The sequence below is a fragment of the Coregonus lavaretus genome (assembly GCF_964263955.1).
Source record: "Coregonus lavaretus genome assembly, contig: HAP1_SCAFFOLD_1326, whole genome shotgun sequence".
Classification (NCBI taxonomy): Eukaryota; Metazoa; Chordata; class Actinopteri; order Salmoniformes; family Salmonidae; genus Coregonus; species Coregonus lavaretus.
The window spans coordinates 1-72,089 of NW_028158562.1; the positions used below are offsets into that span (position 1 = coordinate 1).

General features: G+C 45.3%; 1 protein-coding gene and 2 long non-coding RNA genes across 3 annotated transcripts; all 3 read right to left on the reverse strand.

Moving 5' to 3' along the window:
• Positions 1-3,848: 3,848 nt before the first annotated feature.
• Positions 3,849-12,322, reverse strand: LOC311123821 (2-hydroxyacyl-CoA lyase 1-like; the record flags this gene model as incomplete). Its single annotated transcript, XM_084198049.1, has 9 exons — positions 3,849-3,932; positions 5,723-5,828; positions 6,176-6,311; positions 6,918-7,026; positions 7,326-7,424; positions 7,601-7,678; positions 7,867-7,939; positions 8,099-8,179; positions 12,303-12,322. Coding segments are annotated over 9 exons (786 nt in total), but the record flags the coding sequence as incomplete, so codon positions are not given.
• A 4,406-nt stretch (positions 12,323-16,728) lies between these two features.
• Positions 16,729-17,565, reverse strand: LOC311123824. The gene is made up of 3 exons (XR_014612641.1): positions 17,478-17,565; positions 16,958-16,994; positions 16,729-16,768 (listed from the first exon to the last, which is right to left on the reverse strand). It is a non-coding gene; the product is annotated as an uncharacterized lncRNA (long non-coding RNA).
• An 11,058-nt stretch (positions 17,566-28,623) lies between these two features.
• Positions 28,624-29,267, reverse strand: LOC311123822. The gene is made up of 3 exons (XR_014612640.1): positions 29,223-29,267; positions 28,883-29,000; positions 28,624-28,659 (listed from the first exon to the last, which is right to left on the reverse strand). It is a non-coding gene; the product is annotated as an uncharacterized lncRNA (long non-coding RNA).
• Between the last annotated feature and the right edge of the window lie 42,822 nt (positions 29,268-72,089).

Sequence of the window (72,089 nt, forward strand, 5' to 3'; positions counted from 1 at the left end):
ATTGCTATTATTGTTTTTTTCTTTGAAGTAAATTTAGCCCACTTTTGCTAAAATAGAAAATATAGGCTACTGATGGTGCCTTGAATACCGGTTTCTTTCATTTAATGTTCATGTTATGGGGATTTTTATATAAAGGAAATTTGTCTTTTGTGTCTGTTGAAAATTAAAGATTACTGACAGAGCCATAAGAAAATATTGCTTTATTTATCTGATCATATTGGAATATATTTGTTAGGTTTTCAGTAGGTTCAATTAGGTTCACTAGACTATATGCGTCATTTAAAAATTTTTCAATAAACATTCGAACAGTCCGGCCCTCGGCTTGTAGCTAAATTTTTTATTTGGCCCTCCGTCCATTTGACTTTGACACCCCTGGGCTAGAGGAACCTGGTGTACCCGCCACCCGCCAGTAGCTGTCATTTGATTTGAACTGTCTAACCAGAGACTTCAACACATTAGTTCCCACAATGAGTTCATCAACCTGCCCATCAACAATAAGCACTGGGACTACATAACAGAAGCCATAAAGTTGAATTTTTAAGTCACACATGCCCACTGGGCTAGTTTGTTCCCACCACAACCCACCAGGATGATGTCTGAAGGAGCTAGAAAGTTCCCCTCTACCACTCCTGCCTCCCTCAACCGAGGAACAATATCTGCGCGCAGAGTAGTAGCCATGGACCCACTATCTAACATCCCCTTCAGCTCAACTTTATCCTGTACTAGCACAGTGGTGTAAAACAAACTGTCATTCTGATTGTGTTCTGAAAAATGACTGTGTTGTTCTTGGGTACTGACTCACAAAAGTAAGAATAAACAGATTGGATATCATCATCAGTGGAGGAAAAATAAGAATGCCCCACATTGCCCTCATTTAGCAGACGCTCTTATCCAGAGCGACTTACGTTATAAAAAAATGTCATACCCCCCGTGGGAATCAAACCCACAACCCTGGCGTTGCAAACACCATGCTCTACGAACTGAGCCGTCCATTCCCTCCACGACGCTGGTCCAATTGTGCGCCGCCCCATGGGTCTCCCGGTCGCGGCCGGCTACGACAGAGCCTGGATTCGAACCAGGATCTCTAGTGGCACAGCTAGCACTGCGATGTTGTGCCTTAGACCACTGCACCACTCACAGACTGAGTATTGCTGACCAGAGCCTTCTCTAACAAAGTCAAAACTTTCTTTAATGTCCCACCCTCAGATACAGATGGTGCCAGGTCTGGTTCACGGCCACATTGAGAAAAAGATGACACATTAGGTCTTTTCACAGGACCCACTCCCTCCTGAGGGCAGTCAAAAACAGCAGCAACCTGCTGTGAAAGTTGTGTTCTACATGCTTTACGTTCCCTTAACAGTTCATCCAACCGATCCTGTACCTCACTGGCTGTCCAGTCACGAATGGGTTTGCTCTTGAACACTTGGGCCAACTCTTTATCAGGACAGTTGCGTACAAACATGACTGCCAACTCTGAGCACTGATTGGGTAAGGTCCTGCCCTCACTCACAAGGTACTGTTCGGCTGCCTCTGCAGCTTTGTTAAGCCTAATCCAGAAATATATTGGACCCTCATTAGCTTATGGTTTGATTGAATAGAAATCAGCTAATGGCATACCTGAGCAGACAGTATCCCCAAAGTGTTGCTTGAAAACACTGAACACCGCCTTAACATCTGTGACAACAAGGTTGTTACGCTTCCAGACTTTGGTCACATCCCGTGCCCTCCCCATGAGCCTAGACATCACCTCCCCAACATTCCCAGACCCAGTGTAACCCCTCTTCTCTAGGTAGACTTCCATTAACTCCTCCCACTCCAGGACAGAGTACTTATCTGAGCCATCACCCCTAAAAAGAGGTGGAGCACTAACATCTGACTTCACAACCAGATTCAGCTTGGACGCATCAATAAAGGTTGACCCACACTGCTCAGGCAGGGGAAACTGCTGGGGTTGGTGAGGGGGACGGGCAGGAGAAAGACTTGAAACCCCAGGCTGCAGTAAACTCGCTCTGATAGATTCTCCTATCTCTGAACCAATCTGCTTAATAAGGTCACTAAGCTGACTCGGAGGCATCCCATTATCACCGAGTACTGTGGATGATGGTACTTCAAAAGACAGAGGTGGGATACCCTGGTCAGGTGGAACAAACAGCCTACCCCTCCCAGTGCTTGCAAACTCAGGACTAGCAAACGCTCTACTCCCAGGAGCTGACTGTACAATTGGTGTAAATGGAAGGACACCCCTCCCTCTACCCACACTAAAATCCCCAGCATAACACGTCTTATGGATTTGAGAATCTTCCATGGCTCAACAGAGCACTAAAATACAATGTAATTTAGTGCATTTAAATACCCCAAAAAATTAATGCAATAAACAAATTCATCCAAAACATACAAATAAGCACGAATACCTGTATCTAATGAATATGCTACATTCACTTTCACTGTTTACAGTATATATTCACTTACAGTAAGCCATCAACAAATTCACATGCGCAGGTCGTGCACCTCATCCACATGCACAGCTCCGGCGGTCGGCTTGAGCTGACCAGTCGGCAGGTCACGTAATTAGGACACTGCCACAACTGGAATTCTGATGGTTGGATAATTTTTATTCGACCTGCACACGAAGAGACAACACACAATATGTTAGCTCTTGGTGCAGCCACAGCTCTCGGGCACCTTGCTAGTTGAAGGTCAGGCAAAAGAGAACAGGTGCTGCATGCACACATTCCGTGCCTAACAACACACTATACAATACAAGTAAAATGATATACAACATAATTCTGACAAAATAAATGACATACCTGTACACGAAGAGACAACACACAATAGCTTAGCCCTTGGTGCAGCCACAGCTCTCGGGCACCTGCGTGAGCACATAGAAACTCACTGTCTAATCAGAGACTTCAACACATTAGTTCCCACAATGAGTTCATCAACCTGCCCATCAACAATAAGCACTGGGACTACATAACAGAAGCCATAAAGTTGCATTTTTAAGTCACACATGCCCACTGGGCTAGTTTGTTCCCACCACAATCCACCAGGATAATGTCTGAAGGAGCTAGAAAGTTCCCCTCTACCACTCCTGCCTCCCTCAACCGAGGTACAATATCTGCGCGCAGAGTAGTAGCCATGGACCCACTATCTAACATCCCCTTCAGCTCAACTTTATCCTGTACTAGCACAGTGGTGTAAAACAAACTGTCTTTCTGATTAATTCTCATTGTGTTCTGAAAAATGACTGTGTTGTTCTTGGGTACTGACTCACAAAAGTAAGAATAAACAGATTGGATATCATCATCAGTGGAGGAAAAATAAGAATGCCCCACATTGCCCTCCTCAGAACGGAGGCTTTCTAGTTTTCCTGAGACCTGCCAGTCTGTCCACATCCAGGGTTCTGTCGCTGCCCAGCCTCACTACAGTCAAAGCTCATGTGGCCCGGAGAAAAGCACTTGACGCACAGCTGGTGCATCTGACAGTGAGCTTTGGTCCAGTGATTAGTGCTTCCACAGTCAGCGCACTCATGCTGACGTTTGTGGAACTGTTTACGGGGCCCTCTACATTTAACATGTTTAAGTCATTTAGCAGACGCTCTTATCCAGAGCGACTTACAGGTAGTGCATACGTAACTTTTTTTTTTCATACCCCCCGTGGGAATCGAACCCACAACCCTGGCGTTGCAAACACCATGCTCTACAAACTGAGCCGGCCATTCCCTCCACTACCCTAGGCGACGCTGGTCCAATTGTGCGCCGCCCCATGGGTCTCCCGGTCGCGGCCGGCTACGACAGAGCCTGGATTCAAACCAGGATCTCCAGTCCCCCAGGACTGTGTTGTGTTACCTGCTTGACAATAGTATTGATGTCCCCCAGGAGAGCAGCAGCAGGTTGCACGTTGTTCCCCATCTCCTCAGCACACAGATCAACCTTGACATTGACCTTGACATAAATAACGTATGTGGAACGTTACTACAACATACCAGCAACGACACGACAGGAAGAGCGCCGTGCGTGACACATGTAACAGCAGCTGGAGGAGTGGCCAAACCTCAAGCTAAACACAACAGAAATAACCAGGCACCACCACATAATGCTAAGGCTGACACACACACGTTCCCTTTTATAAACCGGGTGACTCGAGCCCTGAATGCTGATTGGCTGAAAGCTGTGGTATATCTGACCGTATAACATGGGTCACGTTGAGGGAGGAGGTCAGAGACCTGGCCGTGTTGTGCCAGGATAACAACCTCTCCCTCAACGTGACCAAGACAAAGGAGATGATTGTGGACTACAGGAAAAAAAAGAGGACTGAGCACGCCCCCATTCTCATCGACGGGGCTGTAGTGGAACAGGTTGAGAGCTTCAAGTTCCTTGGTGTCCACATCACCAACGAACTATCATGGTCCAAACACACCAAGACAGTCGTGAAGAGGGCACGACAAAGCCTATTCCCCCTCAGGAGATTGAAAAGATTTGGCATGGGTCCTCAGATCCTCAAAAAATTATACAGCTGCACCATCGAGAGCATCCTGACTGGTTGCATCACCGCCTGGTATGGCAACTGCTTGGCCTCCGACCGCAAGGCACTACAGAGGGTAGTGTGTACGGCCCAGTACATTACTGGGGCCAAGTTTCCTGCCATCCAGGACCTCTATACCAGGCGGTGTCAGAGGAAGGCCCTCAAAATTGTCAAAGACTCCAGCCACCCTAGTCATAGACTGTTCTCTCTGCTACCGCACGGCAAGCGGTACCGGAGTGCCAAGTCTAGGTCCAAAAGACTTCTCAACAGCTTCTACCCCCAAGCCTTAAGACTCCTGAACAGCTAATCATGGCTACCCGGACTATTTGCACTGCCCCCCCACCCCATCCTTTTACGCTGCTGCTACTCTGTTAATTATTTATGCATAGTCACTTTAACTCTACCCACATGTACATATTACTTCAACTACCTCAACTAGCCGGTGCCCCCGCACATTGACTCTGCACCGGTACCCCCCTGTATATATAGCCTCCCTACTGTTATTTTATTTTACTTCTGCTCTTTTTTTCTCAACACTTTTTTTGTTGTTGTTTTATTTTTACTTTTTTGTTTAAAATAAATGCACTGTTGGTTAAGGGCTGTAAGTAAGCATTTCACTGTAATGTCTGCACCTGTTGTATTACGGCGCATGTGGCCAATAAAATTTGATTTGATTTGATTTGAAATTTATTTTGACTGTTCGAATTACGTTGGTAACCAGTTTATAATAGCAATAAGGCACCTCTGGGGTTTGTGGTATAGGGCCAATATACCACGGCTAAGGGCTGTATCGTCGAGGCACTCTGCGTTGCATCGTGCTTAAGAACAGCCCCTAGACGTGGTATATTGGCCATATACCACACCCCCTCGGGCCTTATTGCTTAAATATAGATGTACTGTACAGCACTAAGACAGCCATGACATTATTTGGAGAGACCACAAAGACTTATAGAGAAGCTATATAATTGATAGACTAAATCCAATAGACTGAGTCAAATACCTTTATACCTGGTTACAATGAAATGTAGTTCACTATGAAATGACCTGTGACTAGGGTTGCAAAATTACAGTTACTTTCCCCAAATTCCCAGAAATCCCTGTTGGAAGATTCCAGAAATCAGAACGGAATAAGCAGAAAATCTGGAATCCGAAAAAAAGAAGGAAAAAAAAGAAACCCTACTGGTGACCTTTGACCTAGCTGGATGACCTTTACTTGGGTGTCAAACCTGGGGGGAAGGCCAAAGTGCAGGATCCAGTTGAGTCTGGCACCAAGTAGGACCACAACATCAGACTGGAGCAGAGCTCTGCAGTCCCCACCAAGACCATAGAACCAGGAGGATAGGAAGAGGAGGAGGAGGAGGAAGAGAGGAGGAGGAGGATAGGAAGAGAGGAGGAGGAGGATAGGAAGAGAGGAGGAGGAGAGCAGGGACAAAACAAAATGTAATGAAAAGAGGCTAGTTATAGGAGTAGTGTAGTTGTTTGATTGACACCAGTTTACATTGACATGACCTGGCCAGGAGAGACTAGTTATAGATAGGGATTTCAGGAGTTTCGTGGTCCGTTCAAATGGTCAGGGAAATTCTTGGTCCTACTTATACAGTCAATGGTCTGTACATGAATATGATGCCAGCTGAGAGAAGGAGAGGCTGACCTGGAGCGGGCAGCAGCAACACAGTTGGGTTGATCGTCAGGCAGCACCCCTTTACCCATGGGGGTGGGCAGGAAGGGCAGGTCACACCCCTCCACCAGCTCCTTCAGAGCCCCCTCTGCTCTTCCATGGGCTGCACCTGCAGAGGGACACAGACAGAGGGCACTGCCACACGGATTTCAACAGACTGGTCTTCACAACTGGGATGCATTCAGCTGAGCAAAACGTTGTGCAACGTTCAGATAGAAATATAGCATGTAGAACGAACGTGCCTCTCAGACAGGTAGAATGAGAAATCATGTCAACAACATTTGTCGACTGAACGTGGCCCAGTTTTCAACTGAACCGTGGTACAGTGCTATATGTGTTACAGTGCGTCTCAGCTGGCTATTGATCTCTCTTGGACAGACGCACGTAACATAACTGGAAGTAGCGTCTGTCAACAGAATGGGATGTGACAACTTTGTTCCGGTACGCTGATTTTTCACCACTAATCATTTGGACAAATCCCGATTTCGCAGGTGCTCGCATCTTTTCAATTTCAGAACGGGAGGGGACATTTGGCCCATAAACTTGCCGGAAACTTGCAGAGAGTTTCCGTTTAGGGGGGTGGAGAGTTCGCAAGTGGCGTTAGTATCTTTCTCTTAACATCTCCCCAGACCTTATCCAAGTATCTGACGCAATTATGCAAGATTTTAGTTCTGTTTCCCCCAGATCATCTGGCTATTAAAAAAGCAATGCCTACCTTTGCCAATGATGAGTAAAGTCCGTTTGGCTCCTTTCAGGACCGCCAGTGCTTCTGTGATCACCATATGGTCAGCCATACTCACAGGAGGAGGTGGACTACAGGGCACCTCTCTGACAAAGGAAATAATAAATAATAGGTCAAACATTAAACATGTTACCTAGCAACTTTATTGCATATGTAAATAAACCATGAAGGTCTATCGAGGCTTATTGCTATTCTCTGATGAGAATATTTTGATATAGTGCTATATTTTCTAAGTAATTTAATTTCTGGTTCACTTCAGACGTTAAAAGGTATAACAAGATAAAATAAAAATGACTACGGTGATGTGAATTCAGAGGTATACATATTCAACAGTAACACATTAGTATACATTTTAAATGGATGAAAGACAGTGATGGCCACTAACCTGGCTCTGCTCCTGTCCAATTTAGCATTGACCATGTCCCCAGATATGTCTACGTATACAGCACCTGGACGTCCATACATGCTAGTGCGTGCTGCCTTAGACATACCAAACACCCTTAAATTCAGATCAATTAAGGCTGTGCTGTGCTCTTATGAAGCAGTTAAGGTACCTTGCTAAGCTGGAAAATTAGAGGTCAGAAAAAAGACAATTGCAGGTGATACCAAATGATATGAAGAGGACTACACAGAGGGAGTCAGAGTAGACTGTATACCTTCTCTACCACTGAGGAGATCATATCCAGACTGCTAGACCTAGCAGAGAACTTACTGTACAATCTGCATGCCTCCACCTGACAGAGAAAGAGGACCACAAATAACAAATTATTTCCTCTTTCAGCAATTAAACTGCTAGGGCCAGTTTCCCAGACAGAGATTCTCTATTGAGTTTGCTTTTTAGGCCATGACTAGGCTTAATCTGTGTCCTGGGAAACAACCCCCTAATGTTCAAAAGTCATAAATATCATGGTTCAATCGGTACCTGTGGAAACTCTTGAAACGCCCCAGTGGTCTCTTGGTTTTGATCGGAAGAGCCTCCAATAACAATCACAGGCCTACAGAGAGAGAGGTATCACACAATGACATCAACTGACAATCTGAGATAGTTTGGAGTCCTCAGATCATTTTTTGCAGTGTGCGGATAGCATCCCTTCTTTTGAAAGGACCACTGAACATGAGTAGTAGGGTCTTCTGTTTGTGGAGTTCTAGCATACCAGCAGTTCATGTTAGCGTTGGCCATTCCACCAAGTGCATGGATGAGTCCCGGTCCAGACACAACCAGACACGCACCTGGACTGGAGAGGAACAGACAGACAGAGGGACAGACAGGAAGACAGGCAGACAGACACACAAAGGGTCAGACAGACAGGCAGACATAATTAGCAATGCAAAAAAGCTATGAAACTGACCCTCACACACTACACGCTCCTGTAGTCTATGTACGGGTAGTTAATATCACATGATTTGGGGAGAGCTGGTTTAGTAATAAAAAGGTGGCTTATGGCTTGTTCATTGCGCATTCCCACATACTTGATTCCTGAGGCTTGAGCTGCCTTAGCTACTTCAATGACTGGAACACCAACTATTCCAAACATATATTCTACATTCTGTAGAGAGTTACATGTAGATACAGTATATTTACCTTTTTTTAAACATTTTTAGTCATTTAGCAGACGCTCTTATCCAGAGCGATTTACAGTTAGTGAGTGCATACATTTTCATACTGAATTGTATATGAATTGTTACAATGTAGTTTAGATTTTCTTTGCATTGACACACACATTGGCATGCATCAACAAGGGTGTTAACATATACTATTCCACATAAACATCTAAATGTTTTTCTACAACAATATTAATAGTTAGCTATACCAGTGCAATGACCTATGGCACACTTTCACAACTCATAGTGTTACATTCTCACTGCCAAGGACATGATCAGTGACTAATATATTATTAGCAACACGGTTACACAGTATAACACTGTTTTATATATATTGCACACACTTCACCTGAGCTTTTAGTGCCTCTGCAATGAGCTGAGCCCCAGTCACATCTTCCATTATTATTGTCGAGAAATCTGTTCAAAGTGCAAACGCGGTTAGCAATGATTTCTTGGACTTGTTGTTCAGTAGCTTATAAATCGTGTTTAGATCTCTTGCAAATCATTAGTTTTGTCTGCTTTCCAGCATGCATTACATGAGTAGCTTTTTCTTCTTCAGTGGGGTTTATAGGCAGTTGGCATCCAACGTTATGGTGCATTACTGCCCCCTATTGTACAGAAGTGTGGACATTAGCCGTGCAATAGCAGTCATGAATATTTAATAAACTAGTAGCATTTTTCTTTTTTTATTGCAAGAAATACATAATAAGCCCTCATTATGTGTTTATAACTGCACTTTACTTAACACTTAACTCAGTTAAGTCATTATGAGTGTATGACAGTATGAAAAAAAAAATGTATGCACTCACTAACTGTAAGTCGCTCTGGATAAGAGCTTCTGCTAAATGACTAAAATGTAAAATGTAAATGACTTGAGTGTATGCATTATAGATATAGGCTTCATAGAAAGTGTTACAAATGTTCTCCTGTCATCTTATAGGAGATCCATTCATGGATTTAGTTATGGCTTGAGAATGTGACTGGTCTACGGAGTTCTCCTTTATGTCTGTCTTTATATGTGACAACAACTTTTCTGTATTATGTGTATTTCCACAATCAATAATCATAAACGGTACTTCACTATGAATACTTTTGACTATGTGGTTTGAAGTACTTTACCGTTATCTTGCACATACATGAAGACTACTATAGACAGAAATCAATGCAGTAATGTTTTATTAAATAAAGGCTCTGATTAAAATATCATATTAATAAAATCAGGCATTTGGCTAATTCTTCTTCCCAGAAGCTCCTGTGAATGGTTTGGAGATGGCTCTGGAGAGAGCGTGTAACACCCTGACTATGAGTGGGCGTTTACGGGACTGGGACTCCTGGGGAGCAGGGGCCGGTGTGGTTGTCAGGTCCTCCTTGGGTGGGGAAGTGGATGGAACCTCTGGAACCTCACACTCAGCATCTGTCATGAGAACATTTCATAATCAGAAAATGAATGTGTGTGTTTGTGTCTGTCCGTCTGTCCGTCTGCCTGTCCGTCTGTCTGCCTGTCTGCCTGTCTGTCCGTCTGCCTGTCTGTCCGTCTGTATGCCTGTCTGCCTGTCTGTCTGTCTGTCTGTCTGTCCGTCAGTCTGTCTGTCTGCCTGCCTGCCTGCCTGTCCGTCTGCCTGTCCGTCTGTCTGTCTGCCTGTTTGCCTGTCTTTTTGTCTGCCTGTATGTCTGTCTGCCCGTCCGTCTGCCTGTCAGTCTGCCTGTCTGTCTGCATGTCTGTCCGTCGGTCTGCCTGTATCTGTTGTCACTGTTTTAACAAGCTTGTCATAGGGTGATACATCAATATGACATTATCGATGCTTATCACTTACCCTGTGAAATATGAGTCTCTCTGAGATGTTTGGTAGGCAGCGCATCCTGTTCAGGGTGTCTCTTCGGTTCCCCTTTTGTCTTGAACAGCTGTTGACAAAACACATCAGGACAACTGAGCCTGTGTAAAATACAGAGTGTGCATCCTAAAAGGCACCCTATTCGCTACGTAAGGCACTACTTTTGACAAGGGCCCAGAGAGCTCTGGTAAAAAGTCGTGCACTATATAGGGAATAGGGTGCCATTTGGGACTCTCCCATGTGTATTAGGATTGCATTACAGTGTCCTCACTCAACCTCCTAAAGACAATGACAACAGTTTTGTTCTAATGCTGAGAGACAATAGGGGTGTAGTGAATCTGTAGGGTAAATTTCAGCCCTGCCTTACAGAGGTAATCTCAAAACATAGAGCACCCTACCTTAATCATGATCTTTGGAAACTTATGCATTTTCGGTAGGAAACGCCACTTCCTGTTCTTCTTAGTCTCTTCCCCTCTGGCAGAGGGAAGACGGGCCATGCCGTCAGCCTTTACATCAGCCGGGCTAAGGCTCCTGGCAGGGAATTCCTCAGTAGCATTAAGGTCAGCTACAACACCATGAGTGATGTCACTTGTGGCATTGCTGGTGTCTGAGTGAGAAGAGCACGCTAGTGTGACCGACCTGTGTACAATAACTGGGAGAAGAGGACGCAGCCATTGAAGTCAGTCACTGCATCCCAAATGGCATTCTCTTCACTTTATAGTGCACTACTTTTGACCAGGGCCCATAGGGTCTGGTCAAAAGTAGTACACTAAATATGGAAGAAGGTGCCATTTTGGACACAACCAGTGAATTTCACATCATAAAACGCAATGTATTGAGCATCATGTTACAATTAAGTCCTATGCAGATGAAAATAGGTACTTTCACTTACCATCCTCCATTGTAGACTTGGACACATAAGTCAGGCTGTCCATCACCACTTCTGTCATCAACTTGATGACCTGATCCAAAACCATTTCAGCCGATGGTGGCATAGGCCTTCCCATACACTGCCCCAGGAGTCTCCTAACAGAAGTCTGGGCAAAGTTGTAAATGAGCTCTGAGGCATCGTCCTTTGACAGCTTCCTCAGGGCTGGTTTAGGCAGCGCTGGTTGAGAGAGGCTTCTGTGGCCAACCATGGATTGAAGCTGGCGGTTTATGGTTATCTCCTGAATGAGACCATGGACCTTTGCGATCAGGTTGCCAGATGGGCTTGAAGGGCTTCAACTGACAGGAGCCTATCCAGATGTTCTTCTGCTGAAGTCATCTCTGGGTCGTCCGTCTTCAATGTGTCCATTATAGTTTTCACTATGATATTGGTGTCAGATATGTTTATTTCTTGTTGGCTCACAAGCGTTGACCGTGAACCTGTCTCGTCCATTGCGATAGAGGTATGGGATTCTGTCCTTGTGATTTCATCGGCAGCGCTCATGTCAGGCAACTGGTCAAGGCTCTCCAGTACAGAGTCTAACATGTTAGTGGCTATCAGACACTCCTCACTTGCAATCTGCCCAACAGATGAACTCTCAGAGTTGGCCACTCTACACTTGATCACATTTAGGATCAAGCTGAGCGTCTTCTTTGCAGTTTTGCTAAAGCCTTCTTGGCTGACTGCCACTGTTACGTCTTTTAGAGCCACAAGAGGTTTGCAACTTTCACTCAATCCACTGCCGTGGAGAGGAGAGGCTCTCTTCAAACTGTTGTTGCTCACAACTGACATACTCCTGGTGGGCAGAGTGACATCCTCACTGCATGTGTCAATTATATGGTGGTCTGTTGAAGAGCCACTCGAAGACACAAGGGCTTTAGACCTTTTAGCCAAACAGACTTTTGACAAAGGCTTCTCACTTCTCACAGACGGAGGGCGGCTCCTGTCCTCAACAAGAGCAGTGTCAGCGGACTTAGAATGTCTGAGTGTCTCCACAGGGGCGGAGTCCAGAACATATTTGGCTGTGGTGACTGACACTGGTGGAAAAGAGAAAAAGATGTTCAGTCTATCCTTTACTCTGTGGTACATGGTTTGAGCAGCATCCAATAAGTTGTCAAAGACAACTCTGGGTTTGAGCTGGAACTCCAGCTTTTTCTCTCCTAGTGGGAAGGAGTCTGCGTCATCCACAGTGTACTGGGATACACTTTCAAGGTCTTGCATGATAATATTTACTATATCTTCGGCTGTAGAAACCGCATGGTGTGAGAAGGTGGTGCTAGGCATGCTCTGTAGCAAAGAATGGCTGGCTTTGCTAGCAGCTCTGAGAATGGTCTCACTCACAATGTGTTTGGCCTTAGCTCGGAACTCAGCACTGTGAAAGCTCTGGATGGAAATGTTAGAGGTTCTGCTGGCTGCACTAAGAGATCGCGTGAGTGTGGCAATCTCGGCTGATGTCACATCACTCGAAATGGTGAGGTCCTCCAATTTCGAAATTATCGAGTCCAACTTCTGGTTGAAGTCGAAGGATGAATTTGACGTGCTCTCCCCAACGGAAGCGGAGCAGTCTTCCTTTGAAGTGTCCACCCTCAGCACCGAGATCACCTGTTTGATTACCCCTTTAGTGCAGGTGTCGAGGGTGAGCTGGTAGGCTGAGGCTGGGGACTTAGAAGGGTCTTACTGTCTGTCTTCTGTACAGGAGACACTGCCAAAGTGGCCTCAGTTACAGGAGATTCCTGCACAGTGGCCTCAGTTACAAGTAGTCCAGTTGCAGAAAGCTCGATTTGCACAGGAGTATTTTTTCCCTCAGTGAGATGGTGGGAGGTGAACAGCTTCCTTAGTTTGTCCAGGGTTTTGGTATAAATCTTCTGGGAACCTGAACTCACTTCCACCCAGAACATTTTGCGACCTGATTTCGTACGCATGGAGGCCTTATTGACCTCAGATACCTCATGCAGGTCGGAAATAATTCCACCAAAGAGATCAGAGGATGCCTCCTCAATATTCTCTGAGGAAACATGGACAGATAGGATTTCCGACAGTTTCCCACAAGTGTCGGTTTTATCCAGCGCAGCAGTATATGTCACAGCTGCATCCTGAATGACCTGAGTGATGCATTGCTCAGCTTTGACAATATACTCCTCCACTGGTTGACCATGTAGGATGTCAACTTTATCAGCAGGGAGCTCCTTCTGAATACTCACATTCTCCTCTGATGGACATGGGTTGTTGAAGATAATGCTCTCAGTGACCATCTTAGAGGAGGCGAGAGATGAGTCGAGAAGCAGAGATCTGTATATTGTCGAGGTGGACATCTCTGGGTGCTTTATCACAGCAGCCTCCTCCAAAATGGCCGACGGGCCCTGGAGGATGTCAGAGATATCCATGTCCTCAATGGTCTCTACCAGAGACGATAGTAGGTCTCTGGCTGCCAGGTTGGTAGGTCTCTGGTTCTCAAGCTCTGTTTTGATTGCTTGACAGGCAGTTGCCAGAGCAACAACAGAGCGAGAACACAACTGCTTCAAGGTGGAGTCAGAAAAAGATGATGACAGATCTGTCATGGACATGGTGGAGAGTTGACTCTCAGAGACAAATGGGCTGAGTTTGACAGACACCTGTCTGACCAAGTCCCCAGCAAGAGCTCTCATATCTATTGCTCCACTAGCTGAGTTGTGGGAGCAGGCACTCTGTGGCCTTGACGGGTTCCTGTTATCCAAAAATCCTGTTATCCAAAAAACCTCAAGTACAAGATCCACAACATCGGATGACACTTCTGTCACTCTGTTGTCGGACAGAAATGTACTTGGATGAATGGTGCCTGCATTCACAGTCCAGTCGCAAATGGAGTTGTTGGACTGACTCTGGACTAGTGGAACTAGACAGGTTTCACTTGGACCTTGGCCAAAGAGCTCTGCCATTTTGAGCAGAACTGATCTTAAGACCTTTGACTTGGAAATGTTCAGCAGTGGGTCGTTGTTGGACAGTCTGGTGGATGGTCTGCTAGCCGATCTGTGAACCACTAGGCTTTGTATTTCTGCCGAAATGGCAGTTAGAAAATAGGTCAAGGGGCTGGACGCTCTCCCCTCATTTCCTCCGTTGGCTTTAGCCTTGATGATGCTATCTATGATGATGACTATGACCTGTCCAGCCATAGGACCCAAGATGGCCTCAAGCTCCCTCTCTAACTCAAGGGGAGACTTGTGGCCGAGCGCAATATGCTCTATGGCATGGGAATACATCTTAGAAGTCGCCATGCTTAGCATCTCTTGGGCAAACTGTTGACTTGCTGAGATACTTCCAGTCAGCAGAACTAGAGTTCCCTGACTGACACTTCGCATTAGCTCAGCCAATCTGGAGTTGAGAAGGTTTATAACCAACTCGACAATACCCATCATAAACTTGCCGTCCGTTGACATTTTGCTAGGTCTGTATTTCTCCTGTCTACTCCGTTTGGGCAGCGGTACGATGTCACCCTGCGACTGGCCGCTCTGGACCATGTCGAAGACAGAGTCCTCAGAGATGCCAAACACAGATCTCAGTGGTGCTGAGTGTTGTCTGTGTCTCATCTCTCTATCGCCACCCTCAGGTGAGGAGACATATCGCTCTTCGTTCTCACTTAGCAAAGAGGTCATGGACCTGCAGAATGCACAACATAAATGAATAGTATATGGTAACAAAATAAAAAATATGATCCAAGAATTTGGGACACAAACTCAACCTTGTTATTATTATTCAAAGGAAGCATTGTGAACCATCTCAAACCACACTCAGAGCAAACATTAACATTCAGAGTAAACGTTTTAGAGTGGTTGTGTAGTATCTAAGTAGTATTTCTCACTAAGTGGATCTGGAATGGATATTTGTACCTATAACAGGAAATACCTGCAAAAAGAGGAGGGGATAGAGCTAGTTATCTGTGAGAGGAGGGGATAGGGCTAGGTACCTGTGAGAGGAGGGGATAGGGCTAGGTACCTGTGAGAGGAGGGGATAGGGCTAGGTACCTGTGAGAGGCGTGGATAGGGGTAGGTACCTGTGAGAGGAGGGGATAGGGCTAGGTACCTGTGAAAGGAGGGGATAGGGCTAGGTACCTTTGAGAGGCGTGGATAGGGGTAGGTACCTGTGAGAGGAGGGGATAGGGCTAGGTACCTTTGAGAGGCGTGGATAGGGGTAGGTACCTGTGAGAGGAGGGGATAGGGGTAGGTACCTGTGACAGGAGAGGATAGGGCTAGGTACCTTTGAGAGGAGGGGATAGGGCTAGGTACCTGTGAGAGGAGAGGATAGGGCTAGGTACCTTTGAGAGGAGGGGATAGGGCTAGGTACCTGTGAGAGGCATGGATAGGGCTAGGTACCTGTTAGAGGCATGGATAGGGCTAGGTACCTGTGAGAGGCATGGATAAGGCTAGGTACCTGTGAGAGGCGTGGATAGGGCTAGGTACCTGTGAGAGGAGGTGATAGGGCTAGGTACCTGTTAGAGGCATGGATAGGGCTAGGTACCTGTGAGAGGAGGGGATAGGGCTAGGTACCTGTGAGAGGAGGGGATAGGGCTAGGTACCTGTGAGAGGCGTGGATAGGGGTAGGTACCTGTGAGAGGAGGGGATAGGGCTAGGTACCTGTGAGAGGCGTGGATAGGGGTAGGTACCTGTGAGAGGAGGGGATAGGGGTAGGTACCTGTGAGAGGAGGGGATAGGGCTAGGTACCTGTGAGAGGAGGGGATAGGGCTAGGTACCTGTGAGAGGAGGGGATAGGGCTAGGTACCTGTGAGAGGCGTGGATAGGGGTAGGTACCTGTGAGAGGAGGGGATAGGGCTAGGTACCTGTGAAAGGAGGGGATAGGGCTAGGTACCTTTGAGAGGCGTGGATAGGGGTAGGTACCTGTGAGAGGAGGGGATAGGGCTAGGTACCTTTGAGAGGCGTGGATAGGGGTAGGTACCTGTGAGAGGAGGGGATAGGTGTAGGTACCTTTGAGAGGAGGGGATAGGGCTAGGTACCTGTGCGAGGAGAGGATAGGGCTAGGTACCTTTGAGAGGAGCGGATAGGGCTAGGTACCTGTGAGAGGCATGGATAGGGCTAGGTACCTGTTAGAGGCATGGATAGGGCTAGGTACCTGTGAGAGGCGTGGATAAGGCTAGGTACCTGTGAGATGCGTGGATAGGGCTAGGTACCTGTGAGAGGAGGGGATAGGGCTAGGTACCTGTGAGAGGAGGGGAAAGGCGTGGGAGTGCGTGTGCTGCAGGCAGTTCTGGCGCTGGTGCACCTGCTGGGTCCTCCACTACAGCTGAATCTGACGCTGCGGCCAAGAGAGGTCACCTCTCCTGCCTCATTACTTCCTGATCCAGAAGAGCTTGGCGAATCAGAGAGCTCTATCTGCATGGTGAGGTCAAGGGCGGGAACAACCACAGTGGATGTAGACTCCATCACCCATGCTACAATATCCATGCACTTGGCACTAAACTCATGTCTGCTCATCTGCAATGTTAAAAGACCATACAGAGTTAGTTTGTTAAAGGGGCTGCACTGATATAAAATGTAGAACCATTTACTCAAGCTAGTCAATTAAAGCAGTGGTTCAGGATTAAAGGTCCTGCAGGATTTCCACAAATGAATGTTTGGTCCATTTTACCAACATTAACTACTTTAGAGGTGACTATAACTCACCCCGGCACGCATATTCTCACTCAGCAGATTCCAATGGCTGAAAAGTAAATAAATGCAAGTACACAATGAACTACATGACATTACCTCTATTATCTTAGACTATGTTATGGATGGACATTACCTCTATTATTTTAGATTACGTTATGGATGGACATTACCTCTATTATTTTAGATTACGTTATGGATGGACATTACCTCTATTATCTTAGATTACGTTATGAATGGACATTACCTCTATTATCTTAGACTACGTTATGGATGGACCTCTATGGAACTAGGCCACACCCAGACATCCCTGATTGGTTATTTGGTCCGTTGAGTCCTTTGTATTGGCCCGAGACTATGGGAGACTCTCAATCTCCTCGCCTCCTTCTCAAAACCCATTGGATGAGAAGGTCAGAAGGGCGGGACCTCTGGCTTTCTCATCCAATGGGTTTTGAGAAGAGAGGACACGAGGAGTATGCAATTGAGATAGGGAACATATCTAGGGGATGCATGGGGAAGCCAAAGAGCAACTTACTCATCCTTCATGTCCTGCACAAAGGTGTGTAGGTCTGGGTAGCTTCTCTTTCCCCTGCTGAGGGTGAGGCTGGTCTGGGAAGTTTCATCCTTGTGGGTCACGGTAGTGAAGGTCACCACTGCAGCCTGATGGCGACAACAGAAAGCAGAGTTAGGCTGTAATTCAATTTTGCGTCATTAAAACACAAAATATCTCAATGAAATGTCATACATGTAATAGAAAAATACATCAAATACATCAACTTGTCCGAGAGAGATTTACATGGTTACAAAAACGTCACGCCACTTTTTTCCAAGATGGCGAAGTAGTGCAGTCCTGTTTCTGTTGTGTGTCTGTAAATAGCCTGTAAATACCCTGTTTTTTGTATTTTTCGTACATATTTCCCTATCAGACTTTTCATCCTTCTACAAAATATACTTTCCTGCAACCCGCCTCACTCAATGTGGAACGGATTCTATTATCGACTTACCTTTATCTAGAATCTAGAATCTCCAGTTGAAACTAGCTAGCCAGCTAACTAGCTACTTGCTATTAGCCACAGCTAGCGGTGTTTCACCCAGAACATTGGATTTTTTTCCGCGGGATTAATTTTAATCACTGGACATTGATCACCGGATATTCGGCCAGTCTGCACAGCGCGTTATCGACCCAGAACATATCAGTTTTTCCGCCGGAATCACTGAATCACTGGACCTTTAACTCCGGATTCATCGCTACCAGCTAGCTACCACCAGCCAGCTACAACAAAACGGACGCTGTGGTCTGGCTAATCATCCTGAGCTAGGCCCATCGCCCATCTCCCGGCTATCTACCTCTCTGTCAACCGGACGGGACCACCTAGTGTTGACACGGAGCCCCGCCGATCCTACACGACTGGTCTGCCGACGAAATCGTCTGATGTGGTTACGACGTTAACCACGAAGATTCCATCCATCTGCTAGCCCTGGCCCGCTAGCACACGCTAGCCGTGGCCTCTTACTAGTGCTTCACCACCGGACCTTATGATAACTCAGATATACAGCTGATATCTGCTGGACTGTTCCTTTTTACGGTACTACATCCTGTTTATGTTTAGCCTCAGCCCAAACATGGTTAGTTTATTGTTGTTTCGGTTATTTCTAATTGTACTATATCACTGTAGACCCCCCAGCCTAGCTAAACCTGCCTTAGATAGCTCCTTTGCACCTTCCCCTATACACGCGGAGACCGACTCAATTGATGACTCCAGCGATGCTATCTCTTTCATTGTTACCCAATGCTTAGGTTTACCTCCACTTTACTCATATCCTTCCATATCCTTGTCTGTACATAATGCCCTGAATCTTTTCTATAACACCCGGAAATCTGCCCCCTTTATTCTATGTACCCAACGCACTAGAAGACCAGTTCTTAAAGCCTTTAGCCGTATCCTTATTCTAGTCCTCCTCTGTTCCTCTGGTGATGTAGAGGCTAACCCAGGCCCTGCAGCCCTCAGTATCACTCCTACTCCCCAGGCGCTATCATTTGATGACTTCTGTAATCGCAAAAGTCTTGGTTTCTTGCACATAAATATCAGAAGTCTACTTCCTAAGTTTGAGTTATTCACTGCGTTAGCACACTCTGCCAACCCTGATGTTCTAGCAGTGTCTGAATCCTGGCTCAGGAAGGCCACCAAAAATTCTGAAATGTCCATCCCTAACTATATCATTTTCCGTCTAGATAGAACTGCCAAAGGGGGTGGAGTTGCAATCTACTGTAGAGATAGCCTGCAGAGCTCTATCATACTATCCAGGTCTGTGCCCAAACAGTTTGAGCTTCTACTTCTAAAAATCCACCTTTCCAGAAATAAGTCTCTCACTGTTGCCGCTTGCTACAGACCCCCCTCAGCCCCCAGCTGTGCCCTGGACACCATATGTGAATTGATTGCCCCCCATTTATCCTCAGAGTTTGTACTGCTTGGTGACCTAAATTGGGATATGCTTAATACCCCAGCCATCCTACAATCCAAGCTAGATGCCCTCAACCTCACGCAAATTATCAACGAACCTACCAGGTACAACCCTAAATCCGTAAACATGGGTACCCTCATAGATATCATCCTGACTAACATACCCTCTAAATACACCTCAGCTGTCTTCAACCAGGATCTCAGCGATCACTGCCTTATTGCCTGCGTCCATAACGGGTCCGCGGTCAAACGGCCACCCCTCATCACTGTCAAACGCTCCCTAAAACACTTTAGCGAGGAGGCCTTCCTAATTGACCTGGCCCAGGTATCCTGGATGGATATAGATCTCATTCCGTCAGTAGAGGATGCCTGGTTGTTCCTTAAAAGTAATTTCCTCTCAATCTTAAATAAACATGCCCCATTCAAAAAATACAGAACTAAGAACCGATATAGCCCCTGGTTCTCCTCAGACTTGACTGCCCTTGACCAGCACAAAAACATCCTGTGGCGTACAGCATTAGCATCAAATAGCCCCCGCGATATGCAACTTTTCAGGGAAGTTAGGAACCAATATACACAAGCAGTCAGGAAAGCAAAGGCTAACTTTTTCAAACAGAAATTTGCATCCTGTAGCACTAACTCCAAAAAGTTTTGGGACACTGTAAAGTCCATGGAGAATAAGAGCACTTCCTCCCAGCTGCCCACTGCACTGAGGCTAGGAAACACTATCACCACCGATAAATCTACAATAATCGAGAATTTCAACAAGCATTTTGCTACAGCTGGCCATGCTTTCCATCTGGCTACCACTAACCCGGCCACCAACTCTGCACCCTCTGCTGCAACTTGCCCATGCCCCCCCCGCTTCTCCTTCACACAAATTCAGACAGCTGATGTTTTGAAAGCACTGCAAAATCTGGACCCCTACAAATCAGCTGGGCTAGACAATCTGGACCCTTTCTTTCTAAAACTAGCCGCCGAAATTGTCGCAACCCCTATTACTAGTCTGTTCAACCTCTCTTTCATAACGTCTGAGATCCCCAGAGATTGGAAAGCTGCCGCGGTCATCCCCCTCTTCAAAGGGGGTGACACTCTAGATCCAAACTGCTACAGACCTATATCCATCCTGCCCTGCCTTTCGAAAGTATTCGAAAGCCAAGTTAACAAACAGATCATCGACCATTTCGAATACCACCGTACCTTCTCCGCTATGCAATCCGGTTTCCGAGCTGGTCACGGGTGCACGTCAGCCACGCTCAAGGTCCTAAACGATATTATAACCGCGATTGATAATAGACAGTACTGTGCAGCCGTCTTCATCGACCTGGCCAAGGCTTTCGACTCTGTCAACCACCGCATTCTTATTGGCAGACTAAATAGCCTTGGTTTCTCAAATGACTGCCTCGCCTGGTTCACCAACTACTTCTCAGATAGAGTTCAGTGTGTCAAATCGGAGGGCCTGTTGTCTGGACCTATGGCAGTCTCTATGGGGGTGCCACAGGGTTAAATTCTTGGGCCGACACTTTTCTCCGTGTATATCAATGATGTCGCTCTTGCTGCTGGTGACTCTCAGATCCACCTCTACGCAGACGACACCATTTTGTATACATCTGGCCCTTCATTGGACACTGTGTTAACAAACCTCCAAACGAGCTTCAATGCCATACAACAATCCTTCAGTAGCCTTCAACTGCTCTTAAACACTAGTAAAACTAAATGCATGCTTTTCAATCGAACGCTGCTAGCACCCGCCCACCCAACTAGAATCACCACTCTCGACGGGTCTGACCTAGAGTATGTGGACAACTACAAATATCTAGGTGTCTGGTTAGACTGTAAACTCAACTTCCAGACTCACATAAAGAATCTCCAATCCAAAGTTAAATCTAGAATCGGCTTCCTATTTCGCAACAAAGCCTTCTTCACTCATGCTGCCAAACATGCCCTCGTAAAACTGACTATCCTACCGATCCTTGACTTCGGCGATGTCATTTACAAAATAGCCTCCAACACTCTACTCAGCAAACTGGATGTAGTCTATCACAGTGCCATCCGTTTTGTCTCCAAAGCCCCATACACTACCCACCACTGTGACCTGTACGCTCTTGTTGGCTGGTCCTCACTACATGTTCGTCGTCAAACCCACTGGCTCCAGGCCATCTATAAATCACTGCTAGGCAAATCCCCGCCTTATCTTAGCTCATTGGTCACCATAGCAGTACCCACCCGTAGTCTGCGCTCCAGCAGGTATATCTCACTGGTCATCTCCCGTCTGGACTACTGCAACTCGCTGTTGGCTGGGCTCCCTGCCTGTGCCATTAAACCCCTACAACTCATCCAGAATGCCGCAGCCCGTCTGGTGTTCAACCTTCCAAAGTTCTCTCACGTCACCCCCCTCCTCCGCACACTCCACTGGCTTCCAGTTGAAGCTCGCATCCGCTACAAGACCATGGTGCTTGCCTATGGAGCAGTGAGGGGAACGGCACCTCTGTACCTTCAGGCTCTGATCAGTCCCTACACCCAAACGAGGACATTGCGTTCATCCACCTCTGGCCTGCTGGCTCCCCTTCCTCTGCGGAAGCATAGCTCCCGCTCAGCCCAGTCAAAACTGTTCGCTGCTCTGGCACCCCAATGGTGGAACAAGCTCCCTCACGACGCCAGGACAGCGGAGTCACTCACCACCTTCCGGAGACATTTGAAACCCCACCTCTTTAAGGAATACCTGGGATAGGATAAAGTATTCCTTCTAACCCCCCCCCCCCCCCCCCCCCCAAATTGTAAAGTGGTTATCCCACTGGCTATAGGGTGAACGCACCAATTTGTGAGTCGCTCTGGCTAAGAGCGTCTGCTAAATGACGTTAATGTGCCCTTGAGCAAGGCACTTAACCCTTATTGCTCCTGTAAGTCGCTCTGGTTAAGAGCGTCTGCTAAATGACTAAAATGTAAATGTAAATGTAATTCCCAAAGCCAACACCTCCTTTGGCCGCCATTCCTTCCAGTTCTCTGCTGCCAATGACTGGAACGAATTGCAAAAATCTCTGAAGCTGGAGACTCTTATCTCCCTCACTAACTTTAAGCATCAGTTGTCAGAGCACCTTACCGATCACTGCACCTGTACACAGCCCATCTGAAATTAGCCCACCCAACTACCTCATCCCTATATTGTTATTTATTTTGCTCTTTTGCACCCCAGTATCTCTATTTGCACATAATCTCTTGCACATCTAGCATTCCAGTGTTAATACTATTGTAATTATTCTGCACTATAGCCTATTTATTGCCTTACCTCCATAACTTGCTACATTTGCACACACTGTATATATATTTTCTGTTGTATTTCTGACTTTATGTTTTTTTACCCCATATGTAACTCTGTGTTGTTTTTATTGCACTACTTTGCTTTATCTTGGCCAGGTCGCAGTTGTAAATGAGAACCTGTTCTCAACTGGCTTACCTGGTTAAATAAAGGTGAAATAAATAAAAATAAAATAAAAATAAAAGCCTACACGAAATACAGCCCTTATTTTATGTGTTTCTAAAATCGCCTATGGGAAAAATTAATGGTGGAAAAACGATTGGAACCATTTCCCTGTTTGACCGCTAGGTTTTATGGGTATTATCACACCTCCACTGTAACACTCTATAGAGGGGTTGGTTGTTTAGCAACAAAACTGGCATGCAACTATGGGGCAAAATAGACAGGGTTTGACTTAGACAACATGTAAACTATATTTAGTCTCTAAATGTTTAATGCAAACATAAATACATTTGAACAATGAACTCGTCTCAAATACATTGTTACAGTTGTTGTTGGTTAGCTAGGTAGCGAATTTTAGTCATTGCATAGACATGATATCAGTCAAAACACCTCAAAACAAGACATGGTATCAATAACACCATACAACGAGCTGAAACATGCCATAGAGCTACGATTCCCCACATGGCAGCTTGTTGTTAGCTGAGGTACAGAATCATAACAAGATACACGACTTCCGGCCATCGATGCGCGAGCATCATTTTCGTGACGTCAGCCAACCCTTCTATGGCTCCTGGTCAAAAGTAGTACACTAGCCTACATAGGGAATAGGGTGCCATTTTGGACGAATTTATGAAGGTGCTGTCATAACCTTTGACCCCCATTTGACCCTACTGTACCTTTAGCCAACTCTCATGACTCCCCGGCCATATACTTTCTAGTTTGATATTACAGCATGAATAGCACATTATTTCATTTGTTAAACCATATTTAATCCACAGTAATTAATATAATTGAAGATTTAAAAATAAATAACATGTCTACCTTGAACTCTTTATTCTCCATCTCCTTGCAAAATCAGCACATTTCCTTGCCAAAATGAACGCGCATCCAGAGCGAAAACAAACGCAATCCTCCAGCACTAGGGAGGATTAGACTGAACTGCTCCAGCGGTTTTTGATCAGTTTCAACATTTATCAGTGATGACGTAACAATGACCTGTACAGATTTGACGCACTTTCGATCTCGTGCTGATGCAACACTCTGTGTTGTTGAAAGCTCATGTATGGAAATCCTGCGAGTTGTAAACAAATGTAGGCTATTGTTGCCCTTAAAACTGTAATGTTGAGGACGCCATGAAAAATAAAATACATAACCCACACCGTTAGGCCAAGGTACATGCAATATTCATCACTTTGCCAATAGACTTCTTGTTCCTTGTTGTATGTAGCCTTTCTTTTGGGATTAGCACCACTGTCACCTAGAAATTGATACTGCGGTTGTCACATAAAACAGATAACCCATAGTTCATTATTAAATAACATAACTCATTTCTTTATTTTATTACTCATAAAATATACAGCAATCTTCAGATACTGAAAGAATTCATGGGAGTTTCGAATTCAGTCACTATTTCATATGTACATGCTAGTTTCATCCTTTTAAAGAAAAAAAAGGACACGAAAAAACCTGTGAACCTCCTGATCCTGATTTGACGAACATAGCATATGTATTGTACATATTTCCAGTTAAAATTATTTTCAAAAAGAGACAAAAACGGGGGTTTGAACAAGCAATCACATAAAAGGATTGAGTGGTTTCATTTTTTTGAAGAAGTTAAGCAAGCAAAACCTGTCAAAATACATTGATTATAAGACCAAGACAAATAATATATATATATTTTTTTCAACAGAAGAAAATCTAAATGCTGCTGTCCTACCATTGGTTTACAGTGTTTCTCCTCTCCAAGGGAGGCATGTTTTCCCCCTCGTATGCCTCGGAATAGTATCAGTGCTTTTCACAAACGTTGTAGTACTTAGTGTGCATCATTGTTTTCGCTCATACAGCTGCCCCTACTCTCCTAAACTCCCCTCAGTAACTAAAGAAGGCACAAAATGATGACATAAATATCACAAGAAAGAATACATGAATTAATAATTTACTTTCTAAAATATTTTCTAGAGGGCAAAGGACAGGTAGGTTTAATAACGCAAATGTAAAAAGTCCTGTCGCTCACATACAAATGCAAAATCTAAATGGCACCCTATTCTTTATAGAGTACACTACTTTTGACCAGAACCCTATGGCCCTGGTCAAAAGTAGTGTACTATAAAGGGAATAGGGTGCCATTGGGGATGGAAATTCTTTGAAATTACTCATGAGAGCAAATACTACGATTCTTTGGTTCCCACAGAAGGTCAGGAGCTTAAGACATGAATGATTTTATTAAAATGTTTGTTCATAAAAAATAAATGATTTCCCCTCCTCCCACATGGATTACAGACAAGAGGCTAGGTGCGTTCTGACTGTCTTAGTGTGCGGATAAACATGACCATCACTCTCATAAAACTTAAATGAAACATCACTCCTTATGTTTTTTCTCAGGCCAAAACGCTCAATCCCATTTCTACTGTCAAAACAGGTTTTGAAAAGGCTTCTTCCACATCTTTTGGTCCATGTCTGTTTTTCACTCAGTGAAGTGCTACTATCCCCTTGGACTACAGGTTATTGCCGTCATAAGGTGTCCGTCTGTCTGTTGGCTGGACAGTTTCTACCGTTTAGGACCTTTGTGGGTAAAGGTAAAGGTGGGGTATAGCAGCAGCAGTTCCTCTGAAGTCCAGTATCTGCTGGAAGGACACCTGGTGGTATGAGAGGATGAGTGTGGCCAGCCAGCCTGTTGTGCCTCCCCCTCTCCCTCCCTCCCTCCCTCCCTCCCTCCCTCCATTTCTCTCTCTCCAACTGCGGGACTCTTAAGGCTCCTGTGCGGACTGTCTCGGCTCGTACCCTCCCAAAGCTGGCTGTGGTGATTTAAGACACGGTGTGTATGTGTGGATTTGTTTGTGGCCTCTGCCCCACTTCACTGTCCATCCGCCTGCCCTTGGCTCCTCTCCTGGGCAGCGACCACCACCCCCCTCAGTATGTCTTTGAGTCTGAGTCGTTGAGTTCCTCATCCTTGTAGAAGCCTCCATCGTGGTCGCGGTGGCCGATGTTGTTGAAGCTGCAGTAGGAGCTGTGCTCGCTGCGCAGCACGGGCAGGCTGTCGAAGGTCACACTCTTGGAGGGGCTGGTGGTGTAGTGGTTAATGGCACTGAAGGACAGGCTGGGCGCCGGGTTGCAGGGGGACACGGGCATCATGGTGGCCAGGATCAGCGCCAGGCAGTCCGCCACGTCTTTGTTGGGGGCGCAGGCCAAGGCAGGCGTGTAACCTGAGGGGTTCAAACAGAACAGCAGAGGGTCACTTCAGGAGCATCACCGTTTACTATAACACTTTTGGTGAAAAACATGAAATAACACCAGGCTAGGAGATACAAAGTTAAGACAATAACCAAGCAGTGGACTAGAGAGAAACATTTGTGGACACATTGAGAAGAGAAGTACAGAAGAAAACGGTGTTAGCGTTATGGATCTTACCATTCTCATCGACTGCGAGCACACTAGTAGCTCCTGAACCACCACCGTCAGACCATTTCTGGCTGCAACGTGTAACGGCCTGAGGAGAAAGTACCGTCAGATTAGCCAGCAGCAAATGAGGATACCTCCCAAATGCCAGACTATTCCCTATATAGTGCACTTCTTCTAATTCTTCTGGCCCAATTAATACAGCTGAACCATACGTACGTCTGTAAGGCTGCGTTAGTCGAGTTGATGAGGTTCCTGTCTGTAATCTTCTCCAATATCAACAAAGCACTGGTTTCATGCCCCTTTAAAAACCAGAGTCAAACATGTCAGACCAAAATTTCAACCAGAGAGAGCCAACTGTTCAGATGAACGTCATCTTCATGTGGGGATGCTCACCTTACTGCAGGCCAGATGAAGAGCAGTGTTCTTGACTGCATCCTGCAGGGTGAGCTCTGCTTTGGCACTGCTCACCAACAGCTCTGACACAGACAGAGAAACATAAAGAAACTCAATTAGGAAATTAAGCGACTTATTAAAATGTAAAACAGACATGTTGAACTTAAGCCGGCTGGGCGAGGCAAAGCGGAGGAGAGGGGGCTGCGTACCGACAGCGTTGGTTTGTCCGTTCTCAGCAGCCATCATGAGGGAGGTCTTCCCGGAGGCATCGGGGGAGTTGACCTGGGCGTTGTGGCCTAGCAGCAGCTGAAGACACTCCACGTGGTCCGTGAAAGCCGCCGCATGCAGGGGGGTCCTGGAGAGAGAGGAAACTTATTTCACCGATATCATGTAGGACTGTTGTAAACAAGTTTGTTCAATTAACCCTGTTTATACCATAGAAATATAAAATCACTAATAGATGTATTAAAAGTAATCTACAATCCCTCATCCAACCCCAGAGGTCATTTTATTCCCAAGACAACATTATTCTCCAGAAGAAAAGGACTTTGTCATGTGCTGTAGTTACCGGTTCTTGGTGTCAGTGGCGTTGACAATGGCCGGCCCCAGAGTGTCAATCAGCATCTCTGCAGCCCCCTCGTTGTCATTGATCACAGCTCAGTGGAGGGGGCTGAACGAGTTGCCCTCGGTCTTGTGGAAAACCTCCTGTTCCAGCAGCACCTCTACACACGTGTCATGGCCTAGTGGAAGATTGATTCATACCGGAAAAAGATGACGTCGCTGCAGACCACAACAATACTCTCAGAGAAAGCTACACATCTGACAATGGTGAAGTCACAAAATATGTTTTAGCTACAACATATGCTATGTCAATCCCTGACAAAGTCCTGTTTCAGTGTAAGGTCCTCCACTGAGAGTCATAACCCCTAATTCTGTTGTAGTCTTGTTCATTCCCCCACATGGCTCCGTCCACACCAATTGAATGCTTTTCAAGCCACAAGAGGGAGTGAATGAGTGTACACTTCATGGAGGAGAGAACAGAGCTACAGTCCAGTTAGTCAGTACGTACCGTTGTATGTAGGGGTGTAACGATCCATCTACTACATCGATGTATCGATTTATATTCCTATGATCCAACTACATCGATCTGTGCTCGGTGAGTTGGCCTTTTGGACAACATATATCACTCTAACATCGTTTTAAAATGTAATAAATCGATTGTATCGATACTAGGAAATAACCCATTGGATTTAAGCACGTCAGACTTTATATGGATGTTTTTTCTTAGCACTTTTAATGATAAAGGCTTTAAACATTACTCGATTCAGTCTGCCTATCCGTGACGTCATCGCCCCACGCCAGCAGCAGTGCAAAGGCGCAAAGACAACAAAACATAGCATGGCGGACGACAGAGGAGAAGCCGACGAGCGAGAAATTATCAAGCCACCATTGCGGTCCTTACAAGGAACAGGAATCTAGGAAACTTCACCTGCACTGTCCAGTATCCAGGTATTTATTTCAGTCACACTGGTTGAATTTTTGGCTAAAAGGTTACTGAATCGATTTCAAGTCACTGAATCGTTTCGGATCGTATCGTTCTAAATGAACCAATATCGTCCTTGAATCGTATCGACAACCACGAATCGTGATACAAATCGAATCGTTACACCCCTAGTTGTATGGCCTGCCTAATTCAGGGACATGTTTACGGTGCTGAAGAGAGAAAATCAGAAAAGATCTAGTGTTCCGTTAGTCCAGTACGTACCGTTGTAGCAGGCCCAGTGTAGTGGCGTGTAGCCCTGGTTGTCTGTGATGACGGGGAGGGTCTCCACTGACTGGGCGGCGTGTAGGAGCCCCCCCAGCACCCCGATGTGTCTGGATGCCGCCGCCAGGTGGACAGGGGTCCGCCCCTTACAGTCCCGAACCAGGAAGCTGGCGCTGTGCTGCAGCAGGGCCTCCACACACTCCTCATGACCCGTCAACGCCTGGGAGGAAGGGCGGGGAGACAAGAATGGATTTGAATAACTAATAATCAATGATATAATAATGAATCATCAATTATTACAAATGATGTCTGGAGGCAGGTCCCCCTACAGGGATGAATACACCACTACCCATGGACAACTACTTTTCTGAAGATAATATGTATATTTGAGCCTCCCCGTCTCTTTCTGTGTGTGAGCGTATACAGCCAGCTCTCCTCCTCACCCCTCTGTGTAGCGCTGTTCTGCCCCACTTGTCTTTGGCTTCTACGCTGGCTCCCTTGTTGAGTAGTGAGTACACACAGTCTGTGTGTCCGCTCAGCACCGACAGCATCAGAGGGGTTCTGATACACAAGACAACAAGGTCATATTACAAACTGGTAATAACCAGGCTGAGTCCCAAATGGCAACCTATTCCCTATATGGTACACTACTTTTGACCCGAGCCCATAGGGTTCTGGTTTAAAGTAGTGCACCAAGTAGGGCATAGGGTGCCATTTGGGACGTAGACCTAGTGTCAAAATCTCTTTATTTCAGGAATTGTATCCAAAACCCAATTGACTTACTGTCCATTCCCGTCTTGAACGTCCACTGCACTCTGGAGGTCAGCATTTCCAATCAGCAAACGCAAACACTCCGAATGACCGTTGGTAGCTAGAGGAGGATAAACAGAGAGGATATAAGAATGTGAGATGATTGACCGTTGGTAGCTAGAGGAGGCTAAACAGAGAGGATATGAGCTGATTGCTGGACGACTATTACCTTCACATGAACAGACAGATTTCTAGAACAGTGGTATTGGTAGATGACATCCTCATGATGTTAACACAGCAGATAATAAAACATTTTGGGGCTGAGGCCCTCGAAGCCTGTCACCTGCTAGCTGTGTACCTGGCTCTGGATAGAAGTCCCCCTGTGCACTGATCTAGGATCAGCTTACCATCCCCAGATCCTCAGCAATAATGACAAAAAATGACCTTAGATCAGTGTGTAGTGGGCATTTTCACACTATGCTATATAATATCCCTAGAGTGGACATTGGCGTCCTAGCAACATGACCAAACAAATGTCCATCTTGGTAAGGAAAACTTTTGAATTACAGAATCTCTAGGTCTTACGTGATATCCTATGCGTACCTGCAGCGTGGATGGGGGTCCTCTTCAGGGTGAAGTCTTTAACCAGGATGGAGGCTCCCTGGTTGATGAGGACGTCAACACACTCCACATGGCCTTTAAAGGCATTCAGGTCCAGAGGGGTGCGCCCCTGGCTGTTCCTCACGTCTAGATCCAGCAGAGACTGAACCAGGACCTCCATAGCATGGTGGTGGCCGTGGTACGCCTGAATGGAAACAAACACACAGTCTGAAGCAAAGTCCAGTGGTATGCCTGAACAGATATACACTCCTAATATAATCAATGTCCTATAGTAGACCAGTGGTATGCCTGAACAGATATACACTCCTAATATAATCAATGTCCTATAGTAGACCAGTGGTATGCCTGAACAGATATACACTCCTAATATAATCAATGTCCTATAGTAGACCAGTGGTATGCCAGAACAGATATACACTCCTAATATAATCAATGTCCTATAGTAGACCAGTGGTATGCCAGAACAGATATACACTCCTAATATAATCAATGTCCTATAGTAGACCAGTGGTATGCCTGAACAGATATACACTCCTAATATAATCAATGTCCTATAGTAGACCAGTGGTATGCCAGAACAGATATACACTCCTAATATAATCAATGTCCTATAGTAGACCAGTAGTATGCCAGAACAGATATACACTCCTAATATAATCAATGTCCTATAGTAGACCAGTGGTATGCCAGAACAGATATACACTCCTAATATAATCAATGTCCTATAGTAGACCAGTGGTATGCCAGAACAGATATACACTCCTAATATAATCAATGTCCTATAGTAGACCAGTGGTATGCCAGAACAGATATACACTCCTAATATAATCAATGTCCTATAGTAGACCAGTGGTATGCCAGAACAGATATACACTCCTAATATAATCAATGTCCTATAGTAGACCAGTGGTATGCCAGAACAGATATACACTCCTAATATAATCAATGTCCTATAGTAGACCAGTGGTGCGCCTGAACAGAAATACACTCCTAATATAATCAATGTCCTATAGTAGACCAGTGGTATGCCTGAACAGATATACACTCTTAATATAATCAATGTCCTATAGTAGACCAGTGGTATGCCTGAACAGAAACAGTCCTAGACCTCTAAAGTAGACCAGTGTCTCTCAAATCGGGTGCCCATTTTTTCTCCCGCCCAGCATCAACATCGAAGGTCCCTGCCAAGCGTGAGATTTAGAAACAAACACACTACTACTCCTCTGTTGGAGGTTGATTAACTCAAATGGCAAAATAAGGAAATCATCCTCATCATCACCGTGTCAAAATATGCATGTATTTTACACTAATCAGGAACAGATAGGAACATGGTGTGTGAGTGTCTGGACAATCAACTTTTCGTGGAAAAACAACACCATGCCTGCATCCCAGATAGCACCCTATTTCCCATGTAGTGCAGTACTTTTGATCTGGGCCCATAAGGTTCTGGTCAAAAGTAGTGCACTAAATAGGGAATAGGGTGCCATTTGTCATGTGGCGAGACCCCTACAGGAGCAGGTAGGCTTTACTCACAGCTAAGTGTAGGGGGCTGATGGGAGCTCTGACATCAGAGTCGTTCAGGATGTCTGTCCCTGAGGTTTCCATTAGCTGGGGAAAGACAAGGACGGGCCAGTTTAGACTTGTAACATATTTACTTTGAAGGTTAGTCTAGTAGCATGTTTCATGTTGTAAATCTCAGTGACCAGCCCCTGCAGACATACTGGGGTGTTGCATTCGTATCTTAAACAAGCTAGTGTGAGGAAAAGTAACCAACTGGTACTTACCACATCTAAAGGTGTTTCACTTGCAATCTGGAAAAAGAACATCAAGAGTGACGATGCGGCCACGACAAACATGCAACCACACCTTAAAACCTACTGAATATCAACGTCTGTCCCAAATGGCACCCTATTCCCTATATAGTGCATTACTTTTGACCAGAGCCCTATGGGCCCTACATCCATTTGGGACGCAGACAAAATGGTCTGTGAATGCAGGGCGTCTAGTCCCCTGTGGTTCTGACTCACCAGCTCCAGACAGAGGCGGTGTCCGTACGCAGACGCGTAATGGACTGCGTTGTAGCCCTGATTGTCCCTGATCCCTGGGTTAGCGTCGTTTCGCAGCAAATATTCCAGACACCTAGAGGTCAGAGGTCAAGAGTTCACTAATCATTATACCAACATCAAGACAGACAGATAAGCAAGCAGAGACACTTTCCCAAAGGAGACGTGGCCAAGCTTTCACACTGCAGATTTAACACTAGTATGTATTCAAACACGGCCAACAACATACTCTAGACTACAGTGAAATGTGAAAGGTCATGGCACCACAACATACTCTCCAGACTACAGTGAAATGTGAAAGGTCATGGCACCACAACATACTCTCCAGACTACAGTGAAATGTGAAAGGTCATGGCACCACAACATACTCTCCAGACTACAGTGAAATGTGAAAGGTCATGGCACCACAACATACTCTCCAGACTACAGTGAAATGTGAAAGGTCATGGCACCACAACATACTCTCCAGACTACAGTGAAATGTGAAAGGTCATGGCACCACAACATACTCTCCAGACTACAGTGAAATGTGAAAGGTCATGGCACCACAACATACTCTCCAGACTACAGTGAAATGTGAAAGGTCATGGCACCACAACACACACAACAGTAAGAGAGGTGTGAGACGTACTTTCCGTCTGTGTCGGAGGCAGCAGCGTAGTGGAGCGGGGTGCAACCCCTTTTATCCAGATCGTTCACACTGGCCCCAGACCCCACCAAGGCAAACAGACACTGGTAGTTACAATTGGCTGCCGCATAATGCAGAGGACTCCTAGAAGAACGCACAGAAACCATTCAACATCAACAACAGAAACAACTTATTGGTAACAAGATATCAAGTTCAGAAAGGCTCTCGTACATCTGAGCTATCAGGTGGATGGTAACAAGATATCAAGTTCAGAAAGGCTCTCGTACATCTGAGCTATCAGGTGGATGGTAACAAGATATCAAGTTCAGAAAGGCTCTCGTACATCTGAGCTATCAGGTGGATGGTAACAAGATATCAAGTTCAGAAAGGCCCTTTCACATCTGAGCTATCAGGTGGATGGTAACAATGAGAACCTTAAAGAAAAGAGAAACCCGTACACTGCTCTTGCTAGTATCACTGTTTTTATAATGCTAATAAAAGCAATAATAAAAAGTGATACTAGCAAGAGCAGTTTGCAGGTTTCTCTTCTCTTTCAAGAAGATATAAAGACAATTTAGACCAGAGCGCAAGTCAATACCACCATGGCATGGAACCACATTATACAGAAATTATACTGCACTAATGATCTATACGATTTTTTTATACTGCTAAACAATGTGAAATGTAAGAGTGTGAATATGTGTTTGTTCTTTCTGGTGGCTTTCCAGTTCATGAACTAAATATTCCTTGGTGTAAAGCCTGGACCAGTCCACTCACCCAACAGCTGCTGCAGCATGTAAACAGGTCCTTCCAAAGTCGTCAGGGGTGTCTATATCAAAGCCTGATGAGAGGAGCTTCCGACAGCAGTCAGAGAACCCACTGAGAGCAGACAGGTGGAGGCGGAACATCCCATGGACGCCTCGCCTGCAACACATTTTTACATTTTAGACTTTAAGCAGACACTCTTATCCAGAGCGACTTACAGTTGATTCAGCTAAGATTGGAAACAGCACCACATCACAGTCCTCATTAAACCCCACAGCAGATCAACACATCAGCATGCTGCAATGCCCTGTCTATCAACCCCCCACACACCACAATGTGTTGAGCATAGTCTCCAAGCGGGAATTCGGTCAATGACAGAATTGCAGATGCATGTTGCATTTTTGCTGGAAACTGTGTGTGTTCTCACTTGGCTGTGTCAGCTCCGTTCGTGATGAGTGTATTGATGAGTAACTCATGGCCGTAGCGAGCAGAGATGTGCAGAGGTGTGTTTCCATTCTTTTCTTCACAGTCGATCTCAGCACCTACAGAACACACACACACACACACACAGACACACACAGACACACACAGACACACACAGACACACACACATACACACACACAGACACACACACACGTCAACCACTTGACCCTAGAGGCCTCATGAAGCTTCATGTTCAACCACATTGCAAGTAACATTGCTCTGTGCCAGTGAATCATGGTTTGAAGACAAAAGACAATGCTGAAGAGCCTACTGGTTCATATATATTCAGTTGAGAGCATTCACAGCGACTCACCATTCTGGATGATGGCTTGAGATCTGGAGAAGCGTCCGTGGATGGCCGTCATGTGGAGGGGGGTCTTTCCATCTTTACTCGGCAGATAGAAAGACAAAGATGGTTCACACGGCAGTCTGTGCTGCTGACCACAGGCAAAATCAAACACGTATTGGAGGAGCGCTTGATGGCATTTAGTTTGCATTGTTAGGCCTATTCCATTGGTATTTGAATGTAGACCAGGGCCAAATACTAAGCCATGTGCTGCGTCAGTGTGTGCGTCCCAAATGGCACCCTATTTATAAGTACACTACTTTTTGAACCAAAGTAGTGTACTTATAAAGGGAACAGGGTGCCATTTGGGACACAGGCAGTGTCATCACGGCTCCTTGCTCTATGGGCCCCTGGTCAAAAGTAGTGCACTACATAGGGAATAGGGTGTTATTTAGTTCAGACACAGTGTTGGTCATCCGGTCTCCTCACCTTGATGTTGACCAGGGCCCCGTTGCCCACCAGCAGCTCCAGGCAGAGCGCCCCATGGCGCGAGGCGGCCGTGAAGTGGAGTGGGGCGAAACCCTTCTCGTACACCTGGTTCACGTTGGCGCCACACTCGATCAGCTCATTCACCACCACATCATGCCCGTTGTAGCATGCCACGTGGAGGGGGGTGTTACCGTACCCATTGGGCTAATTTATCTGGAGGGAGCAAGGGAGGGAAAAGAGTGGAGAGAGAGAGAGAGGGGGGGGGGGGGGGAGAGAACAAAACAATACATTCCTGATCAGGTCACTTGGTTCTGAAAACCCCCTGGTCCAACCTCTCTCTCTTCATTACTTGGTTCTGAAAACCCCCTGGTCCAACCTCTCTCTCTTCATTACTTGGTTATGAAAACCCCCTGGTCCAACCTCTCTCTCTTCATTACTTGGTTATGAAAACCCCCTGGTCCAACCTCTCTCTCTTCATTACTTGGTTATGAAAACCCCCTGGTCCAACCTCTCTCTCTTCATTACTTGGTTCTGAAAAACCCCTGGTCCAACCTCTCTCTCTTCATTACTTGGTTATGAAAACCCCCTGGTCCAACCTCTCTTTCTTCATTACTTGGTTCTGAAAAAACCCTGGTCCAACCTCTCTCTCTTCATTGCTTGGTTATGAAAACCCCCTGGTCCAACCTCTCTCTCTTCATTACTTGGTTATGAAAACCCCCTGGTCCAACCTCTCTCTCTTCATTACTTGGTTATGAAAACCCCCTGGTCCAACCTCTCTCTCTTCATTACTTGGTTATGAAAACCCCCTGGTCCAACCTCTCTCTCTTCATTACTTGGTTATGAAATCCCCCTGGTCCAACCTCTCTCTCTTCATTACTTGGTTCTGAAAACACCCTGGTCCAACCTCTCTCTCTTCATTACTTGGTTATGAAAACCCCCTGGTCCAACCTCTCTCTCTTCATTACTTGGTTATGAAAACCCCCTGGTCCAACCTCTCTCTCTTCATTACTTGGTTCTGAAAAACCCCTGGTCCAACCTCTCTCTCTTCATTACTTGGTTCTGAAAACACCCTGGTCCAACCTCTCTCTCTTCATTACTTGGTTCTGAAAAAACCCTGGTCCAACCTCTCTCTCTTCATTACTTGGTTATGAAAAACCCCTGGTCCAACCTCTCTCTCTTCATTACTTGGTTCTGAAAACCCCCTGGTCCAACCTCTCTCTCTTCATTACTTGGTTCTGAAAAACCCCTGGTCCAACCTCTCTCTCTTCATTACTTGGTTATGAAAACCCCCTGGTCCAACCTCTCTCTCTTCATTACTTGGTTCTGAAAACCCCCTGGTCCAACCTCTCTCTCTTCATTACTTGGTTATGAAAACCCCCTGGTCCAACCTCTCTCTCTTCATTACTTGGTTATGAAAACCCCCTGGTCCAACCTCTCTCTCTTCATTACTTGGTTATGAAAACCCCCTGGTCCAACCTCTCTCTCTTCATTACTTGGTTCTGAAAAACCCCTGGTCCAACCTCTCTCTCTTCATTACTTGGTTATGAAAACCCCCTGGTCCAACCTCTCTCTCTTCATTACTTGGTTCTGAAAAACCCCTGGTCCAACCTCTCTCTCTTCATTACTTGGTTATGAAAACCCCCTGGTCCAACCTCTCTCTCTTCATTACTTGGTTCTGAAAACCCCCTGGTCCAACCTCTCTCTCTTCATTACTTGGTTATGAAAACCCCCTGGTCCAACCTCTCTCTCTTCATCACTTGGTTATGAAAACCCCTTGGTCCAACCTCTCTCTCTTCATTACTAAGCTAGCTAGCTAACTCACCTCCTGGATTAGCTGGTGAGTTGCTAATAGCAACGGTTGCAACTAAAAACAATATCCTTTTAGCCAGCTACATTCGTTCGCAGCGACGCCGTTTTTCAAACAAAGTCAACACAGTAGCCATTGCTAGCCAGCCAACACTACCAGCAGGCTGTGGTAGCTAAATACAATATCTTTGTGCTAGCTACCCAACGTTTAATCGTTGCTGCGTTATGAAAGGTAAGCTTGGCTTCTTATATGGTGTTGAGTTAAGCTTAAACCATGTATTTAGATTGTAGGTAGGTATTGTAATTTGGTATTATAGGTAGCTTACTCAGGTAGTTATTGAAGGTTATTGTAGGTAATTATTGTAGGTAAGGACTGTATTCGGCGGACTCCGGCGAAGCACGAGGCTAGCCTACCCACTACTTGGACCAACAAAGCTAGCTAGCTAGCTAGCGGGTAGCTACTGGTAACTCTTTGCAACTATGGTTAATTGTTTCCAATGTTATTTCATGGTTAAGAGTACCTGTGATTGAGCCAGCTAGCTGCTACCATTCAGCTGTTTTTCTAACCTCATCCGAGGCATTAACGTTAGGTGGTTGGTAGCTGCTGTACTTAATTATAGCTACTGATAACAGTCTGCTGTAGTTTACAACAATTCTAATTTCTAAAGTGGAAGTTGGGAGAGTTTTACTCGGGTGGTTCAGTGAAACAATTATAGTTTCTGAGGTGGAAGTTGGGAGAGTTCTATATATATATTTTTTTTTTGGTGAGGGAGGCCTGCTCTCTCCTTTCCCTGATGTTTAGTTCATTTCATCCCGATCTCCTCTGCATTATTGTAGCCATCTGCTGCAGCCTGTCAACTATGCCTCTGCCTATCCCTGTTCTCTCCTCTCCGCACAGGCTACACAAACGCCCCACACCGCGTGGCTGCTGCCTCTCTAACCTGGTGGTCCCTGCACGCACCACACACCTCAGGCAGCCTCTGGAACTGCCGTTCTGCCGCCAACAAGGCTGACTTCATCCCAGCCTATGCCACCCTCCAGTCCCTCGACTTCCTGGCACTGACGGAAACATGGATTACCACTGAAAACACTGCTACTCCTACTGCCCTCTCCTCGTCTGACCATGTGTTCTCGCATACCCCGAGAGCATCTGGTCAGAGGGGTGGTGGCACAGGAATCCTCATCTCTCCCAAGTGGTCATTCTCAATTTTTCCCCTAACCCATCTGTCTATCTCCTCATTTGAATTCCACGCTGTCACAGTCACTAGCCCATTTAAGCTTAATATCCTTGTCATCTATCGCCCTCCAGGTTCCCTTGGAGAGTTCATCAATGAGCTTGACGCCTTGATAAGTTCCTTTCCTGAGGATGGCTCACCCTTCACAGTTTTGGGGGATTTCAACCTCCCCACGTCTACATTTGACTCATTTCTCTCTGCCTCCTTCTTTCCACTCCTCTCCTCTTTTGACCTCACCCTCTCACCATCCCCCCCCACTCACAAGGCAGGCAATACGCTTGACTTCATCTTTACTAGATGTTGCTCTTCTACTAATCTCACTGCAACTCCCCTCCATGTCTCCGACCACTACTTTGTATCCTTTTCTCTCTCGCTCTCCTCCAACACTACTCACTCTGCCCCTACACAGATGGTAACGCGCCGCCGCAACCTTCACTCTCTCTCTCCCACTACTCTCTCCTCTTCCATCCTATCATCTCTTCCCTCTGCTCAATCCTTCTCCCTCCAATCTCCTGATTCTGCCTCCTCAACCCTCCTCTCCTCCCTTTCTGCATCCTTTGACTCCCTGTGTCCCCTATCCTCCCGGCCGGCTCGGTCCTCCCCTCCAGCTCTGTGGCTTGATGACTCATTGCGAGCTCACAGAACAGAGCTCCGGGCAGCTGAGCGGAAATGGAAGAAAACTAGACTCCCTGCCGACCTGGCATCTTTTCACTCCCTCCTCTCTACATTTTCTTCATCTGTTTCTGCTGCTAAGGCCACTTTCTACCACTCTAAATTCCAAGCATCTGCCTCTAACCCTAGGAAGCTCTTTGCCACATTTTCCTCCCTCCTGAATCCTCCCCCCCCCCCCCTCCTCTCTCTCTGTGGATGACTTTGTCAACCACTTTGAAAAAAAGGTTGACGACATCCGATCCTCGTTTGTTAAGTCTAATGACACTGCTGGTCCTGCTCACACTGCCCTACCCTATGCTTTGACTTCTTTCTCCCCTCTCTCTCCAGATAAAATCTTGCGACTAGTGACTGCAGGCCGCCCAACAACCTGCCCGCTTGACCCCATCCCCTCCTCTCTTCTCCAGACCATCTCCGGTGACCTTCTCCCCTACCTCACCTCGCTGATCAACTCATCCTTGACCGCTGGCCATGTCCCTTCCGTCTTCAAGAGAGCGAGAGTTGCACCCCTTCTCAAAAAACCAACACTCGATCCCACTGATGTCAACAACTACAGACCAGTATCCCTTCTTTCTTTTCTTTCCAAAACTATTGAGCGTGGCGTCTTTAGCCAACTCTCTTGCTATCTCTCTCAGAATGACCTTCTTGATCCAAACCAGTCAGGTTTCAGGACTGGTCATTCAACTGAGACTGCTCTTCTCTGTGTCACGGAGGCTCTCCGCACTGCTAAAGCTAACTCTCTCTCCTCTGCTCTTGTCCTTCTAGACCTGTCTGCTGCCTTTGATACAGTGAACCATCAGATCCTCCTCTCCACCCTCTCCGAGCTGGGCATCTCCGGCGCGGCTCACTCCTGGATTGCGTCCTACCTGACCGGTCGCTCCTACCAAGTGGCGTGGCGAGAAGCTGTCTCCGCACCACGTGCTCTCACCACTGGTGTCCCCCAGGGCTCAGTTCTAGGCCCTCTCCTTTTCTCCCTATACACCAAGTCACTTGGCTCTGTCATATCCTCACATGGCCTCTCCTATCATTGCTACGCTGACGATACACAACTAATCTTCTCCTTTCCCCCTTCTGATAACCAGGTGGCGAATCGCATCTCTGCATGTCTGGCCGACATATCAGTATGGATGACGGATCACCACCTCAAGCTGAACCCTGGCAAGACGGAGCTGCTCTTCCTCCCGGGGAAGGACTGCCCGTTCCATGATCTCGCATTCACGGTTGACAACTCCGTTGTGTCCTCCTCCCAGAGTGCGAAGAGCCTTGGCGTGACCCTGGACAACACCCTGTCGTTCTCCGCCAACATCAAGGCGGTGACCCGATCCTGCAGGTTCATGCTCTACAACATTCGGAGAGTACGACCCTGCCTTACACAGGAAGCGGCACAGGTCCTAATCCAGGCACTTGTCATCTCCCGTCTGGATTACTGCAACTCGCTGTTGGCTGGGCTCCCTGCCTGTGCCATTAAACCCCTACAACTCATCCAGAATGCCGCAGCCCGTCTGGTGTTCAACCTTCCCAAGTTCTCTCACGTCACCCCCCTCCTCCGCACACTCCACTGGCTTCCAGTTGAAGCTCGCATCCGTTACAAGACCATGGTGCTTGCCTATGGAGCAGTGAGGGGAACGGCACCTCCGTACCTTCAGGCTCTGATCAGTCCTTACACCCAGGCGAGGGCATTGCGTTCATCCACCTCTGGCCTGCTGGCTCCCCTTCCTCTGCGGAAGCATAGTTCCCGCTCAGCCCAGTCAAAGCTGTTCGCTGCTCTGGCACCCCAATGGTGGAACAAGCTCCCTCACGACGCCAGGACAGCGGAGTCACTCACCACCTTCCGGAGACATTTGAAACCCCACCTCTTTAAGGAACACCTGGGATAGGATAAAGTAATCCTTCTACCCCCCCCCCCCCCAAAAAACAATAAAAAAAACAAGTATAATTGTAAAGTGGTTATCCCACTGGCTATAGGGTGTTTGTAGTCGCTCTGGATAAGAGCATCTGCTAAATGACGTAAATGTGCCCTTGAGCAAGGCACTTAACCCTAATTGCTCCTGTAAGTCGCTCTGGATAAGAGCGTCTGCTAAATGACTAAAATGTAAATGTAAATTACTTGGTTCTGAAAACCCCCTGGTCCAACCTCTCTCTCTTCATTACTTGGTTATGAAAACCCCCTGGTCCAACCTCTCTCTCTTCATTACTTGGTTATGAAAACCCCCTGGTCCAACCTCTCTCTCTTCATTACCTGGTTATGAAAACCCCCTGGTCCAACCTCTCTCTCTTCATTACTTGGTTCTGAAAACCCCCTGGTCCAACCTCTCTCTCTTCATTACTTGGTTATGAAAACCCCCTGGTCCAACCTCTCTCTCTTCATTACTTGGTTATGAAAACCCCCTGGTCCAACCTCTCTCTCTTCATTACTTGGTTATGAAAACCCCCTGGTCCAAATCACTGGCTCTAACCTCTCTCTCTTCATTACTATTATGAAAACCCCCTACACATTTGAATGCGTGTTGACTCACATCCACACCAAGGTCCAGGAGGTACTTGACCACACTGATCATTCCACTGGAGGCTGCAGAGTGGAGAGGGGTGTAGGCCTTCTTGTTTTTACAGGACACCTCTGATCCATGAGAGGCCAGCAGTTTCACCACCTCAATGTGCCCTATGGTAGAGAGAGAGGGGGAGGGATAAATAGAGAGAGAGAGAGAGAGAGAGAGAGAGAGAGAGAGAGAGAGAGAGAGAGAGAGAGAGAGGGGAGGGGAGGGGAGGGAGATAGTAAGGGGGTTAAGAGAGAAACAGAGATACAAACACAGAGAGATAGGCAGAGAGAGGGAGAGATAGATTAGTTTACAGTGGTACACAGCACCATAAGCAACACCTACATCATGTTAGTACAACTGAAAACATCTAATCAACCTACTTAGTACATGATTCTGACATAATAACACACTAGACGTGGCTCATACAGCTGAGCTGTGAGACTAACACACAGTCCATTCATTCATTCATTCATTGGTATAAAGGACATTAGTCAGAATGTAAATGATGTGGTAAACTCATCACCCATGTAAGCAGCCCAGTGGATTGCTCGGCGATCCTTCTTGTCAAAGGCATTAATGTTGGCTCCTCTGGAGAGAAGCAGCCTCACCATCTAACAGGGAGAGGAGAGAGAAACAAAACACAGGTTGAGGAAAACTAAACAGCAAAATCCGCTAAATCTGGCTTCAAAGCCTTCCCTTTAAAATTATATATTTTGTATTCACAATGAATGAAAGATAACATGTAAAGACATGGTACATTTCTCCCCTTTTAGTCCCCCTTTGACCTCCCCCTCCCCCCAGAATGCCTCCAAACACATTTAAAAAGAAAGGGAAAGTAATTGAGTTACATGTCAGAAAACAAAACAAAAGTATACAACAACGTTACTTCAAGCAAAAATGTAATAGCCTAACAATTTCAGGTGATTAAGTGATTTTATAGGCCTATATAGCAGTAATCTCAAGGTGGGGCCAAGAGTACTAATCTGGAGGAAGTGTTTGGAGCTGTTCAAAATAGGATATCATCGGGTCCCAGGAGGAATAAAATGAGTTGGTTGACCCTCGAATGGTAACTTCATTTTTTCTCATTTTAGGAACAGCTTCAGATCTTTGAGCCAAAGAGAGGCTAAGGGAGGATTGATAGATTTCCAATCCAATAAAATCCTTCTGCGGGCTAACATGGAGGCAAAGGCAATGGCATCTAGCTGTCTATTGGTCAGAGAAGGATTGTTGTTTGGTACTCCAAAAATAGCAATTTCTGCACTAGGCTGCAACTTTATATCAAATGCTTCAGAAAGGGTTTTAAATAGTGGACAAATAATCTGCCAGACGGGGACAGGACCAGAACATGTGGGTCAAGTCCGCCAAGGAGCTTTTACACCTGTCACATGTACCATCAATATTTGGGTAGAATTTGGACAATCTGGCCTTACTGAAATGGATACGGTAAAGTACCTTAAACTGTATAAGGCTGAGCCGGGCACAAGAGGAGCTTCCATTTACCCTCAGTAAGGCATTTCACACTCAGATCGGATTTTATTAAAAGCCTCCTCTGAACAAACTCAAGCATACAACTAGGGCTGTGATGGTCATGGAACTTCAGGTGTCGGTGATTGGCGTGTCTTATGTACGTGGTCATCGACAAAACTGACAGCTGACAGGGGGGCGGGACGGACATTAGCAAAGGAAAACATTAGCGCGTTTAGGCCAGTCTTGCTCTCAAGTTTGGGGAAGCTAATTTTCTCCATGAAAAATATCAAGCATTCCATGCATCATCACATTTGCAAACTTATTTAAAAAAAAAAAAATTGTTCACCTTTATTTAACCAGGTAAGCCAGTTGAGAACAGGTTCTCATTTACAACTGCGACCTGGCCAAGATAAAGCAAAGTAGTGCAATAAAAACAACACAGAGTTACATATGGGGTAAAAAAACATAAAGTCAAAAATACAACAGAAAATATATATACAGTGTGTGCAAATGTAGCAAGTTATGGAGGTAAGGCAATAAATAGGCTATAGTGCAAAATAATTACAATAGTATTAACACTGGAATGCTAGATGTGCAAGAGATTATGTGCAAATAGAGATACCGGGGTGCAAAAGAGCAAAATAAATAACAATATAGGGATGAGGTAGTTGGGTGGGCTAATTTCAGATGGGCTGTGTACAGGTGCAGTGATCGGTAAGGTGCTCTGACAACTGATGCTTAAAGTTAGTGAGGGAGATAAGAGTCTCCAGCTTCAGAGATTTTTGCAATTCGTTCCAGTCATTGGCAGCAGAGAACTGGAAGGAATGGCGGCCAAAGGAGGTGTTGGCTTTGGGAATGACCAGTGAGATATACCTGCTGGAGCGCAGACTACGGGTGGGTGCTGCTATGGTGACCAATGAGCTAAGATAAGGCGGGGATTTGCCTAGCAGTGATTTATAGATGGCCTGGAGCCAGTGGGTTTGACGACGAACATGTAGTGAGGACCAGCCAACAAGAGCGTACAGGTCACAGTGGTGGGTAGTGTATGGGGCTTTGGAGACAAAACGGATGGCACTGTGATAGACTACATCCAGTTTGCTGAGTAGAGTGTTGGAGGCTATTTTGTAAATGACATCGCCGAAGTCAAGGATCGGTAGGATAGTCAGTTTTACGAGGGCATGTTTGGCAGCATGAGTGAAGGAGGCTTTGTTTGCGAAATAGGAAGCCGATTCTAGATTTAACTTTGGATTGGAGATTCTTTATGTGAGTCTGGAAGGAGAGTTTACAGTCTAAACAGACACCTAGGTATTTGTAGTTGTCCACATACTCTAGGTCATACCCGTCGAGAGTGGTGATTCTAGTCGGGTGGGCGGGTGCCAGCAGCGTTCGATTGAAAAGCATACATTTAGTTTTACTAGTGTTTAAGAGCAGTTGGAGGCTACTGAAGGAGTGTTGTATGGCATTGAAGCTCGTTTGGAGGTTTGTTAACACAGTGTCCAATGAAGGGCCAGATGTATACAAAATGGTGTCGTCTGCGTAGAGGTGGATCTGAGAGTCACCAGCAGCAAGAGCGACATCATTGATATACACGGAGAAAAGTGTCGGCCCAAGAATTGAACCCTGTGGCACCCCCATAGAGACTGCCATAGGTCCAGACAACAGGCCCTCCGATTTGACACACTGAACTCTATCTGAGAAGTAGTTGGTGAACCAGGCGAGGCAGTCATTTGAGAAACCAAGGCTATTTAGTCTGCCAATAAGAATGCGGTGGTTGACAGAGTCGAAAGCCTTGGCCAGGTCGATGAAGACGGCTGCACAGTACTGTCTATTATCAATTGCGGTTATAATATCGTTTAGGACCTTGAGCGTGGCTGAAGTGCACCCATGACCAGCTCGGAACTTATGTAAAATAGCTGACTATTCCTAATGTGATTAGTAAATTGGATAGTCATAATTTAGGCTAATAATATAACTCAATCACAGGCTGTTCAATGCAGCGGGTGGTGGAGTAGGTTTCTTTTCACTGGAAAAATGTGGCCTTTTATTATTTTAAAATCACGCAATTCTACTACACTTTATATGACTAGAGAGATTAGCAGAATCTTTTTCAACACGACTTTCAAGTGGCACTGACCCAGTGATAAAGACAGTGAATATGCACACTCACCGGGGATATAGCCGATGCCAATAATACTGTTCCCTCAATTAAGTTGAGGATTTTGATCATTAAAAAGACATTAGTATTTTCATCTTCTTCTCTTTGAAGCAATAAGCCAATTGCTTTCCAAACTGTTTTCCCTCCATTGTATTTTGAAAAATTGCGATATGCCTGGTTGAGCCTCTCTTTCACTGACATTCACAACTCAACAGTCATCTATTTGGAAGCCTATTCGCCGCACCCGCTGCCTTCCGACAGGCTACGCGATTTAAAACAATCCAGAAGAAGCTAATGATCATGCTTTCTGGTATAGTATACACACGTAACATGTAGGATTCCCAGAATATGTTCTATATTCTCATTATTAACTCATTATAATCAGTGGTTTAATTAGAGTATGATTGGCTAAATAAAACAATGGGCCTATGGTAATGCAACATTAAGTGATTCAAGGAAACTAGCCTATTTTGTTTGTTTATTTGCTCGGGCATCTGAATTACAATTATTCATGAACAATAATTTTGCATAGCTTATTCTTTTAACATTGAATAGCCTATAAATGGTTATTACAGCTTAGTTATTAAAACTTAATTTCTCACAAGAATGAGGTTGTGAATTGGGAGGTTCAGCTCGGTCTGGGCCTTACTAGGTCCCTCTTTTAAATCGCCAGCTCTGCTAAAAAGTGCCCACCAGAGTTCTACATAGGCCTAGAACACGGCCTGTGCTCTGGCTTCACATTGATGGTGACAGCGAGATGGAGATTGTGGCCAAAGCAATTTAGCCAAGGCCAGTTCAGTTGCCTCACTTCAGCCACAATGTTGGCCCTGTTGTCTGTGGCGATACAGGACATTAGATTTTCGTCAAGGGCCCAGTCAAGGAATTCCGGAATGTAGGTTGTTTCCAAACAGTTGGATTTCAGTGTCCAGTCTTTCGTCAGATAGTGCACTGTTAGGTTCATGTAAGGAGTCATATTTACACTTGACCACATGTCCATATTCAGTGCAAAAATAAACAAATCTACGTCCTTTAGCTCTGCCTTGTCACGGTGCTGTGTATGGGTGTGGTGTAGAATCAGGCGCAGGCAGCAGAGGGTAAGTCCAACAAGACTTTACTGAGCACGAAAATTAATCCAAAACAGCCCGGAGGCAAAAGACGCACACAGGCGTAAAATACAAGCGCACACACAGGTGCGTAAATCTCTCCTCACAAAACGAGGAGGAAGCTCAGGAAAAATAGCGTACCGACACGGGTAGCGCAACCACGACACGAACAATCACACACAACACAAACCTAACAACAAGGAAACTAAATAGGGTGCTAAATGAGACCTAACACAAAACAGGTGTGACTAACAGACAAAACCAAACAAACAAGAAACATCGAGCGGTGGCAGCTAGAACTCCGGAGACGACGACCGGCGAAACCTGCCCGAACAAGGAGGAGGAGCCGCCTCGGCCGAAACCGTGACATGCCTGAACCTCCCCCTTCACCTTGTTGAACAAGGTAGGGACCGCTGTTTGAGACAAATACTTTCTCCCCGGTAACTCGTATAGTCTGTCAAATTTCCAGAGCATTTATTTGAAGGCGGGTTTCTCCACCGTTCGTAAAGGCACCATTCCTATGACTAAATAACGAGTTCCAGTGTCTGGCAGTGCTCGCCACTTATCGGTGTCCCGTTTGTGGTGCTGGAATTCTTAGTAGGTAGCCTATGGGTTTTGCGCATATTCTGCAAACAGGCTGGCCAAGTCATCTGGTTCTCCATCGTCGTTAGGTGTGAAACTGAAATGTGCCCAAACAGGTTGTTATGTTTTTTTTTTTGCTATGAGAGCCATCTTTTTCACCTCACTCCTCTGATCTACTGTAACAATGAAAAAGGTCAGAGGTGAAGGTCAGAGGTCAGAGGCTACCCACCCACCCCCAGCCTGTAGGCTATAGATCTAGAGGTACTATAGTTACCCCCGGTCCCCACTTTTCACCTCACCCCCCCCCCCCCCCCCCCTTCAATTAACCTGAATTGACCTTCAAAGATTCTCTCCTATTCGCGCATAGAGCAGATTTGGTGATTGCGGTGCATCAAAAGATAGTCCATCTATTAAACTGTCTATATCTCCTCCAACTAAGTCAGCAAAACAATACCATATAATCAATAGTTAACACTCCCGCTATGGATAAAGTATATCTACATTAAAATAAAGGTGATAAAACATTTTATGGAGAGAAAATCATACTTCTTTTTGGTTTTGACGGTAATTTTATTTTCATGGTGTTCTTCATCCAAAACCGTCAATGTCACGGTTGTCACAGCCCTACATTCAACCATTGTAAGTAATCGGATGCACAGTAAGCTCAACATGGGGATAGGACAGGTATAAAGTGTAGACTACAGTGTGTAATCATGTCCATGCTAATTGCTAACCTCCTGGTGTCCACTGAAGGCTGCATGGTGCAGCGCCGTGCGCCCGGCCCGGTCTGACACGTTCACGTTGCTGAGGAGAGGGACCAGGGCCTCGGCACAGCGGACTGCCTTATTGGCCGCAGCGATGTGGAGCGGCGTTTGCCAGTTCTTGTCCCTGGCGTTCACATCAGCAGAGTGTTTCAATAACACCTGGACAGCCTCCTACAGGAACACAGTTCAAATAATAATAATAATATGCCATTAACAGACGCTTTTATCCAAAGCGACTTACAGTCGTGCGTGCATACATTTTTGTGTATGGGTGGTCCCGGGGATCGAACCCACTACCTTGGCGTTACAAGCGCCGTGCTCTACCAGCTGAGCTACAGAGGACCACAGTCCAAAGTTGAACAAATCATGTTCAACTTTGTTTAAAGTGCATTTAAAAATCACAACACACTTAACAGTCAAACACATATGCACAGGAGTGTGTGTGAGGCCTGACAGTATCAGTACACGTACCTCACTGCAGGAAGCCAAGGCCCGGTGCAGAGGAGTGAGCCACTTGTTGTCTTTGGCATTTACTCTGGCTCCTGGGACACAGACAGAAAAACAGGTGACAGACCGACAGGGGGACAGACCGACAGGGGACACATTCAGTGCCTAACAACACACTATACAATACAAGTAAAATGATATACAACATAATTCTGACAAAATAAATGACATACCTGTACACGAAGAGACAACACACAATAGCTTAGCCCTTGGTGCAGCCACAGCTCTCGGGCACCTGCGTGAGCACATAGAAACTCACTGTCTAATCAGAGACTTCAACACATTAGTTCCCACAATGAGTTCATCAACCTGCCCATCAACAATAAGCAAAGGGACTACATAACAGAAGCCATAAAGTTGCATTTTTAAGTCACACATGCCCACTGGGCTAGTTTGTTCCCACCACAACCCACCAGGATGATGTCTGAAGGAGCTAGAAAGTTCCCCTCTACCACTCCTGCCTCCCTCAACCGAGGTACAATATCTGCGCGCAGAGTAGTAGCCATGGACCCACTATCTAACATCCCCTTCAGCTCAACTTTATCCTGTACTAGCACAGTGGTGTAAAACAAACTGTCATTCTGAGTAATTCTCATTGTGTTCTGAAAAATGACTGTGTTGTTCTTGGGTACTGACTCACAAAAGTAAGAATAAACAGATTGGATATCATCATCAGTGGAGGAAAAATAAGAATGCCCCACATTGCCCTCCTCAGAACGGAGGCTTTCTAGTTTTCCTGAGACCTGCCAGTCTGTCCACATCCAGGGTTCTGTCGCTGCCCAGCCTCACTACAGTCAAAGCTCATGTGGCCCGGAGAAAAGCACTTGACGCACAGCTGGTGCATCTGACAGTGAGCTTTGGTCCAGTGATTAGTGCTTCCACAGTCAGCGCACTCATGCTGACGTTTGTGGAACTGTTTACGGGGCCCTCTACATTTAACATGTTTAAGTCATTTAGCAGACGCTTTTATCCAGAGCGACTTACAGTTAGTGCATACGTTATTTTTATTTTTTCATACCCCCCGTGGGAATCGAACCCACAACCCTGGCGTTGCAAACACCATGCACTACGAACTGAGCCGGCCATTCCCGCCACTACCCTAGGCGACGCTGGTCCAATTGTGCGCCGCCCCATGGGTCTCCCGGTCGCGGCCGGCTACGACAGAGCCTGGATTCAAACCAGGATCTCTAGTGGCACAGCTAGCACTGCGATGTAGTGCCTTAGACCACTGTGCCACTCACAGACTGAGTATTGCTGAGTATTGCTGACCAGAGCCTTCTCTAACAAAGTCAACATTTTATTTAATGTCCCACCCTCAGATACAGATGATGCCTGGTCTGGTTCACGGCCACATTGAGAAAAAGATGACACATTAGGTCTTTTCACAGGACCCACTCCCTCCTGAGGGCAGTCAAAAACAGCAGCAACCTGCTGTGAAAGTTGTGTTCTACATGCTTTACGTTCCCTTAACAGTTCATCCAACCGATCCTGTACCTCACTGGCTGTCCAGTCACGAATGGGTTTGCTCTTGAACACTTGGGCCAACTCTTTATCAGGACAGTTGCGTACAAACATGACTGCCAACTCTGAGCACTGATTGGGTAAGGTCCTGCCCTCACTCACAAGGTACTGTTCGGCTGCCTCTGCAGCTTTGTTAAGCCTAATCCAGAAATCTATTGGACCCTCATTAGCATATGGTTTGATTGAATAGAAATCAGCTAATGGCATACCTGAGCAGACAGTATCCCCAAAGTGTTGCTTGAAAACACTGAACACCGCCTTAACATCTGTGACAACAAGGTTGTTACGCTTCCAGACTTTGGTCACATCACGTGCCCTCCCCATGAGCCTAGACATCACCTCCCCAACATTCCCAGACCCAGTGTAACCCCTCTTCTCTAGGTAGACTTCCATTAACTCCTCCCACTCCAGGACAGAGTACTTATCTGAGCCATCACCCCTAAAAAGAGGTGGAGCACTAACATCTGACTTCACAACCAGATTCAGCTTGGACGCATCAATAAAGGTTGACCCACACTGCTCAGGCAGGGGAAACTGCTGGGGTTGGTGAGGGGGACGGGCAGGAGAAAGACTTGAAACCCCAGGCTGCAGTAAACTCGCTCTGATAGATTCTCCTATCTCTGAACCAATCTGCTTAATAAGGTCACTAAGCTGACTCGGAGGCGTCCCATTATCACCGAGTACTGTGGATGATGGTACATCAAAAGACAGAGGTGGGATACCCTGGTCAGGTGGAACAAACAGCCTACCCCTCCCAGTGCTTGCAAACTCAGGACTAGCAAACGCTCTACTCCCAGGAGCTGAATGTACAATTGGTGTAAATGGAAGGACACCCCTCCCTCTACCCACACTAAAATCCACAGCATAACACGTCTTATGGATTTGAGAATCTTCCATGGCTCAACAGAGCACTAAAATACAATGTAATTTAGTGCATTCAAATACCCAAAAAAATTAATGCAATAAACAAATTCATCCAAAACATACAAATAAGCACGAATACCTGTATCTAATGAATATGCTACATTCACTTTCACTGTTTACAGTATATATTCACTTACAGTAAGCCATCAACAAATTCACATGCGCAGGTCGTGCACCTCATCCACATGCACAGCTCCGGCGGTCGGCTTGAGCTGACCAGTCGGCAGGTCACGTAATTAGGACACTGCCACAACTGGAATTCTGATGGTTGGATAATTTTTATTCGACCTGCACACGAAGAGACAACACACAATATGTTAGCTCTTGGTGCAGCCACAGCTCTCGGGCACCTTGCTACTTGAAGGTCAGGCAAAAATGAACAGGTGCTGCATGCACACATTCAGTGCCTAACAACACACTATACAATACAAGTAAAATGATATACAACATAATTCTGACAAAAATAAATGACATACCTGTACACGAAGAGACAACACACAATAGCTTAGCCCTTGGTGCAGCCACAGCTCTCGGGCACCTGCGTGAGCACATAGAAACTCACTCAAACACTGACCCAAATACTCCCGAGTTACAATAGGTACCCTAATTAGCGAGCTCGGTGAAAGTTGTTAACATACATCGTTATATTGTCCACATTGTAACAAAACCTGTAGTTGCGTAACAGCACTTTGTGTAACTTTACCACAGTTTTATATCGACAAATTACGGCGCCAAGGACAACATACCTTGCTAGTTGAAGGTCAGGCAAAAGAGAACAATAAGAGGGTACATAAATACAGATAACCCGCGATGGACCAAACCAAAATATACACAACTTTTACAATTAGGTGTATTTGCAATATAGATACATAAAAATGTTTGCACACCAAAAAATAACATTAGCTATGCAGCTTTAATTAAATAAAGAAACCACATTGAATTATTATTATTATTAATTTATTAACATCCCCTCTTGACCTGGCCTACTTGAACTGTCCTTGTGTGCAATTTGGTGCATAATCTAGGGGAACAACATCACACTACTACAAATATAATTCAAGTCATACCTTTATTGTCATTCATGCTCTTATTTTTAACCTAGTAGTTTTGCAAAAGTGTAACCTGCGTCAATTCTAGGAAATATTGGAATAACGTGCTTAAGAGGAGCCCTGACACGCACAACAGGATAACACAACTACCACATTTTCAATTGACAATCATTGATTTAAATGGATGTGGTCAATAGATTTGTATAGGCATATATACTAATTTAATTTAACTTGTAAACCAAGGTTGGATTAGTAGGTCTATGCAACATGCACCTGGATAACCGCGTCATGAATCGGAACGGGCTCCAACGTCCTCATATACACATTATGACAAAATAAAGATCTTAATATTTCACGAAATAAAGACATAGAAGAAAACAGGTTCTAGAAACTCAATTTCTCCATGGCAATAGAATGTAAACATGTAAATTGCGCCAAACATATCCAAATATCGCCTACAACTCAATTCTCAGCGCAGCATATTGGACAACTCCACAGGCATTGATCATTCGCGACTTTAAGTCATTCCTGTTATCTCTAGAGCATCCCGTATATTTATAGCGCTGCATTTCGTCCCCCTCTGACCATGGATAGGGTTGGGAGCATTCCTGAGTTCACTTATGGTCCCACTAAGGTAATCTTAGGAGATATTCCTTTTGGCATACTGTAAATGCCTGTGCATAATGTACCTAATAAAGCATAATTGTTTTAATTATCTTCAAAGGAATTCTGTAGAAGCAGCCTTTATTTTCAGACTCTGCAGGCCTGCTGGGAGGAAGCATATTACAATAAACAGGTAAGATTCATCCCACAAAAAAAGTAACCACAGAAAAAAAGAGATAGATTTAATCCCAAAACAAGAGTTTTATTTCAAGACAGTTTAGAGAAGATGGTCATAAGAGTTTTTAATATCACTTGCAAATTGTGAGACATGAGCAGTTGTGAAATGAGGCCCTTCTGAAAGCACATTATATGGTCTTTAGTGGCACGGTCTCACACCTTACCTCATCTTGCAGAAGAAGTTCATGGTCCACTATCTGCTGCTCCAGAGTCGAGGCCAGGTCTCGCCCCATGTCACCATGGAGCACATGAGCGACTGGCTGGTGTCTCAGGGCAAAAAATCCCTTAGGGAGAGGTGAGTACCACGTCAGCTCTCACCTTCACTGCCATTCTCTGTCACCAGCAGCACTCCAGGAGGTGTGGGTAAAATAAACAACAGATCAATAGGAAGCCAGGAAAGTTGAAATGCTTTGTGTTTTATTTGAAGGGTGTGGAAGGAAACCCTGGAGGAGGGGAACGAACTCGCTCGGCTGGTAAGAGAATGAGAGTTAGAGACTTAGACTATTAGTCAGTGAGCTCCTTTCTAGCCTTTCAACAACTAGTCAGTACAGCAGAATATATCTGTTGTGAAATTACACTAATGGGACTTCCTGTTTCCTACGGCAGACCTGGGAAGTAAACACCTGCCTAAAAATGATTGACATGGAGCACAAGGCTGTCTGCAAGCTCCGCCGCTCTATGCACACCACCTCTCCAGCTGGCGCTGACATGTGAGTTCCATGTATTGCCCTGCATACAGCTTGCTCCATTCATCTACACATCTGGAGCTATGCAGAAAATAACTAGGGCAGTGTTCTCTGTGTGAACATTGCACATCGTTTAGCGTTCTCTGCTGCTTTTTGTTGATTTCAGCGACCCCAAGGTCCACATCATCGTGGAGAGAGCTGTGAGGAGCATTCTGGACAAGCTGTCCAATAAGCCCTGTAGCAACCTGCTCAGCCCATCCCAGGTGGTGGTGGAGCTGGTGCCCAGGATCCTCCTGGCCCTGTGGCTTCAGCCAGAGGAAGGCCATTCAGATCACCCCATCCTCCTAAGCGGGATGGCTGTGAGTTTGGTGGTGGCCGTAGGGGAGAAGCTCTCCAACACGTTGAAGGCCTCTTCTCCTTACACCCCTTTCTCCCGGGCTGCTGCTTTTGACTCTGTGAGGTCGATCCTCGGGAGAATCAGCCAGTCCTTCTCCCTGGATGACCTCAAGACCCCTTTTTTTATGAGCTCTGTCTGTGCCTTTGTGGCGGACGAGGTGAAAAGCTACTTCCAGCCTACTGCAGACACCCTGCGAGTTCCCCCTGTCCTAGTGGTGGCCTTCTCCGCCACACTACCAGCTGATATCCAAGCAGGTGAGTAGCACTCATAGAAAGCACTCTGACAGATGCCTTTTGTCATGACATCCTGGTGCCTTGTAGTAGTAGAGCCAATCAGGATTTTAATTGTCACCCCTAACACAGATGCAGACCAGGCTTCTTCCCACCTGGAGGTTGTGGAAATCCCCCATAACACAGAGGCAGATCCAGCTTCTTCCCACCCGGAGGTTGTGGACATCACCCCTAACACAGAGAAAGACCCGGCTTCTGCCCACCTGGAGGTTGAGGGATTCACCCCTAACACAGAGTTTGACCCAGCTTCTCCCCACCTAGATGTTGTTGACATCACCCGTAGCAGAGAGGAAGACCCGGCTTCTTCCCACATAGTGGTTTTGGACATCACCCCTAACACAGAGGCACACCTGGCTTCTTCCCACCTGGAGGTTGCTGACAAAACCCGTAGCACAGAGGCAGACCCAGTATCTTACCACCTGGAAGTTGAGGACATCACCCCTAACACAGAGGCACACCTGGCTTCTTCCCATCAGGAGCTTGTGGACATCACCCCAAACACAGAGGCAGACCCGGGTTCTTCCCACCTAGAGATTGCGGTCATCAACCCTAACAAAGAGGCACACCTGGCTTCTTCCCACATGGAGGTTGTGAACGTCACCCCTAACACAGAGGCTGAGACGGCTTCTACCCACCTGAAGTTTGTGGACATCACCCCTAACACAGAGTCAGACCCTGCTTCTTCCCACCGTATGGTTGTTGACATCACCCATAACTCAGAGGCAGACCCAGCATCTTCCCACCTGGAGGTTGTGGACATCACCCCTAACACAGAGGCAGACCCGGCTTCTTCTCACCTGGAGGTTGTGGACATCACCCCTAACAAAGAGGCACACCTTGCTTCTTCCCACCTGGAGGTTGTGGACATCACCCCTAACAAAGAGGCACACCTGGCTTCTTCCCACAAGGAGCTTGTGGACATCACCCCTAACACAGAGGCTGAGACGGCTTCTACCCACCTGAAGTTTGTGGTCATCACCCCTAACACAGAGTTAGACCCGGCTTCTTCCTATCAGGAGGTTGTGGAAACCACCCCTAACACAGAGACAGACCCGGCTTCTTCCCACCTGGAGCTTGTGGACATCACCCCAAACACAGAGGCAGACCCGGCTTCTTCCCACCTAGAGATTGCGGACATCAATTCTAACAAAGAGGCACACCTGGCATCTTCCCACCTGGAGGTTGTGGACATCACCCCAAACACAGAGGCAGATCCTGCTTCTTCCCACCTGGAGCTTGTGGACCTCACCCCTAACACAGATGCATACCCTGCTTCTTCACTCTTGGAGGTTGTGGACGTCACACCTGAAGAAAAGCCTCTCATGGTGGCCGTCTACGCCACTCTGCCATCTGACATCCAAGCAGGTGAGTAAGACTTATAGAAAGCACTCTGACAGGTGCCGTTCATCATGATAACATGTCAAGTGTTGGTCCCATGTTTCATGAGCTGAAATAAAAGATCCCATTCAACTGGCCAGTGTTTAGAACCTACGGTTTGCATTTATTTACATTCTGTCCTGCTTTTGTCCCTTTTCAGAGGATGTTGCTGTGGTCACCCTGGACGTCACCCCACACGTCACCAAGGACGTGACCCTGGATGTTCCATGCAGGGCGAGGAAAGGGGCAGTCCAGCGTTTTTTTTGCAGGCTTTGGAGGGCAGTGTGCTGCTGCGCTTGCCACAAGGAAGAGGAGGAACAATATTAACTATTCATTAGACCAGAAACAGGATTGAACCATAGACCATTAAATTCTTTGCATTATAGTTGCCTTCAATTCTGATTTTCTTCTGTTTAATTCTTAATTAATTTCAGAACATTTCTCTAAACTTTGTGGAGTAGGTTGTATAAATAAGTGGGAAACATCCCAATCGCAATTTTAATGCTTTTAATAATTAACTTATTAAATTTTTTTTAGATGTATTATTTGACAAAAAAGTGGAGGGCGCGACAAAAAAACTTTAATCATCATAGAAAACTCTTGCTCACTATTAAAAATGCATTGTTTTATTTAAGCAAGGTTAAAAGATTAACGTTTCGGTCTAGTCTATGACGATATGCAAGTTGTGTTTGCCCAGTTAAAGGGCGACCCAGACTCACCCTGGTTCTTGAGGGTTGCAGACACTGAATAATTATCATTTGAAATAAATGGCACTTTTCAAGTCTTGACTAAAAATCTTTAATGAATATGAATTTAAATACAATTGACTTGAGGATCAGAGCAGGCAGGCTGACTGGCTTGCCCTGAAGGCCCTCTGCCTCTACCTCTGTGTGGTTAATCTCAGCCAAGAGGTTGTATGGGTTGTCTGTCTCTCTCTGGGTTTGAATCACTATCACTATGACCTCTCGCTCCGCCTGCCCGTTGGCCTGATTAGAAGGCTTCCCCTCTCATTCCTTGCTCACAGGAGCAGGGGTGATGGCATCCGGGGTAACCTCCTCCTCTCCTGTATCTAACCCATCTTTCTGGCTGTGAGTTCGACTGAGGTCACTCGTTCTCTCTCCCAGGGTGTTGGATAGTTTCTCCTCCTCTGTGTCTTGTGTATTTTCTACATTGTAGAATAATAGTGAAGACATCAAAACTATTAAATAACACATATGGCATCATGTAGTAACCAAAAACGTGTTACACATATCAAAATATGTTTGAGATGTGAGATTCTTCAAAGTAGCCACCCTTTGCCTTGATCACAGCTTTGTACATACAGAATAATACGAAATGTTCTGAGACCAGGTTGCGCTTTCACCTCCCCTGGTAAGAGGGGAATAAGGCAACCTCAGAGTTACATTCAAGGATACTTTATTGACACACACGGATGAAATGGACATGGAAAGGTAGTGGAATGATAGTGGTCCTGTAATGGACAGATAACAGGGGTAATGAATATGCCCAATAACTGATAGCACAAGTAGAGCAACAACGCTATTAACAAAGGAAGGGCTGTATTAATGGCATAATGCTACCTGCGGAGTATTACACAACACAGTAAAACACAGAGAGGCAACTTACAATAGGCAATGGTAGTAAATATAAAGAACAACAAGTAAGAATGATATACATGTTACAAATTCACTTTGTGCACGTACACTATCCCACGGTATCTCTGTGCATTCAAATTGTCATCGATAAAATGCAATTGTATTCATTGTCCGTAGCTTATGCCTGCCCATACCATAACCCCACTGCCACCATGGAGCATTCACAACGTTGACATCAGCCAACAGCTCGCCCATACGCTGCTTTACAAGTGGTCTGAAGTCGTGAGGCCAGTTAGAAGTACTGCCAAATTCTCTAAAGCCGCCTTGGCTTATGGTTGAGAAATAAACATAAACGTATCTGGCAACAGCTCTGGTGGACATTCCTGCAGTCCGTAAGCCAATTGCACGCTGCCTCAAAACTTGAAACATCTGTGCATTGTGTTATGTGACAAAACTGCACATTTTAGAGTGGCATTTTATTGTCCTCAGCACAAGGTGCACCTGTGTAATTATCATGCTGTTTAATCAGCTTCTTGATATGCCATATTTGTCAGGTGGATGGATTATCTTGGCAAAGGAGAAATGCTCGCTTACAGGGATGTAAACAAATTTGTGTACACAATTTGAGAAAAATAAGCTTTTTGTGTGAATGGAACATTTCTGGGATTTTTATTTCAGTTCATGAAACATGGGACCAACACTTTACATGTTGCGTTTATATTTTTGTTCAGTGTAGTTATTAGGTTGGGAGATTGGGATCCTATCTGGGCTAGCTAAAGCCAACTTCATGGTTAGTAGTATGACAGAGAAAATATAACAAGACAAATTTAAACATCACAAATCTGAGGGGGCAAGTGACCCTGTGCCCCCTTTTGGCATGACGTCTCTGCTATCAACCACATCATTCTGTCTCCGTGAATATTCAAAACAGACACATTCATTCAGGTCTGGTACTGGTCCTACCATATAGATCAGGGATGGACAATTCCAGTCCTTGGGGGTCGGAGGGGTGTCACACTTTTTCCCCATCCCTAGCAAACACAGATGATTAAACTTATTGCATTATAAACTGAAACCCATGAGTACTTGATTATTAGAGTCAAACGTGTTAGCTGGGGCTGGGGAAAAAGTTTAACACCAATCAGGTCCCGAGGACTGGAGTTGCCCATCCCTAATATAGATGCTCTGTTTGCACGCATCGAGGGATGTGGTGAGTGACAGTGGAGACAAGGGAGCACACAGAAACAGCTTTGTCCTTTTAGAAAGTCGTCATAATCCTTAAATAAATATGATATGTATGCAAGAAATGCAGAGCCACTTCCAAAAACATATTGACAGAGTCTAGTATCTAGTAATCTAATCAATTAGTTTTCAACCCTTTGTTATGGCAAGCCTAAATAAGCTCAGGAGTAAAAATGTGCTTAACAAGTCACATAATCAGTTAGATGGACTCACTATGTGTGCAATAATAGTGATTTTTGAACGACTACACAATCTCTGTACCCCACACATGCAATTATCTATTAGGTCCCTCAGTCGAGCAGTGAATTTCAAACATAGATTCAACCATGAAGACCAGGGAGGTTTTCCAATGCCTCGCAAAAAAGGGCACCTTTTGGTAGATGGGTACAAAAAAAGCAGACATTGAATATTCCTTTGAGCATGGTGAAGGTATTAATTACGCTTTGGATGGTGTATCAATACACCCAGTCACCACATAAATACAGGTGTCCATCCTAACTCAGCTGCCAGAGAGGAAGGAAAACGCTCAGGGATTTCACCATGAGGCCAATGGTGACTTTAAAACAGTAAGAAAGTTTAATGCTTTGATAGGAGAAAACTGAGGATGAATCATCAACATTGTAGTTACTCCACAATACTAACCTAATTGACAGAGTATGCACTCACTAACTGTAAGTCGCTCTGGATAAGAGCGTCTGCTAAATGACTAAAATGTAAATGTAAAAGAAGGAAACCTGTACATGCATTGTGTTTGCAATCAGGCACTAAAGTAAAACTGCAAATAATGTGGCAAAGAAATGAACTTCATGCCCTGAATACAAAGCGTAATGTTTTGGGCAAATCCAACACAACACATCACTGAGTACCACTCTTCATATTTCCAAGCATGGTGGTGGCTGCATCATGTTATGGGTATGCATGTCATTGGCAAGGACTAGATACTTTTTTAGGATAAAAATAAACGGCATAGAGCTAAGTACAGGCAGATTCCTAGAGGAAAACCTGGTTCAGTCTGCTTTCCAACAAACACTGGGAGACAAATTCCCTCTTCAGCAGGACAATAACCTAAAACACAATGCCAAATATTCACTGGAGTTGCTTACCAAGACGACATTGAATGTTTCTGAGTGGCTTAGTTACAGTTTTGACTTAATTCGGCTTGAAAACCTATGGCAAAAAAAAAATGGCTGTCTATATAATGTATATTGCATATATTTTACAATCCAGTTGTGCAAAGCTCTTGGAGATTTACCCAGAAAGACACAGCTTTAATCGACTCAGGGGTGGGAATACTTATGTAAATGAGATATTTCTGTATGTAATTTCCAATACATTTGCAGAAATTTCAAAAGCGTGTTTTCACTTTGTCATTATGGGGTATTGTGTGTAGCTGCGTGAGAGAAAATATTATAATTGAATCCATTTTGAATTCAGGCTGTAAGAAAACAACATGTGGAATAAGTTAAGGGGTATGAATACTTTCTGAATGCACTGTATATCTGCAAGAAAGTGATAAATAAGTGACTGTTTGAAAGGGGGTCATATAAACACTGCCTTATTTATATTTTTACATATAACATAAAGTTAATTCTCTCTGAAATAGTCATGCTATAATGGGCGTCGTTTCTCAGACCAAATTTCCATTCTGGCTCAAACAAAGCAATCGGATCATGCTCCAGTCAAAAACAGCTATAGGGAATGCCTATACATTATCCAATCTCCTTCCACACATTGATTTAATCTTTATTCAGAAAGAAACAAACTTGAAATTAATTGTTGTTTCAGTGTCTTGTTGCAGGTTGTACAATGTTCAAAAGTGTGTGAGAGAAAAAGCATTAACTTGTGTGTGTGGTGTCAAGTGTGAATGGTCCTATGTATGCAAATAGCCGAGATTGGATATTTCAGTACCATGGACAGCAGCGACATTGGGATAGCGAGATCTGTAATTCAGCAACACATGACACTGGATAGCGGCTGTCTCAGGTGAAGTTGGCATTGGGAAAATCCCATCTAATGGGAAACGAGGCATAGGAGGCAAAAAGACTGAAGGAGAAGACTCCCACAGGAACTCTTGGCTTAACTGTTCTGCCACATTCATTTCAAATGTTAAATTTTTCGATTTGTAAATAAAAGGGAACACATCTGCAAATAATGTAAACTGTCTTTTCTAACTACACTGTACAGCTTTAGTGTGTCTGTGCGTCATATGTACAACTGCAAGCAATTCGCTTCTCAAATCCTTCTCAAATGTCTTTTTAATGTGAGAAATAAAATGAAAAACAACTCTTAGACTAATACAATGCGTACTGTCACAAATTATTACTATTCCCAACAAGACAACGAAGTGATGGTCTTTACCCACCATGGAGACTTATAAAGGCTACTTCCCCCCCACCAAAAGTTCCCACGCTGAGCGATGTTGTTTACTACATCATTATGCATATAATTAAAGTCATACCTTTATTGTCATTCATGCTCTTATTTTTAACCGAGTAGTTTTGCAAAAGTGTAACCTGCGTCAATTCAGAGCTAGGAAATATTGAAATAATGTGCTTAAGAGGACCACACCCGTCGCTATGGGCGGGCCATAGGGGGCCGGGCCCGCCCCCAAAAATGCTTGGCAACCCCCACTTGAGGCACAGATCTCTTAAAAAGTGAGGTGGATCTTTCTGAGGTGGAAGTTGGGAGAGTTATATTTCAGTGAAACGTAAGTGAAGGAGGCCCCGCTCTCTCGCTTTCCCAGATGTTTAGTTCATTTCATTCCGATCTCCTTTGCATTATTATAGCCATTTTCTGTAGCCTGTCAACTATGCGTCTGTCTATCCCTGTTCTCTCCTCTCCGCACAGGCTATACAAACGCCTCACACCGCGTGGCTGCTGCCACTCTAACCTGGTGGTTCCTGCGCGCACGACCCACATGGAGTTCCAGGTCTCCGGCAGCATCTGGAACTGCCGTTCTGCGGCCAATAGGGCAGAGTTCATCTCAGCCTATGCTACCCTCCAGTCCCTCGACTTCTTGGCGCTGACGGAAACATGGATTACCACTGAAAACACTGCTACTCCTACTGCTCTCTCCTCGTCTGACCATGTGTTCTTGCATACCCCGAGAGCATCTGGTCAGCGGGGTGGTGGCACAGGAATCCTCATCTCTCCCAAGTGGACATTCTCTCTTTTTCCCCTGACCCATCTGTCTATCTCCTCATTTGAATTTCATGCTGTCACAGTCACTAGCCCATTCAAGCTTAACATCCTTATCATTTATCGCCCTCCAGGTTCCCTTGGAGAGTTCATCAATGAGCTTGACGCCTTGATAAGTTCCTTTCCTGAGGATGGCTCACCCCTCACAGTTCTGGGTGACTTTAACCTCCCTACGTCAACCTTTGATGCATTTCTCTCTGCCTCCTTCTTTCCACTCCTCTCCTCTTTTGACCTCACCCTCTCACCGTCCCCCCCTACTCACAAGGCAGGCAATACGCTTGACCTCATCTTTACTAGATGCTGTTCTTCTACTAATCTCACTGCAACTCCCCTCCATGTCTCCGACCACTACTTTGTATCCTTTTCTCTCTCGCTCTCCTCCAACACTACTCACTCTGTCCCTACTCAGATGGTAATGCGTCGTCGCAACCTTCCCTCTCTCTCTCCCACTACTCTCTCCTCCTCCATCCTATCATCTCTTCCCTCTGCTCAATCCTTCTCCCTCCAATCTCCTGATTCTGCCTCCTCAACCCTCCTCTCCTCCCTTTCTGCATCCTTTGACTCTCTATGTCCCCTATCCTCCCGGCCGGCTCGGTCCTCCCCTCCTGCTCCATGGCATGACGACTTATTGCGAGCTCACAGAACAGGGCTCCGGGCAGCCGAGCGGAAATGGAGGAAAACTAGACTCCCTGCGGGTTTGGCATCTTTTCACTCCCTCCTCTCTACATTTTCTTCCTCTGTTTCTGCTGCTAAAGCCACTTTCTACTACTCTAAATTCCAAGCATCTGCCTCTAACCCTAGGAAGCTCTTTACCACCTTCACCTCCCTGCTGAATCCATTTTGAAAAAAGGTTGACGAAATCCGATCCTCGTTTGTTAAGTCAAATGACACTGCTGGTCCTGCTCACACTGCCCTACCCTATGCTTTGACTTCTTTCTCCCCTCTCTCTCCAGATGAAATCTTGCGACTTGTGATGGCCGGCCGCCCTACAACCTGCCCGCTTGACCCTATCCCCTCCTCTCTTCTCCAGACCATTTCGGGAGACCTTCTCCCTTACCTCACCTCGCTCATCAACTCATCCTTGACCGCTGGCTATGTCCCTTCCGTCTTCAAGAGAGCGAGAGTTGCACCCCTTCTCAAAAAACCTACACTCGATCCCTCCGATGTCAACAACTACAGACTAGTCTCCCTTCTTTCTTTTCTCTCCAAAACTCTTGAGCGTGCCGTCTTTAGCCAACTCTCTTGCTATCTCTCTCAGAATGACCTTCTTGATCCAAACCAGTCAGGTTTCAAGACTGGTCATTCAACTGAGACTGCTCTTCTCTGTGTCACGGAGGCTCTCCGCACTGCCAAAGCTAACTCTCTTTCCTCTGCTCTTGTCCTTCTAGACCTGTCTGCTGCCTTTGATACTGTGAACCATCAGATCCTCCTCTCCACCCTCTCCGAGTTGGGCATCTCCGGCGCGGCTCACTCTTGGATTGCGTCCTACCTGACAGGTCGCTCCTACCAAGTGGTGTGGCAAGAATCTGTCTCCGCACCACGTGCTCTCACCACTGGTGTCCCCCAGGGCTCAGTTCTAGGCCCCCTTCTATTCTCGCTATACACCAAGTCACTTGGCTCTGTCATATCCTCACATGGCCTCTCCTATCATTGCTACGCAGACGAAACAAAACTAATCTTCTCCTTTCCCCCTTCTGATAACCAGGTTGCGAATCGCATCTCTGCATGTTTGGCAGACATATCAGTGTGGATGACGGATCACCACGTCAAGCTGAACCTCCCGGGGAAGGACTGCCTGTTCCATGATCTCGCCATCACGGTTGACAACTCTGTTGTGTCCTCCTCCCAGAGTGCAAAAAGCCTTGGCGTGACCCTGGACAACACCCTGTCGTTCTCCGCTAACATCAAGGCGGTGACCAGATCCTGTAGGTTCATGCTCTACTACATTTGGAGAGTACGACCCTGCCTTACACAGGAAGCGGCACAGGTCCTAATCCAGGCACTTGTCATCTCCCGTCTGGATTACTGCAACTCGCTGTTGGCTGGGCTCCCTGCCTGTGCCATTAAACCCCTACAACTCATCCAGAATGCCGCAGCCCGTCTGGTGTTCAACCTTCCCAAGTTCTCTCACGTCACCCCGCTCCTCCGCACACTCCACTGGCTTCCAGTTGAAGCTCGCATCTGCTACAAGACCATGGTGCTTGCCTACGGAGCTGTGAAGGCACCTCCGTACCTTCAGGCTCTGATCAGTCCCTACACCCAAACGAGGGCATTGCGTTCATCCACCTCTGGCCTGCTGGCCCCCCTACCTCTGTGGAAGCACAGTTCCCGCTCAGCCCAGTCAAAACTGTTCGCTGCTCTCGCACCCCAATGGTGGAACAACACTTGAAACCCCACCTCTTTAAAGAATACCTGGGTTAGGATAAAGTAATCCTTCTACCCCCCCCTTACCTCACCCCACAAAAGAAATAAAAAATAAAATGGTTGGATAGTGGTTATCCACTGGCTGTAAGGTGAATGCACCAATTTTGTAAGTCGCTCTGGATAAGAGCGTCTGCTAAATGACGTAAATGTAAATGTAAATGTAAAAAAAAAAAATATATATATATATATATATTATAATAGTTGCTAATTTTGTGTTGCATTAATGTTGCATTCTTTATCATTAAAACATAAAAAATATAAAGAAACAATGGTGTGATTTTGTTTGATTGATGGGAATCTACACTGCAACAGCCTATCACGGCCTTAATAAAAAGAAAGTTAGGCTACGTACGTGACGTAGCCTACGTCAGTGTAGCCGCTCAACAGTTACCGCGCATTTTTGAAAGCTGGATGAGTTTTCGCCGGCTTACTCGCTTCAGTTCGTCATATATATCCGTAAGTGGTTGAAAAGCCCACCAACAGTCTCCTCTGCCAAATTGGATACGACACCGACGCTTCCTGATGTTGTAGTTGGAGAAGGAGACCCTGGACGACAGTCTGAGCCTGATGCTAGTAGCTCCGTGGAGTCCGGGGCAGCATTTGGGCCACAACTGCCTGTTGAATCAGTGGGTATGAGTGACCTCGGCATGGACAAACCCAAACAGGTTGTGTTGAGGAAATATTCAGTCAAAATGTTTGGTTAAAAAAAACGATCATTTTCCTCTAGCTCAGGGGTGTCAAACTCATTTTAGATCAGGGGCCACATGGAGGATAATCTATTCCCAAGTGGGCCGGACCGGAAAAATCATGGTATATATAACTTAAAAACAACAACTTCAGATTGTTTTCTTTGTTTTAATACGATCAACATACAACATAAAGCTGGAGCCTGAGGACAGTGTGTCCAAAATAGTACAAGCACAACATCACTATTAATCATAAAACACGTCAAGTTTATTTGAAAATTTTAAAGAAAAAGAACACACAAACACACAATGCCTCAGTGATTAACAGAACTGTTTCACAGATCACAGAAATATATCAGGGTGTCATTTCTCAGGCAGAAATGTAGATAAAAATAATGAAATCCTGTTCCCCAAACAAGTGCAAGAACCACAGAGTCAAGAATAGGTTAAATATACAAATAAAATAAAATCAATTAAAAACAATAGCACATCAACATAAAAACATATAAACATAAATCTGAAAGCGTTGCTCAAACTCCCGTAACAGTCCAGTTATTTTATCTTTGAACCGCTTCATGTCTGCCACATGTTGGGTCGCGCACACATTTTTCAGACAGGGGAAGTGAGCTGCATCACCACCGGCAAGTTGCGTCTCCCACAATGACAGCTTCAACTTGAAAGAACGTATGCTGTCATAATACTGCGTGACAACTTTGTTGCGCCCTTGCAGCTGTTTGTTCAAGTTATTCAGGTGCTCTGTAACATCCACCATAAATGCAAGGTCCGGCATCCATTCTGCGGAATGAAATTCTAACACTGGTTTGCCATTTTCTTCCATGAACTGTTCAATTTCTTCTCGTAAATCAAAGAAACGCCTCAGCACAGCACCTCGGCTTAACCATCTTACCTCAGTGTGGTATGGCAGGCCATATATGTGGTCTTTCTCTCTGAGAAGGCTGTCAAACTGACGGTGATTCAGGCTTCTGGATCGGATGAAATTAACAGTTTGGATGACCACCTTCATGACGTTATCCATCTTTAATGACTTGCAACACAAAGCCTCCTGGTGCAAAATACAGTGAAAAGTCAAAAAATCACGTCCTCCATTTGCAGATTGCACTTTCTCTCTGAACTTTGTCACAACGCCTGCTTTTTTCCCGATCATTGAGGGCGCACCTTCTGTAGCCAGGCTGACGGGATCGGGACCAGTCCACTCCGACCCTGATCAGCGCGCCGACCAGTGCGGTAAAAATATCAGCTGCTGTCGTTGTATCTGTCATCGGCACCAACTCCACGAACTCCTCGGTGACGGTCAATGTGTCATCAACTCCGCGGATGAAAAAATGGCCAGTTGTGCAACATCTGTAATGTCCGTGCTTTCATCAATTGCAACCGAAAACGCAATAAATGACTTTACTTTTTGCTTCAACTGGCTGTCCAAATCCACTGAAAGATCGGAAATCCTGTCTGCAACTGTGTTTCTTGTCAGGCTGATATTTGCAAAAGCCTGCCGCTTTTCAGGGCACCAAATCTCAGCTGCCTTCATCATGCATGTTTTTACAAATTCACCCTCACTAAATGGTTTTGAAGCCACTGCGATTTCATTAGCAATGAGGTAGCTAGCTTTCACTGCAGCGTCACTGATGTCTCGGCTGTGAGTAAACACAGACTGCTGTTTCTTCAGACCCGCCAACAGTTCATTCACCTTCTCTCATCTCCGCTGTCCTTGAAAGTTGTCATATTTGTCGGCATGAAGACTCACATAGTGGCGACGAAGGTTATATTCTTTCAGCACTGCAACATGCTCTGAACACACCAAACATACAGCTTTCCCATTCAATTCCGTGATTAAATAGGATGACCATTTTTCTTGGAACACTCTGCACTCTGCGTCCACTTTTCTCTTTTTTGACAGAGACATATTGGGGCAATGAGGGTGCCAAAGCACATAATGTTAAAAGTAGAAGCCGTAATAAATATCGCGGGCAAAACAAAGTAGCTCATTGGCTGCACGTGCTTGACCTACTTGCTCTGCCCCGGTATAAACAGTTTGCTTGCTTAACACAATTGCTATTGCGCCATCCAGTGGACGAAATTGGAACAGCAGTTTATTTTATTGAAAAATTGCAGCGCATTTTTATACTTAAAAAATAAAAAAATTAAAATATTTTTATTTTTTAAATCATCTCGCGGGCCGGATTAAACCCGTTTGCGGGCCTGATCCGGCCCGCGGGCTGTACGTTTGACACCCCTGCTCTAGCTGGTATTTGAACAGGGACTGGCTTGAGTACTCGGTGGAAAAGGACTCCGCATTTTGTTATGCGTGCAGGAAATTCAAATCTGTATCATCGGACGCGAACTTCTCCATTAAGGGATGTAATGATTGGAAGCATGCAATTGGAACAGGCAAGGGCTTAAATAAGCATGCAGCTTCAAAAGAACAGTTAGCCTGTGAAGCAATGTGGAGAGATTCAGAAAAACGTAGAGAGACAGGAAAAGAGATTTCCACTCTTAAATTTAGAGCAACTGGCTCGCAACAGATACTACATGTCAGCTGTAATTGATATGCTGGAGTTTTTAGTGGTGAATCAATTGCCGTTACGTGGAGATAATGCTGGTTTTGCCAGTGTGCTAGATGATAATAGCTCAATGGGGCTGTTTTTGTCTCTCTTTGAGTACACCATGCGCAAAGATCCTGAACTGACACGGATTACAAAAACAATCCCACAGAATGCACGCTATACCAGCCCACAGATACAAAACGAGATTCTCGAAATGATGAGCAATCTCGTGACAGAGGAGATAGTGAGACAAGTCGGCGATAGCTGGTATTAAAGTGGATGTCACACGGGATCCTTTAAGCCAAGAAAACATATCTGTAGTTGTGCGTTTTGTTGACAAACACTATGGTCTGTGTGAGCGCCTCTTGGTAATGGCCACATCTGAGAAAAGTGATGCAGAGGCTCTGACAGGTGTCATCATTGATGAGCTCACCAGCGCCGGACTCAGCACGGACAAAATCCTGAGTCAAGTTTATGATGGCGCATCACTCATGTCTGGCAGGCATGGTGGTGTGCAGAAATTGCTCCAAAACAAGCTGGATCATAACATACCATATATTCACTGCTTTAATCACCAACTTCATCTGGTTGTGATTCATGCCATGTCCAGTGAAGCAGCTGTCGATTATTTTTTTGGAGTATGCAACATGCTGTACAACTTCATCAGGAAGCCAACCGTGGCTATTCTGTACAAAGGCGATACCCTGAAACGTCTCTTGAACCAGAGATGGACTGGCCACTTGACAACGGTCAAAGTTGTGGTGAAGAGTTTTCACGACATATCCACATTACTGACCGAGGTGGAAAACACACGAGGCCTTGGAGCGGAGGTGCGCGTCGAGGCTACCGTGCTGCTTAGTGCCATTACGCAGAGCAGTTTTCTTTTCATTGCGCACCTTGTTATGAAACTGTTGTCACTTTTCGAGCCGCCTAACAGACTACTACAGGCCAAAGATATGGACTTGTTCACTGCGGTGACACTTGTGAACAGCGCTTCTGACTGCGTGAAGACAATGACATGCAAATTACATCGACAGCTATATGCCTCCATACCAGGGACGGCTTGTTCAATAGGGCGATATGGGCGACGCACTGCCAAACGGGAAAAGGAAGGGATTTTTTTTCTAATCAATTATAAAAAAAAAAATATATATATATATATATTTTTTTTTTATAAATTTATAAAAAATTATATCACGGCAACAGCAGTTATCAGTGTTCACGTCTGATCTGACAGCCACTAAATGTCAAATCAGGCTAAAGTCGTGCTTCAAATGGCCCCGCCCGTTTTTTGGGCGATTTCAGTCAGGTTGAAAATCGCCCAGAAGTCTCTCATAGCCTGTCATGTAAAATCTATTTTTTTCACATTTCAAAGCTTTCAATACATTCTCTATGGGTGTCTGTGGGCTTGCACTTACGCGCTTTCGTCATACATAACGTAACCACGAATGAACGTAACTAAGAAAAGACCAGGTAGCAGCCTCAATCAATTCACTACTACTATCAAAATGGCTAGGCTTCAGTCCAACTCGATTGTGTCTTTGAAAGAAGTTCCTTTTTGTCGGCGAACAAATTAAGATAAATTGGCAACGAAACAATTAGGACCTCCCAGACCAAATTTAATAATTCAACAGGTTTCTACTAAAGGCGGAAAGTCCTACACCCGAGGATTTTCCAAAAATTGGTACGAACGAAAAAAGACATTGCCACTCACTCAACTGGATGACGAGGGATACAGGCTAGCTGTCCGCCGCCACAACGATGAGGTTAGTGTTGATAATCACAAGTTTACTGGATGTGGATATGGTGTAATAAAGGCAGTTTATTCAGAGGTAAATATATCTGGAATCGCGTTCACGGACCCGTTCGTCAAACTCTTAGGGAGCTATAAATTAAGCCCCATTACTTACCATATCAGATAAGAGAAATTGCTGCAGCTACATATATTTTACATCCTGGCCCTACATAGTTCACTATTTGCATCACTTACCAAAATATTACATGTGGTCATATATGCTTGGAAAGTGGAGATGCCATAGAACGTCAAAAAAGTAAACATTGCTGGAGACACATTGTCGTTTTGGAGAAGACATCGCGTTTGCTAGCGAAGAGATTTGTTGTGGCAAATGAACTTGGCCTGGGAATTGCCAGGAACCTCACGATAAGATATATGCATCAGCATTGCGAGTCTCATGATTCTATACGTATTGCGATTCGATACTGTGATTTTATTGCGCACCATATGTCTGTTGCAGAGGGATCAGAAAGCCATGAGAACGAGTTTTGATCAGTCATGGAAATAAAAGTGCTGAAAACTAATTGGCTCCCAATGTGAAAAGATTGAGAACAAGCTATGAAGGAACAATAATGGTGTTTTGGTGCAGGTACAGCCAACTAGCGCTAAAATATTGCGATATTGTCAATACAGTATATCGTAAAGTATCACTATGTAACTCGATTTCTTTCACCCCAATCCCTCAAATTAACGGTAAATAACTGAATTGTTTGCCCCACATTTAGCTAAGATGATTAGCTAGCCAGCTAAAATGTTTTATTTAGTTAGCAGTCGCATCTACAATAGTTTACTGTCAATAACATGTCTCCAAAAATGACGTGGTGTCTCCAATTGTGTTGACATTTTACAATTGCAATGCGCATCCATGAGTATCCACTTTCTGTAGCTCAGCTGGTAGAGCATGGTGCTTGTAACGCCAAGGTAGTGGGTTCGATCCCCGGGACCACCCATACACAAAAATGTATGCACGCATGACTGTAAGTCGCTTTGGATAAAAGCGTCTGCTAAATGGCATATTATTATTATTATTATTATTATCTGAAGAGAGCCCCGAAACATTGTGTGCAGACATTTTATGCAATAAATGAAGTAGGTTCAATCTAGTAGTTCTGATCTTCTGATTGGTCCTGATGAGTTGGGCGAGGTCACCTCCAGGCTACTGTCACTGTTGCATTGGCTCTGAGTCGGGTTCTCTGTCTTCAAATGTTCAGCCTAAGAGAGGGGATTTTTGTGTGTGTGTGTGTGTGTGTTTAACAGTGATGATGTGTGTGTGTGTGTGTGTGTTTAACAGTGATGATGTGTGTGTGTGTGTGTGTTTGTGTGTGTGTGTGTCCTCAGAGCAAGAACTCGTGAGTTGGAAGAACTGAGAGGCCTATGGCGTGGGTGTTGTCCTTGGCCACCTGCTGACAAGGCTGACAAGATAGGACCCTTTTGTCCATTGTTATTGGATAGGAACAGAACTTATAACCAGCTCCTGACCTAAATAGATCTTAGCACAACATTTTACTCAACATATCATATTCCATATTCACTATAACAAATATATTTACTACGACATTAGCAAGAACCGCCACATCCTCAGCCGGCTAATCCAGTGTGTGAAGTTTTGCGGAGTGTTTGAGTTAGCTTTGCGAGGCAAAGATGAAACTGAGGGCTCCACCAACCCTGGTAAGCCAACACTTTTGAGATCAGTCAATAAATGCTTCTGGTATTGACTTATATGCTGCCCCTGTCTTCATGTTGTTGCTGGACATATCTTTTTTTTTAAATGTGTGTAGGTCACCTAAATCATCAGAAAAATTGCCCCTCCTGAGAATTTTTTCAGGAGCCGCCACTGCTCCATACATAGCAACAGAGAGTCATGGTAATTTGGAAACATTTGTGAATGTGGAATGAAAAACCTTCATAACCTGGTGTTGACATCATTTCATATTCTTTCATAATAATAATAATACATGATTACACTAATAATATGTATATGTTTTTTTTTAACAAAATAACCCACTTAACAATACAGCCATTGAAAAGCCTTTTTTAAATAAAGCTTACTTCGAATTTCCATAAAGGCAGTTAGCTACAGTACACATGACAGGTGACACTACTACATTGTTCCATCTCAAAGCAGCATCAGGAATGCCGATTGCGAACCCTGGGTGACCCTCAATTGTAATTGGGTGATTCCTCATGTCATCTCTGCTTTCCCCTTTCTCAAAATGCGGGAGAAGGGAGGAAAGGAAGATGGATACGGGGTTGATGACAATGATGATGTTCAACTGATAGTATTGAACAAAATATAAACGCCATATGCAACAATTTCAACAATTTTACTGAGTTACAGTTCAAATAAAGAAATCAGTTAATTGAATAAAATAATTAGGCCCTAATCTATGGATTTCACATGACTGGAAATACAGAAATGCATCTGTTGGTCACAGATACCTTTAAAAAAAGATAGAGGCGTGGATCAGAAAACCAGTCAGTATCTGGTGTGAACACCATTTGCCTCTTGCATCAGGCTGTTGATCAGGCTGTTGATTGTGGCCTGTAGAATGTTGTCCCACTCCTCTTCAATGGCTGTGCGAAGTTGCTGGATATTGGCAGGTACTGGAACACACTGTCGTACACGTCGATCCAGAGCATCCCAAACATGCTCAATGGATGACATTTATGGTGAGTTTGCAGGCAATGGAAGAACTGGGACATTTTCAGCTTCCAGGAATTGTGTACAGATCCTCGCGACATGGGGCTGTGCATTATCATGCTGAAACATGAGGTGAGGGCGGCGGATGAATGGCACGACAATGGCCCTCAGGATCTCGTCACGGTAACTATGTGCATTGAAATTGCCATCAATAAAATGCAATCGTGTTCGTTGTCCGTAGCTTATGCCTGCTCATACCATAACCCCACCACCACCATGGGGTGTTCACAACGTTGACATCAGCAAACCGCTCACCCACACAACCTCATACACGCTGTCTGCCATCTGCCCGGTACAGTGTAAACCGGGATTAATCTGTGAAAAGCACACTTCTCCAGCGTGCCAATGGCCATCGAAGGTGAGCATTTGTCCACTGAAGTCGGTTACGATGCCGAACTACAGTCAGATCAAGACCCTGGTGAGGTGGCTTATGGTAGAGAAATGAACATTAAATTCTCTGGCAACAGCACTGGTGGACATTCCTGCAGTCAACATGCCAATTGCACTCTCCCTTAAAACTTGAGACATCTGTAGCATTGTGTTGTAGAAGCCGTAATAAATATCGCGGGCAAAACAAAGTAGCTCATTGGCTGCACGTGCTTGACCTACTTGCTCTGCCCCGGTATAAACAGTTTGCTTGCTTAACACAATTGCTATTGCGCCATCCAGTGGACGAAATTGGAACAGCAGTTTATTTTATTGAAAAATTGCAGCGCATTTTTATACTTAAAAAATAAAAATAAAAAATAAAAAAATATTTGTATTTTTTAAATCATCTCGCGGGCCGGATTAAACCCGTCAGGTGGATGGATCATCTTGGCAAAGGTGAAATGCTCACTAACAGCGATGTAAACATATTTGTGCAAAACATTTGAGAGAAATAAGCGTTTTGTGCATATAGTCATTTCTGGGATCTATTATTTCAGCATACTACAGCATTTCATGCATGGTGGCTAGCTATGACAATCGGTTTGTATTGCTAGTACTGTATTGGTTGGGATAATTTTTCATTGTTTAACTAGCTAGCTAGCTAATTTACATGTCTAAACAAAAGACTCCACTTCGCCAGATGATTACATGATCTGCTTAGTAATATTATATATATCTAAAAAAATCATTTGCATTGCTAGTTATAGCCTAATGTTAGCTAGATAGCTAAAATGGAACCTAGTTGGTTAGCTTTAGCTACCTGCAGATTCATACTACAGCATTTCATGCGTCGTGGCTAGCTATGGCAATTGGTTTTTATTCCTAGTACTGTATAGATTGGGATAATGGTTCATTGTTTTGCTAGCTAGCTATCTAGCTAATTTACATATCTAAACAAAAGACTTCACTTTACCCAATGATTACATGACCCATCAAGTTAGCCAGGTGTGTCTGGGGGTGATTACGCCCATCTATTGTATTTCATGAACATGTGAACAGGTCTAGACAATAGAGACCCATCCAC